The sequence below is a fragment of the Bos taurus genome, chromosome 1 (genome assembly GCF_002263795.3).
Source record: "Bos taurus isolate L1 Dominette 01449 registration number 42190680 breed Hereford chromosome 1, ARS-UCD2.0, whole genome shotgun sequence".
Lineage (NCBI taxonomy): Eukaryota > Metazoa > Chordata > Mammalia > Artiodactyla > Bovidae > Bos > Bos taurus.
In genome coordinates, this window is record NC_037328.1 from 143,075,203 (window position 1) to 143,146,134 (window position 70,932).

At 48.6% G+C, this 70,932-nt stretch overlaps 2 protein-coding genes across 9 annotated transcripts; one reads left to right on the forward strand and one right to left on the reverse strand.

Moving 5' to 3' along the window:
* Positions 1 to 11,729: 11,729 nt before the first annotated feature.
* Positions 11,730 to 45,068, reverse strand: WDR4 (WD repeat domain 4). 6 transcript variants are annotated; one of them, XM_059875134.1, is made up of 11 exons: positions 44,866 to 45,068; positions 30,117 to 30,182; positions 28,688 to 28,831; positions 22,900 to 23,056; positions 22,262 to 22,374; positions 20,139 to 20,199; positions 15,812 to 15,910; positions 15,044 to 15,108; positions 14,106 to 14,289; positions 13,283 to 13,352; positions 11,730 to 12,677 (listed from the first exon to the last, which is right to left on the reverse strand). In XM_059875134.1, the coding sequence occupies exons 4-11, from the start codon at positions 22,912 to 22,914 to the stop codon at positions 12,481 to 12,483; spliced, it is 804 nt and encodes a 267-aa protein (XP_059731117.1). In that variant the 5' UTR covers positions 22,915 to 23,056; positions 28,688 to 28,831; positions 30,117 to 30,182; positions 44,866 to 45,068; the 3' UTR covers positions 11,730 to 12,480.
* A 74-nt stretch (positions 45,069 to 45,142) lies between these two features.
* Positions 45,143 to 56,567, forward strand: NDUFV3 (NADH:ubiquinone oxidoreductase subunit V3). 3 transcript variants are annotated; one of them, NM_001428239.1, is made up of 4 exons: positions 45,143 to 45,298; positions 47,128 to 47,248; positions 52,741 to 53,838; positions 55,972 to 56,567. In NM_001428239.1, the coding sequence occupies exons 1-4, from the start codon at positions 45,251 to 45,253 to the stop codon at positions 56,130 to 56,132; spliced, it is 1,428 nt and encodes a 475-aa protein (NP_001415168.1). In that variant the 5' UTR covers positions 45,143 to 45,250; the 3' UTR covers positions 56,133 to 56,567. The 3 variants fall into 3 exon arrangements, with proteins under 3 accessions (NP_001415168.1, NP_787024.1, NP_001415169.1); NM_175830.2 differs by lacking the exon at positions 52,741 to 53,838; NM_001428240.1 differs by lacking the exon at positions 47,128 to 47,248.
* The last annotated feature ends 14,365 nt before the right edge of the window (positions 56,568 to 70,932 follow it).

Genomic DNA, 70,932 nt, shown 5'->3' on the forward strand with positions numbered 1-70,932 from the left:
TCAGCATCAATCCCTCTGGTGAATATTCAGGGTTGATATCCTTTAGGATTGGCTGGTTTGATCTCTTTGCAGTATGGAAATAATTTTATTTTCTTCCAAATGACAATCCAATTGTCCCAGCAGGTTTTCTAAAAGACTCACCTTTACACCATAATTGGAGTCATTCCCTTGTCACACACACAGCTCCTCATAGACTTGGGGCTGATTCTGCATTTTCTTCCCTAATTTTGCGATGTGCCACCCCAGTCTTTTCTATAGAAGCTTGATGGGGGGCATTAATACTGGTTGGGTCAGTCTCCCTCATAGTTTTTCCATGCTTTTCTAGCTATTTTTGTTTTTCCACATTAATTTCAGGATCAACTTGCCTGACTCCATGAAGCAGCTAATATTTTTACTGGAATTGCTTTGAATTTGTAAAGCTGTGAAACATCTTTGTAAAGCTGAGTCTTTCCATCCAAAGAGATGTCTTTCAGTCAGTTCAGTTCAGTTCAGTCGCTCAGTCGTGTCCGACTCTCTGCGACCCCATGAATCGCAGCACGCCAGGCCTCCCTGTCCATCACCAACTCCCGGAGTTCACCCAGACTCACGTCCATCGAGTCAGTGATGCCATCCAGCCATCTCATCCTCTGGCGTCCCCTGCTCCTCCTGCCCCCAATCCCTCCCAGCATCAGAGTCTTTTCCAATGAGTAAACTCTTCACGTGAGGTGGCCAAAGTACTAGAGTTTCAGCTTTAGCATCATTCCTTCCAAAGAAATCCCAGGGCTGATCTCCTTCAGAATGGACTGGGTGGATCTCCTTGCAGTCCAAGGGACTCTCAAGAGTCTTCTCCAACACCACAGTTCAAAAGCATCAATTCTTCGGCACTCAGCCTTCTTCACAGTCCAACTCTCACATCCATACATGACCACAGGAAAAACCATAGCCTTGACTAGACGAACCTTTGTTGGCAAAGTAATGTCTCTGCTTTTGAATATGCTATCTAGGTTGGTCATAACTTTCCTTCCAAGGAGTAAGCGTCTTTTAATTTCATGGCTGCAGTCACCATCTGCAGTGATTCTGGAGCCCAGAAAAATAAAGTCTGACAGTGTTTCCACTGTTTCCCCATCTATTTCCCATGAAGTGATAGGACCGGATGCCATGATCTTCGTTTTCTGAATGTTGACCTTTAAGCCAACTTTTTCACTCTCCACTTTCACCTTCATCAAGAGGCTTTTTAGTTCCTCTTCACTTTCTGCCATAAGGATGGTGTCATCTGCATATCTGAGGTTATACATCTGTTCAACTCTACTTCTGCATCTTTCAAGATTGCTTTAAAATGGTCATTGTGGAGGTTTGTACATTGCTGGCTAAATTTATTCCTGAGTAGTTTGCTCCAACTGGAAATGAAATTTTTCTCGACTGTCTCACGTTTATTGTTTATATCTAGGAAGGCTACTGACTTTTTAATGTTAACTTGGGGTAAAGCTACCTCACTGCCTTCTGTTTAAATCATGGATCCCCTAGGATTTTCCAGATATATTGTCATGTCATCTGCAATAGAGATGGCTTTACTTTTTTTTTACCAATTGTTATTATACCTCTTGTCTGAGACATGCAGATGGTAGGGGAGGTTGCCGGGGACCTGCCCCGGCTGATCCAGGGTATTCGAAGGAGAGACGGCCTAGGCGACTATTTATATGCTAATTAGAGATATAAAGAATAACAGAATGAGGATAGCTCAGTAGGAAAATTCAGTGGAGAAAAGAGGCTGAGTAGCTTGGTTTACGCGGGAGACCAATAAAACTTCAAGACAAGAAGTTTGCACCACTTACGTAGGCCGAAGGCGCCCTCTCGAATAGTGGAAGGTGACTCACCCTAGACACCTTCTCGAGTGGGTCTTAGAAGCCCAGGCATAATTAGTAAGCATGGTGGGTTCCGCGCTCCAGATGGAGACTTCAGCCAGAATGTGAAAAGAATGACATGGGGAGACCAAGCACTGGTGAGCAAGGCCCGTAGCTTTATTTTCAACAGGGGTTTTTATACCCTAAGTTACACATAGAGGATAATAGGGGATGCAAAGTCAGCAGTCTTTGATTCTTATCAAAAACCAGGGTTTCTTTCCTGCAAATTTATCGTATACAAATGGTTTAGGTGATTTACATCATCTTCTGGCCAGAAGGCCTACTAACATTTTATGACTCTTGACAAGGACTTATCAACAAAGATTTATTTTCTCTAAGAGTAATTATTTTAAGGTTTGGCGCCATCTTTCGAAGATAAAATTGCATTCCTATAGGGTGTATGTGTAATGGGTTTACAACAAAGGAAAGAATTTATTACCTTAAGGGTCTAAAGTTACTGACACCAAGGCCACTACTTATTTTTTCTATATACCAACTATATTAATTAATACATATTCAAGGATGCAATTTAGGGGATGTGAAAACTTGGCAGCAAGCATTGGCTCATCAATGAAATCCTTTACTAGTCTTATTCTGACAGTTTCTAACTCTCTGAGAGGCTCTAAGCTATTTGAATATCTTAAGCTTCCCGTGCCTCTCAAGGCTGGGAGACTGTAAACAATCGTATGCATAGCTGTAGGAGTCCGGGTAAACTTGTCAGGCGAGTTAGAGAGCCATCTGAGGGGTTTGGATTTAAACACTCCTAATTGCCCAGGAACTTTATTAATTGGAGCTGTAAGTTAACTCTTTGACAGAGAGAGTGAGATGGTGGTAGGGGACAGCCCCCAGTAAAGTCAGAGGTGAGAGCACAAAGCAATAAAGTAGGCAGACTCTGGTTTTTTGAGGGGTAGATGCTCGAGAATATCCGGGCGGACTCCTGAGGCTCGATCCCGCCTTTGCGTATGCCGAGCCTCCTTTCTCATGACCTTTGTCACGAGTGGAATGCCTCACCGGCTCCCGGCAGGAGGTGGTGGGCATTTGTGTCTTGTTCGTGATCTTGGAGGAAATGCCTCTAGCCTCTCCATAAAGTAACCGACCTGCTTCAGGACTGAGGTGCATCATGTCAGATGCCTGTAAACAGCGTGAACGTGCTCACTGCCACTGAACTGTGCACCTAAAAATGGCTACAATGGCTTATTGCATGTATATTTTACCATTTTTTTAAAAATATATTTTCTCAATTAATAGTCTATTGTGATATTGAATTTTATATAAGACCTGCTGCTGCTAAGTCACTTCAGTCATGTCCAACTCTGTGCGACCCCATAGACGGCAGCCCTCCAGGCTCCCCCGTCCCTGAGATTCTCCAGGCAAGAACACTGGAGTGGGTTGCCATTTCCTTCTCCAATGCATGAAAGTGAAAAGTAAAAGTGAAATCGCTCAGTTGTGCCCAACTCTGTGCGACCCCATGGACTGCAGCCCACCAGGCTCCTCCGTCCATGGGAGTTTCCAGGCAAGAGTACTGGAGTGGGGTGCCATTGCCTTCTCCTATACAAGACCTATCCATGGAGAAAACTATGAATTTTTTACTTAGAGTTGTTAATGTAATATATGATAGTAATGGATTCCCTAATAATGAACAAACTTTACCTTCTTAAAATAAACCCGTTATGATGTATTATTTTTGTGCTAGATGCCAGCTACTGCTGACACTTAGTACTTCTGCACTGTCGTGATACTGGTATGCAAGTTTTCCCCTTTATATTGTCTTTATCTGTTTTAAGTCCCTGATATTATCATATTGATAGTGTCATAAAAGGAATTAGGAAGCTTCCTTTTCTACTCTCTGAACACTTTATGGTGTTCTGGGACTATCTGGTCTTTGAAGCTTGGTAGAATTTCCCTGTGAATGTCTGGGCCTAAGACTTTTCTGGGGTAGTTTGTTGGTAACTTTCTGATGAACATTGTTGTTATTCAGTTGCTAAGTAGTACTCGACTCTGTGACCCCATGGACTGCAGCACACCAGGCCTCCCCGTCCCTCAATTATCTCCCAGAGTTTGCTCAAATTCATGTCCATTGAGTAAATGATGCCATCCAATTATCTCATCCTCTGTTGTCCCCTTCTCCTTCTGCCCTCAATCTTTCCCAGCATCAAGGTCTTTTCCAATGAGTCAGCTGTTTGCATCAGGTGGCCAAAGTATTGGAGCTTCAGGTTCAGCATCAGTCCTTCCAATAAATATTCAGGGTTGATCTCCTTTAGATTGACTGGTTTTATCTCCTTGCTGTCCAAGTGACTCTCAAGAGTCTTACGAACATCCTATTCTCATTTAACCACATATGAAGAGCTGTCCAACGAGCACCCACTAGACAAACCTGCTCCCACCTGTGCCACTGGCTTCAGGGTCTTTTGAATACTGAGTTCTTTTAAGGCTCAGAGCAAGCTTCACCCCAAGGCTCAGCTGCAGAGGGGCCCTGACCACACGCACAGCACAGCCAGACTCGACCTGGCAGATTCATGGCTGCAGGGCCGCTAAGTCTGCTCTTGGGGTTAGATGGATAAAACTGGACAGTTGAGGTAAATCGTCACGTAAAACTAGGTCAAGGGCACTGTCTGCCATGTCTGCTGTGCGAACAAGCCACTCATGGCAAAAAAGCATGAGGAAGCACATTTGCAGCGGTCCCAGAACCACCTCACTGGAAAACTCACTGTCATTGGAAGATTTTATAAGCGAAGCAGACATTGCAGGCCAGGATGCTGTAACATGTCTTGTAGCCTTTTGACTTCTCTGGCTGACAGTCTGAGCTCGTAACCGCAAAGAACAGCGACCTAAGAGATGCTGAGTCAGGAACCACGGCTTCCAGGCGCCCTGACCTCCTCTGTCGCACCCTTATCCACCCTGGCCACTCACAAGCTCTTCTCCCTCCAGACACCTCCCGCCACGTCAGGCCAGGAAAAATCAGAAAACGAAACACCCCGAGGAGCCATGAACACAGCTTTATTATTTTAGTTCTTTCATTTCTTTATCATGGAATTGGAACCAGCAAAACAGAACATCAAATGTCAGGCTGGTGATTTTCTACTTCAAAAACTGGCAAATCCCACTGTGAGTCTTACCACCACTTTGCTTCCATTTTACAACTAAAAAAGCCAGGCTTTGGGTGGGGGGAAACTAAAAGGCTTTTCATGGAGGGTCACAGTCTTCCCGCACCTCCCTCCCCACATCAGGTGAACTGGGCGTGTCCTTGGTCCCATGCTTCTGCCTCCTCTTTCTAAACCAGCCATGTCAAGGTACATAGGGTGGAGAAGGGCTTCCCTGGTGGCTCAGTGGTAAAGAATCTGCCCACAACGCAGGAGATACAGTCCCTGGGTCAGAAAGAACCCCAGGAGAAGGAAATGGCAACCCACTCCAGTATTCTTGCCTGGAGAATCCCACGGAGAGAGGAGCCTGGTGGGCTACAGTCCATGGGGTCGCCAAAGAGTCGGACAGGACTCAGCAACTAAACAACAAACCGAATACAGTATGATACCCGAAAATCGTAAAAATATTGATAAATCTGACTACCAGAAAAAGGCCATATTAAAAAGAAAGCATCTAGAAAGCTGGAAGTCAAACTGGAAAACACGCGCAATTCACATAACAGAGAAAAGGCTAGAAAGATGTCTTTCAAGTCATCTCCCTCCCAGGAAACACTGCCTCTCAATTGGGCACAGGACCTTCATGGGCAGATCAGAGATGAGAGGCCTCACACATCACAAGACAAATGTGACCCGACTGCAGACCCTGAGGAGCACGAGGGTCCAGATACCCTCCCCTAGGACTGACTGGGGGCCTGAAGGCCCTGGGGGCCTGAAGACTTTGCGCCCAAAGTAATTCTCCAGCCACAGCAGCAAAGGGAGGGAGATTCAGGTGGAGGGGAATTCGGAGGTGGGGCAGCTGAGTTGAGGGCAGGGTGCTACAGAAGAAGAGATGCCCAGGGGAGGGAAAGTTGCCCGGGGGGGTGGGGGGGAGGGCAGGAGGGGTGTCCCTCTGGTGTCTGTGCTCCAACACCAACCTGCTCAAATGCGGGTGATGTCCTCAAGGCTCACATAAGCACTTCTGAGGACAGAACAATTCGCAGACCCAGAGTCACTTGAGGCCCCTCCAGCCAGCCCAGCGTGGAGAAACTTCATGAACACAGCATTAAACAGGGATGTCCCGGAGGGTAGACCTCAGGAGAGGGGGGGACACTCTCCCTCTAAAGGCTGCTCCAGACCCGCCCCAATGGGCTCAGAAACAGATCCCAAAAGGGTCAGCTTCACCCACAGGAGCTTAATTGATGGCCAGGAGAGAAACATCCTTTAAAGTAAGACGATAAAGCTCAGCATCCAACCACGAAAACATGACAGTATCAGGCGCCCAATGAAAAACTTCCTGCACATGCGCAGTAGCAGGGAAACAGAGGTAGTGAACAGGAAGTAAGTCAGCAGGAAGACCGGAAATGACAGACAAGATGGAATCAAAAGACAGTGGTTCTAACTGTGCACCGCATGTGTGAGGGTATTTTTTTAGAGTATGACAAGAGAAATGGAAGATTTTAAAAATTCAGTCAAGATTACAGAGATGAAGAATACAAAATCTGATACGGAAAATACTCAGCCTCAGTGGACAGCAGCTTAGATGCCACAGAAGAGATCAGGGAACTGAAGATGAGAAATAGAAACCGTCCACAATGAAGCACACACGGAAAAAGGCTGAAGGGAGATCACATGGCCTCGCTGACCTGGCGCCCACGTCAAAAGGTCTGAAATACCATTACTGGAGTTGCAGGAGGCAAGGAGAGCAGAGGAAGGGAAAAAAGATATTTGAAGAAACAATACTTGGAAACTTCCTAATTTGATTTTAAAAAATGATAAATCCACAGATCAAAGAAACTCAACATACACCTCCCCTGCCAAGCACATCATGTTCAAGTTACAGAAAACCAGCGATGAAGAGAACTTCAGAAGCTAGGAAAGGAAGGTGCATTGCATCTAGTGGGGGAAAGAAGGTGTATCAGTCAAGAAATAGAAGCCACACAATAACAGGAGGAAAATTCCAATATAAGGAATTACACACAGTTACAGAAGACTGCCACTAAAGTGTACAGGACTTTAGTATATGTGCTGCCTAAGCAAGCAGTGAAGTATACTGAACTTTAAAAAACAGGGGAATGGGAGGCTTGAGGCAGAGGGTCCGAAAAGGAACGAGCTGGGAGAAGCGTGGCATCATGAACCTTGGGGGATGGCAGCATCCTGCAGGGAGGCAGCGGGGCGGAGGAATTCAGACCTCGTTTGCAGGGGCTCAGGTGTGATGCACCTGCTGATGGAGCTGCCAAGGTTCTGCAGGCCAGGGCTGGTAAGCAGAGAGCCCCTGCCAGGGTTTCAGCACCTCACTTGGGCAGGGGGAGAAAGGCTCCCTGGGAGCTGGGCATGGTACCAGGCACATGCCAGGACACTTCCGGCTAGGGTGCTGTGGACGCTCACTGGCAGCCACAGTGGGGTGTCAGAGCAACCTGTGCTTCTGGCAGGCACATCAGAGCCCAGGAAGGCAGGACTCTGGGCTCCAGCAGCCCCATCCTCCTGCAGTGCCCCTACCCGCCAGCACCCTCCAGTGACCACACCTGCTGCCAGGGCATGAAGCCAAGCACAGACTTTGTACACGGACACCAAGGCCAGCAGCACAGAGGAAAACAGGTACCACGGAGATGAGGCAGGGCCATCTCCAAAGAAACAAAAATTAGAGGACTAAGATGTCCACCCAGAACTACGTCCCATGAAAACACCCTTCCACAATAAAGGTCACACAGCAGTTCACCGGAGGAGTTCACGGCTTTTCCAACAAGGGGTGCTGGGGCAGGCGCATGTTCACAGTCAGAGACCATGACCTCACACCTTACATACAAACTCACTCACAATGGACCAGGGGCTGAAGTGTAAAACATCAAACTATGAAACGTCTATAACACAATAGGAGAAAATCCTTAGGGGCTGGGGCCAGGGAAAAGGGTTCTGGCCACCAAAAGTCCATCAGAGGAAAACCCTGATAAACTGGATCCCATCAATAGTAACTGTGTTCGCTGTGCGACACACCCCACGTTTGAAGGATGAAAAGAGCAATCACACGCTGGGAGAATATGTCTGCAGACCGTATCTGCAAGGAATAAAGAACTCTTTAAAGAACTCAATAAAGAACTCTCAAGACTCACTCAAGATAAAACTGTGACAACACCAAATGCTGACGAGGATGCAGAAACCAGGTCAACCGTGCACTCACAGGATGTAAAGTGACACAGCCACTCCGGAACATGGTACGGAGCTTTCTTACGTAACTGCATGCAGGCTTCATATAACCTGATTTACTCAGATCAACTCCCAGACCCCCACCAGGGCCAATGCTGTGGCTGGACCAGCCCTTCTGGTTTCTGCGGTCCCTGGATGCACTGCAGCAAAAGCCATCAGAGAGGGAATTCCCCTGTGGGCCAGTGGCTAGGAGTCCAAGTTTTCACTGCCAAGGGCCCAGGTTTAATACCTGGTCTACGAACTAAGATCCCACAAGCCACACAGCATGGCCAAAGAAAATAAAAAACAACGGGGAATTCTGAGGAAGGAGGTTTATTATTCACAGTCCTGGAGCACACGTGGGCCACCCAACGAGGCCAACAGGAGAGCAGCATGCAAACACATGGGCCTGGGGTGCTGCCTTTATTGGGGTTGAAGCTGCCTAGGGTTTCGAGGGTTCACTCTTGACTCTCTGACCTGAGGCTTAAGAGAGGGAACTGGGGTGTGGGAAGGGCAGAGCAAGTCATTCACACAGTTTAACTGGGTTACCTAAGGCTTTCTGAAACAGAAGCCCTATGCAACATACACATTAGATTTTTAACAATTAGGATTAAAAGTAGAATGTATAATTGCTCATAAATAGGTTTTATAAAGAGTATACGTGGAAACACTATTTCTGCTGAATTTGATTAAATGGACTCTATGTACAAAAAAAATCTTCACGACCCAGATAATCATGATGGTGTGATCACTGACCTAGAGCCAGACATCCTCGAATGTGAAGTCAAGTGGGCCTTAGAAAGCATCACTACAAACAAAGCTAGTGGAGGTGATGGAATTCCAGTTGAGCTATTCCAAATCCTGAAAGATGATGCTGTGAAAGTGCTGCACTCAATATGCCAGCAAATTGGGAAAACTCAGCAGTGGCCACAGGACTGGAAAAGGTCAGTTTTCATTCCAATCCCGAAGAAAGGCAATGCCAAAGAATGCTCAAACTACCGCCCAATTGCACTCATCTCACATGCTAGTAAAGTAATGCTCAAAATTCTCCAAGCCAGGCTTCAGCAATATGTGAACCGTGAACTTCCTGATGTTCAAGCTGGTTTTAGAAAAGGCAGAGGAACCAGAGATCAAATTGCCAACATCCGCTGGATCATAGAAAAAGCAAGAGAGTTCCAGAAAAACATCTATTTCTGCTTTATTGACTATGCCAAAGCCTTTGACCGTGTGGATCACAAGAAACTGTGGAAAATTCTGAAAGAGATGGGAATACCAGACCACCTGATCTGCCTCTTGAGAAATCTGTATGCAGGTCAGGAAGCAACAGTTAGAACTGGACATGGAACAACAAACTGGTTCCAAATAGGAAAAGGAGTTCGTCAAGGCTGTATATTGTCACCCTGTTTATTTAACTTATATGCAGAGTACATCATGAGAAACGCTGGGCTGGAAGAAACACAAACTGGAATCAAGATTGCCGGGAGAGATATCAATAACCTCAGATACGCAGATGACACCACCCTTATGGCAGAAAGTGAAGAGGAACTAAAAATAAAAAGCCTCTTGATGAAAGTGAAAGTGGACAGTAAAAAAGTTGGCTTAAAGGTCAACATTCAGAAAACGAAGATCATGGAATCCGGTCCCACCACTTCATGGGAATTAGATGGGAAACAGTGGAAACAGTGTCAGACTTTATTTTTCTGGGCTCCAAAATCACTGCAGATGGTGACTGCAGCCATGAAATTAAAAGACGCTTACTCCTTGGAAGGAAAGTTATGACCAACCTAGATAGCATATTCAAAAGCAGAGACATTACTTTGCCAACAAAGGTTCGTCTAGTCAAGGCTATGGTTTTTCCTGTGGTCATGTATGGATGTGAGAGTTGGACTGTGAAGAAGGCTGAGCGCTGAAGAATTGATGCTTTTGAACTGTGGTGTTGGAGAAGACTCTTGAGAGTCCCTTGGACTGCAAGGAGATCCACCCAGTCCATTCTGAAGGAGATCAGCCCTGGGATTTCTTTGGAAGGAATGATGCTAAAGCTGAAACTCTAGTACTTTGGCCACCTCATGCGAAGAGTTGACTCATTGGAAAAGACTCTGATGCTGGGAGGGATTGGGGGCAGGAGGAGAAGGGGACGACAGAGGATGAGATGGCTGGATGGCATCACTGATTCGATGGACGTGAGTCTGAGTGAACTCCAGGAGTTGGTGATGGACAGGGAGGCCTGGCGTGCTGCGATTCATGGGGTCGCAAAGAGTCGGACACGACTGAGCGACTGATCTGATTCTCAAGATTAATTTTATCTGTGTTTAAACAGATAAACTTCTAAATCACAAATGTGGCTCAGTTGGACTTGCACTGAAATTCAGTATTTGGAGGATAAAAAAGCATTGTCTACCAAAAAAAAAACCACTTTAAATACAAACGTATGTGTGTATGGCTCTGATAAGAACATAAGTAACTTTACAGCAGTCCTGGGAAACTCAGGTTTCCGCAGCCCCTCCCACCCGTGCCCTGCTCTCCCAACAGGCTGCTGGTGCACCTGCTGGCGTACATCCGAGCTGGGGCACCGGGGTTTCAGAGAGGCCCACACCACCAACTATCGGTCCTCAGGGACCACAAGGAACATGGTGAACTCATCCAGCTCACTGATAACACTGCACAAATTTAACAGGGACCTTAAAGGGGGACAGACCACCTCTCTGTGAAGGGCCGGAGCCTAAGTATTTCAGACTGTGCAGGCAACCCCGCAACTCAGCTGCTGCAGCCCTGAAGCTGGCGCTGAGCACCCCTAATCGAGCAGGTGTGGTTGTGGCCCAGTGAGATTTTACTGATGGACACCCATAGATTGAAGCATTTTTCTTTTGACTTTTTCCATCCATTTAAAAACCTAACAACTGTGCTTACCTCCCAGACCACAGAAAACTGGGCAACGGGCAGGTTGTGGCCTGCAGGCCAGTCTGCTGGCCCCGTCTTAGCCCAAGACACCAAGAAGAGGGACTTGCCAGCAGCCCAGCGGTTAGGACCCTGAGTTTCAGTGCTGAGGTCTCAGGTTCAATCCCTGGTCAGGGAACGAAGATCCCAAAAGCAGCATGGTCAAAAATAAAGACACCAACAAGAACAAACAAATTTCTCCTAAAACCAAGAATTCAGAGCATATTAGGAATGAACACTCCATATCAGGACCACAGCCATGGCACCCCACCACCCCTGCAGGTACACCCTCTCTCCGCCAACCGAGTCGGATGGGGGACCGGGGGTACAGGTTGAGTGTGTGTCTGTGCGTGTGCGCACGCATGCACTGTGGGGCGGGGCAGGGGGTGGTCCCTGATGTCCCGTGGGAAGCAACTCTGAGAGGTTTACAAACAGTACTGTTTCCAGATCAGCGTTTAAATTAAAACTAGGCACTAAGGAACAATCTGACGCCTCTCAGGTTTTGATACACGAGACGACCTGTGTCCAACGCCCATGAAACACCCTCACACCACAGATACGTCTTTCTTCAAACCAAAAGGTAAACGTTTCAATCACAAAGAGCACACTCATCGTACACGGTTCTGCTCAATATATTTTGAAATCAGTTCCATATGTTGCTGGTCAATTTTCCAGAAGCTGCAGAAAAACTCATCTTTATTGATCAGGAATTAGCACACAGCTGGCTTTCCTGCTCTGCTGCACGTGCACAAAGTCCAGATCAAAATCAAACATACACATCACCAGTCACCTCCCTGCGGAGTGAGTGAGTGTCTGCTGGGGCACCCAGTTCTCACACGTCCGTGAACGGGTCTGTCTCCACCAACGTTGGCAACGAGCTCTCCTTGGTCCACATGGCCTGAGCACCGGCAGCCAGTATTTACTCCTCTTGGGCTAACAGCCCATGGGGCACACGTCTGCCTGCTGGACAGCATGGCAGACCATCCAGAAGGGCAAGCGGAGAACAGCGTGGGTATCCACTGCACTGCTGGAAAGACGTCAGCCTCCAGACTCCCGACAGGAAGCCCGCTGCGCTGCAGGACGAGCAGGAAGGACGAGCGCCAGGCCCACAGGCGATCACCCTCCAAGGGGAAGGGAAGTGCTGGGTGTACTTACTACTCTCGCACAGCATCTCCAGTGACGCTGACCCCGTGGCACAGCTTTGGGGACAGAAAGTTCTAGGGTCCATGGTCCCGTCCAGCTGTCCGGCACAGCCCCAGGGGTCCGCTGAGCCGGGATGGACCTCGCCGCCGCCCAGCCCAAGTCAGGGAGCTGCGAGTGGGAGGGGAGAGGGCAGCACTGTGCCTCCCCGATGGGCACCCTGAGTGCTAGGACGAGCAGCCCTGCGCCAACTCCCCTGCCCTCATCTTCTTGGTCGGCCCGTTGGGCCCGGGCGGCGGGGCCTGGCGCCGCTTCTTCTCCAGCTGCTGCTGCAGCCGCTCCTCCTTCTTCTTCAGGTAAGTGGTCATGTTGTCACAGGTGGCCTTGTAGAGGCTGCTGAAGCCACTGTCCACGCCGGCACAGCCTGTGCAGGAGGGATGAAACCGGGTGCCAGGGGTGACGCCAGGCGTGAGTGTGGATGGGGACTCAGGGCTCTGCCTCGAAGGGGGGTCTGGCGGACCCTCCTGCAGCAGGGAATGAACTCGGCCACCACCCAGGTCTTGTGGACCTCGGGGCCTCCTCGGGCACGGCCCCCAGAATGCCCACGTCCTGACGGCCACGCCTGGCTGCACCGAGGACTCGCTTCTCACAGGACACGGGGTCCCTGGGAGACCAGGTGCAGGGGCTGTGGCTGCATCTTGTTGGCACCCAACCCGGAGTGTCCTCTGGCCAAAGCAAAGGGGAGACACGCGGCCGCAGTTCAGCAACCTGCAGGGACCTGAACCCTGCCAACCAAGTGGCCCGGATGTAGGCCCCACTGAGGTTAACCTGAGACCAGGGCAGCACTTCTCTAAAGGGACCGACCAGCCCTGCCTCACAGCACTCGCCTGCCCTGCAAGGGACACACACTCCACAGGCCCCACGTCCTCACCCCAAGAAGCAGACCCTTGCTGGGTACTGCGCTCTAGGACCCGCTGTGGCCGCAGCGGAACGTGACCCTGGAAAAGCAGGCCAAAGACGAGTGCTCACCTTCCAACATGGCCCAGTTCACGCGAACGTGAGCACAGACCCTCCTCAACTCGGCACTTTCAGGAGCAGACTGAGGAGATGAACAGAAAGCTTTCATCAGAGAGAGGACAGAAACCCCCAGGCTGCGGCACAGGCACGGGAAAGCCCTGCCCTCCACACCCCCAGGAGGCAGCGAGGCCGTCCACCCAGCCCGTTCAGCACAGCAGTGACCACAGCTTGTCACACAGAGCCGGGGACACACACTGCCGCCTCACCAAGGGTGACTCTAAAGGTGCCTGGAGCCTGCAGGCACAGGCCAGGGGCACTGACTCACCCCTACCCTTCAGATAAAAACACCCGAATGAGCCGCTGGGCGGCCCTGAGCGCTCGACAAGGACACGCAAGTGTGCAGAGAGCTCTGTGAGCGTCCCCTGCCCCTCACCATGGTGCCCAGTGAGCCACAGGCCAGCCAGGGGGTGACACACAGGCCCACCCCAGCCACCTGCGAGGACAGGGCCCCTCGGCGTCCAGTGGACCCAAGGTGCAAGACTGTGCTAAGGCTGCAAGTGTAAAAGGTACCCACCCAGGACCCCCCAGCTGTGGGCTCTTCTCCTAAAGAGACGTGTGACCAGGACAGTCACAGGGAAAGGGTAGCAACGACAGCAACAGCCCCCAAAACACCAGTGTAGACACAGGACACTGGAGAACCTGGCAGGCACCCCAGCTTCCTGTTCCCCCCGAACCCCGGGACACAGCCTCTAGCATGGATGTAATCAGGCTGAAAGGGGTTGCAGCCGTCTCCCCTCTTCCCAGCTTGGGGCATAGCAGGGTCCAGCCCCCTTACCTGCCACTGGCCGCCCACGGGCCTGTAGAGCACAAGAGGGTCCTCCCGGCAGTCTTGCAGGACCCACAGCCCGTGGCCCTCCTCAAAGGCGGCGTCCCACACCCGGTGCTGGAAAGTCAGCAGCTGCCTTGGAACCAGCTGTCGCTGGGCAGCATCCAGCTGGAAGATGTAGACCACGGGCAGCCTGCCAGGAGAGAGGGGATGGTGAGGACAGTGTCCGTGGCCCAAGGGGTGCTCGGCCCACCAATGTCTCAGCTGCCACCTGATGACTCCCCGCGCACCCAGCCACTCTTGTGTCCCTGCTCCCAGGAGCTGTGACCTCACCAAGGTTTCCGTCCTTAAGTCCTGGAACAGCTAATTACACAGCCAGGACGAAACCACACAGAGACAGCTGCTCCACCCACTGAGCAATGCATGGACCGAGTGGTGAGCTCAGCCCCCCACCCCCAGCCCAGGCAGCATTTTACCCTCTAATCCTGCATCTTCCTTTCTAACATGAGCTCAGATGCTGACCCCAGGGTGCTCGTCAGGACAGGTGAGAATGTGGGAGGCCCCCCAACCCTCTTCCCAGCACGTGGACAATGCTCAGGAGGGCACAACTGGGCGATCGTGCTCCCCACGCCTGTCTCATCTGCACTGCAGCCCCCGGGGTCTCCTGTGCTGAGCTGGGCCCTACCACAGCTGACCGTTAGCTGGGGTTCCACCTGCACAACAGGCCAGCCAGAGGCCAGGGCTGCCTTCACGTTGGCAGGTACCAGCAGCGAGTGAGATGCTGGCATACAGGAAGGAACCCGCCCCTGCTGCAGCAGAGGGGCTGGGAGAGTCGAGGTCACTGCAGGGCGAGGCCAAGCCAGAGACCCCTTTGTCATCCCCCAGCTTCCTCCCACCCTCACAGGCCTGCAGGAACCAAGAGCGACGCCCTATCCACGTGGGCTCACCCGTCACACGAGAGCGCCACGCAGTCCTCCTGGCTCCAGTAAGTGATCCTGGACACGGCAAACCTCTGGAAGGAAAAGCAGCAGCCTCAGTGACATCAGCTGGCCAGGACTGGACTCCAGCTGCCCTGCTCTAACTTCGGGCATCACTGCAGGACGGACAGTCCCCGTGTGTGGTCCACCACAGCAAGAGAAGACCGTGCAGGACTCTCCAGACCCCAGGGAGGGCACAGTTCACAGGCAGCTCTGACACATGGGCCTCACGGAGCCTGTGCAGCGTCTCTAAGGCCAACGGAATTGGTCAAAAAGGAGGGCAGAGAGCACACAGGAAGAAAAGAGGGGATTATAACTATGGACAGTATGTACGTGAGCATCCACAGGTCCTGGCAGAGGAAGCACCTGGGGTCAGAGCCAGGAGGAGCGGAAGGGACATGGCGGGCCACACACAGCTCTCAGAGCAGGGTGGGGGGCGGCCCCGGGCTCATACAGGTGCAGCCAGGCCCGGCATCAGGAACTGCTCGCTCCAGTCCCCTCTGTGCCCTGCCTCTCCTCACCATCTGGGGGTGTCAGGAGGTTGAGGAGGGCACGGATGTGAAGAAGGCAGCAGAACACACAGGCCTCTGTTTGCCACGGCTCCAGTGGGGGCACCATGGCAGCAGAAACCCAAGGGGGAGTCTGCACTGACAGCAAGAAACTTCTTCAACGTAAAAGGAATTTTTTCCACAGGATCCCAGCAGCTAGAGAGGCCCTGAGACAAACATGTGGGGTTACCTTGTCACTCCAGGGCTCCGTGGGCTCCTGCAGGCTGGTCAGGGGACAACAGTGTAACTCGCGGCCACTTCGGTACTCCCAGAGCCTCAGGGTGCAGTCCTGCAGACACCAGGGACATTAGCGCCCCGTGGGGCATCCAGGCTTCACCAGGTCATGGGGACGATAACACAGAGGCAGCGGCCAGCGCACCTCTCCCCCTTAAAGGCTTTTTGCTTAGTGACAACTGTGCAAAGCACCACACAGACCAGTAAGAACACACGAGGGACCCCACACAGCTAAATGGGCAAGGACACAAGGCACCCTGTCGTGCTAGGGGTCACAGACGAGGCCTGCTGCGCTCGGGCTGGGACTGCGGTGCACACACGCGTGCACACACACAGTTCCATCAACGAGCGTGCATCCGCACAGGGAGAAACATGTGAGGCTCATGAGCACTGAGAACTGTCCACGTTACTGCTCAGGAATGGGTGCAAAGAGGGCGTCCGTTTGTTACCCATGAGAGTGTCAACTGGTACAGCCTGATGTGAGCTCCAAAAATAACATAAATGCAAAAAAAAGCGTTTACCAGGAACAAGCCCAGCGTGCCCATTCCTAGTCGCCACAGTACTGGAAGCCCTGGCCAGAGCAATCAGACAAGAAAAAACAAGGAATCCAACTGGAGAGGAAGAAGTAAAACTGCTACTGCTTGCAGACGTCGTGGTTTTATTTACAGAAAACCCTAAAGACTCCAGCAGAAAACTACCAGAAATAATAAATGAATAAAGTTTCAGGGTACAAAATCAATGCTCAAAACTCTGCTGAGTTTTGAAACAACAGAGTAAAAGAGAAAAATTAAGAAAACAACCCCACACACAATTGTATCAAGAATAAAATACCCAGGAATAAATTTAACCAGGGAAGTATAAGGCCTGTACTCAGAAAAGTATAAGACAAAGAAACCAAAGACATGAACCAATGGAAAGATATTTGTGCTCATAGACTGGAAGAGTTAACACTGTGAAAATGTCCATCATTAACTAAAACAGCTGAAGATTTAATCCAACCCCTATCAAAATCCCAATGACATTTTCCACAGACATTAAACAACAACAACCACAAAAAATCCTAAAATGTATATGAAAATCACAAAAGACCTGAAGAGCCAAAGTAATCTTGAGGAAGAATAATAAAGGGGAAGGGTGTCACACTCCCTGATTTTGAGCAACACTGTAAAACTACAATGATCAAAACAGTATGGTAATGGCAGAAAGGCAGGCACACGTATCAATGGGACAGAACTGAAAGCCCAGAAACAAACGCAGGCACAGATGAACAATCTACAGCAAAGAAGCGAAGAACAGACAACAGAGAAAGGACAGTCTCTTCAATAAAGTGTGGAGAAAACAGGCATGCACAGAAGGAAAAAATCGCACCACAATCTCACACCATGCAGAAAAACGAACTTAAAATGGATTACAGACAAATGTAAGACCCAAAGCCATAAGAAAACACAGGCAGTATGCTCTCTGACACTGGTCTCGGCAAGATCTTTCCAAATAAAATTCCTCAGGTAAAGGAAACAGAAGCAAAAATAAATGAAACGACGTCAAAAAAGCTTCTGCACAGCAAAAGAAACGACCAACAGAAGCACCACCAAACAAACGGGAGAAGATATTTGCAAATCATACATCTGATAAGTGGTTAATGGCCAAAGTCGACAAGGAACTCATACAACTCAACAACAGCCACCTTTCAACCTTTACAGACGGGAAGAGGATACGAACAGACATCCTGCTAAATACAGACATACGAACAGCCAGCATGCACAGGAAAAGACACCCCACATCCCCAGTCATAAGGGAAATGAGATCAAAACCACAGTGAGACAGCACCCACGTCTGCCAGAAGGGCTGCCGTGGGAAAGACAACAAATGTCAAATGTCGGTGAAGATGTAGAGAGAAGGGGCCCCGTACACTGATGGCAGGAATGTAAATTGGTGCAGCCGCTGTGGAAAACCCTATGGAGGTCTCGCAAGAAATCAGAGCTACCAAATGATCCAGCGATTTCACTCCTGAGGAGAAAACAAAAACACTACTTTGAAAAGATGTACGCACCCTTATGTTCACTGCTGCATTATTTACAATAGCCAAGGCATAGAAGCTAACAGCCCATCAACAGACGAAAGTGGCGCGCACACGCGAACATCACCCAACCATAAAAAAGGAATGAAATCTTGCCATTTGCAACAAAACCATGGATAGACCTAGAGGGTATCATGTCAAGTAAATTAAGTCTGGTGGAGAAAAACAAATGCCATATGATTTCAATCATTAAGTAGGATATAAAAATAAACCAAACAAAAACACACACACAGATATACAACGAACAGAGTAGTGGTGACCAGAGGGGAAGGCACGATGAGTGAAGGGGTTCAACCGGATTGTACTGCAGTGCACAGAAACTAAACTGCTGGTGTGAGCACACTGTAGAGTGTGCAGAAGTCAAAATACAACGCTGTGCACGTGAAACGTAGGTGTTATAAACTATTACCTCAATAAAGTAAAAAAGAGAGGGTAATGTTAAGAAATATCTGCTACAACACTTATCATACGATGGCAGGATACAAAATCAAACATCTACGGAGAAGGGCCAGATGGTGAGTGAGATGAAGCCGGGTGCACGCTGGCATCCGACGAGGCCTGGTGCCCAACTCTGACACCCGGGCACCAGACATCGAGGAAAACTCGAAAGATGAGCAACACGCCGGTGGGGGTTGGGGGACACACACAGGAAAATCCCTTAAAAACCCCACACGTCACACCACCTCAGGGAGTGCAAAGGTCTGCAGGCAGGATGCAAGAACAGGGCTGTGAAGAACGTTCCAAGGACGAGAGCAGAAACTAACACTCCTGCAGGAAGACAGAGTAGAACGGGGAGCAGGAACACACGAAAAGAAATGCAAAAGGAAAGACAGGATGAGACGACGGGCCAGTGCCCGCCTGATACAGCTTCCAGGACAAGTGGGGTGAGGTGGCTCCAGAGGCAGGAACCCAACACCCCCAGGTGTGCAGACCTGAGACTCAGAAGGAAAAGGGCCACGGACTGTGCAGCCATTTTCAGGGGCCCCTGAGAGCCCCCCTCACCCTGCTCCTTCGTTCTTCACACTATGGGGTGAGAAGGCCCCCAAACGCATCCAGAGAGAAGGGTGATCAGACCCCACACAGGGGACCCAGACTCAACAGCCTCGGACTTCAGAAAACAAGCAGCTGGGCAAAAACCAAGCAAACTGAACACCAGAGGGAGAAAACCCTGGAGCTCGACCACCTGACCTCCAGGGAAACACTGGACAGAGACCCATCCACCCGCCCGACCACTGAGAGCTGGGGGCGGGCAGGCCCCCAGGATGGCCAGTGCCAGAACTACTGCGTCTCTTTGAAAAGAAGCACAATGCTGGACGTGGTAAAGCTGAGCAAGCAGACTAAAGGCGCCGGTCAGTACATGTCTCTATGCATGTGAGCACTTTCCTTTATTATCAGAGGCTCACAACAAAACCCCCAGAAGCTGGCTACCACTGGGAACTCTGGCACGTTTATTTTCCTCTTTACTCTCACAGGACCATGCGTAGCTTTCAAGAACAGGACAAGAGAACAGAAAAGTAAAAACCTGAGAGAAACCATGTGTGGAGAAAGAAACAGGACTTGGTCGCCACCCGAAGGCCTGCCCGTCGGGGGTCCACGAGGCGCCCCGAGTCCTCCCCAGGCCCCCAAGGTACAGAAAACGCTAAAGGGGTGGAGAGGCAAAGATGAAAGGCTGTGCGCAGAGCTTCTGAAGAGAAAGCAAGGCTCAGACCTGCACCTCAGCCAAGTGCTGCTTAGTGATCCCGAGAGGAAGGTGCCCCCTCTCACCCAGCTGTTAAGCCTTCAGGCCCCGGCTCCCGGGACTGGGCAGCCGGCCAAGTGCACGGCCTCTCCACGCGCTCACACGCCACAGAAGGGTCAGGGAGAAGGGCCAAGCGCATCGGCACCGGGACAGAACCAGGTCCTTCTAGGATTCAGAAAGGACCGTCTACCAAACTCATTAACTGAGATCACGATGCTGGAAGGACCCCTCGGACCAGAATCCACGCACTGCTGTTCCAGCACAGCGCACGCACACACACACAGCCTGAAGCAGGGAGCAAGCCAGTCGGCTCTACAGGGAGCCACAAGCACCACCTAGTGGACGGCCACTCAAGAAAAGCACACGTCGACCTCACACCACAGCTGGGAGCCCAAGACAGGCTCCTCACAGCGGGCCCACCCCACCTGGGGCACCCACGCCCCGCCTCCGGGGGAGCGGAGCACTTACCCCGGAGGACGACAAGAGCAGCTCGGGGTGGTTGGGCACCACGAAGATGCGGCTCACGAACCTACAGGGGAGAAGCAGAGGGTGAGCTGGGCTGCTGTGACTCCATCCAGCCCACATCCTTGGACCTGGACCTCAAGAGAAACCACGAGGAGCAACATGACCATGTGCGGAGCGTGCGTATCACTCCGGTGGGCTTGCTAGGAAGGCCCCAGAGGGCCCGCCTGCTCGGAAGCTGCCCCAGGGCACACACTTCAGTGGAGTCCGAGACAGCAGGGTGACGTGCCAGCAGGGCTGAGGGGGAGCGGCACCACTGACCACCAGCCAGTCGCACCCACTGCGCCGCACCCGAGCAGCCCACTCCCCGAGACCAGCCCCCAGCCCGGGAGGGGCGAAGCTGCCTGCTGTGTTCCCATCTCTAACATGATCTACCACTCGGGTGCCCGGGGACCCCTGGACAAGGAGGGACCCCCATGGCTCCCTACAGTCCCCCTCCCAGCCACGTGGAGCCTCACCCTGGCCTGGGCCAGTCCTCCTCCCCAGGACCGCCTTCCCCAAAGGCCCTCCAAAAGGAACAAAAGTACATGCTGAACTTGGCCTGTGTTTATCGCAACAGCGTGACCATGACATCGGGTATGGGCTGCCTCAACATCTCAACAGGAAATGGGCGGAAACTGCAGTTTCCAGGGCCTTAACCAAGAGCGACAACTGGTCATTTACTCACTGAAACACCCACTGAGCACGTACTGCGTGCCAGGCACCCTGCCAAGGGCTGCAGACAGCAAGGCGCAGACCTGACGAAGACCCCGCCCCCAGGAGGCAGGGGGCTGGGTGGGGTGGGGAGAGACAGGCCCAGCCCATAAGGAGCCCCTGGGGGTCAGCACCGGCTCGGAACGACCCATCCAGCCCCAACGTGAGCCACCTTTGCCAGTAACCCCACTTTTAATAAACAGACTCAGGTAAGATTAATTCTAACACTAGGTTTTTGCCTTAACTCAGCATTCCCAAAGTGTTACATCTCCACCGCATCAATGTAACAAATTAACGACAAGCTGTTTTTACACTGTTCTTTCATTTGGAATCCCCTGTTCACACTAATGGCACACCTCACTTCACACTTGGGTGGCTCGTGGCTCTGAACTTGACAGCAAAGGCTGAGAAGAAAGAACAGCAGGGGGTTTGGGGGGCAGGCGCTCACATGGGGGGTCCTGAGAGCAGAGGAATGAAGGAGGGGCCAAGCCACAGGAAGAACATGCCCAGAGGCGAGAAGACCAAGGATAAAGGCCCTGAGGCAGAGTGTGCCCACTGGGGCAGGCGGGTTCAGCAGAGACCGGGGGCGGGGGGGGGCAGGTCATAGGAGTGACTCCGCTCTGAGGATGACTACAAGACAGAATACACTCACAAACCCAGCAAGCAGCGACCTTCTTCAAGGCCATTCAAAACCAAGGAGACAGGAGCAAGCTGAGAACCGAAGCACCCACCAGTCCCTCCTCCGCCTCATTACAACGCTTGGGCCAACTCTACTGCTGTCCCTGCCTGCAGACTGCCATCAGCCACGTGCCTGAGAAGGACGACAGTCTGCAGAAACGCCTCCTGCAGGTCAGCATCAAAGCCCACTGCCTGAACGGGCATGCGGGGGCCGGAAGACACCTGCCTGGACGAGGGAAACGACTGACGCGTGTTCCTCGCCCCTGACACCCACCCCCACTGACCGTGGGCCACTGCCTGGGGCTGTCGGGCCGTCGACCCTGAGTAAGGACGTGCCTTCCAGAAACAATCCTTGAGCCGTGTGGAAACCACAGGTGACCCTAACTGACCAGAGTGGCTGTCAGGGGAAGGGCCTCCTGCAGGCAGCAAGGTCAGCCTGCCTGCAGTGACGGCGAGCTGGGGACCGAGACCTGGATGCTACCCAGAAAACCTCCAGCAAACAGGTTCTGAATGGGCAGGGAGGTTCTGAAAGTTCTGAAGGCCGTGGTATCAGAGGGTGAGCTGGACTAGGGTCTCGTGAGGCAGCAGGCCAGGCGCTAAGGCCAGTCGCCTCCTCCCGGCGTGGGTGCCTCCTGCTTCAGCACCGGCCTCCCCAGCCAAGAGCCAGAGCTTCCCTCTGCGGGGCATGGGGGACTCACTCGGTGTGCCCCAGGCAGAAGGACTCGATGCTGTGCGGAGCTGCGGCCCAGCTCACCCGGATCTTCTCATCCCGGTCAGCAGTGAGGACAAAGCGGTCGTCGGGACTCACGGCCTGTGCACGAGGTGAGAAGGGGCAGACCCAGTGGTCAGCACGCTGGCTCCCACCCTACTTCCCCAGGTCTGAGCTCAGGTGTCCAAGGGCCTCGGCTGTATCTGGATGCCCGGCCTCGTCCACTCCCATCTTCCCACCCAGTCACTTTTCTCTCCTTCGTGTGTCCACATGTCCAGCCATTCACCAGGTCCGTACCCCACTTCCCTGAAGGGCCCCACAGCAGCCCAGCCACCACCCCGCTGCAGCCCAGCCCTCACGGGCCTCTCAGTGCCTGTGGGGTGGGGGGCAGCTCCTGGCTGGGAGACTGGAGGACATCTGCTCTCCCCACACCCCTCCTCCTCGACTAGACCACCCAGCCGCCCCCTAACTTGACTGCCCTCCTTCACCCTGCTTCACCTTCTGAAACCTCGCCCCCGCAGCCCCTATGCCCAGGTCCGCAGGGCTGCCCCTGCCACAGCAGAGCCCACACCCGCCCGCTCCTCACCCTGATCCCGACCGTAGCCAGTGAACCCACTGCGCACGCACCACATCCAGCAGCATTGACAGGTGTCCGAGTTCAAGCCTGCCGCCCCCGTGCGGCTCCAGCACCGAGAAGGAATACACATCGCCAGACTTGTCCGCCACCAGGATCTTCTCCTCAGAGGCCGTGAAGGTCAGGGCCGTGCACCTCCTCACCACGGTCCTAAAAGGCCAGAGACGCCCGAGGTCGGCCTACAGGGGTCGGCACCAGGGCCACTGCTGACCTGCAAGCCACCTGACTAGCGGCTCCTGTCACGTGGCAGTTACCAAAAACATACAGCAACTGTGAGGATGGAAACAGAGCCAGGGCCTCAGACAAATCTACTTTTACGATGCTGTTTCTTCTCAAAATGTACCAATGGTAAGATCTGGGTGGTGAGTATCTAAGTGTCCAACCCTCTCAATTGGCCTTGTGTTTAAAGACTGTCCTGGTAGAATGCTCCCTGGCCTCTTTGTACATGTGGAGGTGACAAGGCCAGTTTCCTAAACACTAAACGTGCTCTGGGCCGCAATCCAAACCACGGAGGACGCCCCTGCCCTCTGGCTTCCCACGCACCCTCTGCTGGCGTTGCCGCCTGGACCAGGACCCTACAAGCGCTGCTTGTGCACAGCATCCGAGGACAGGAGGGTCTGCTTGTGCACAGCATCCGAGGACAGGAGGGTCCAACACCGGATCGACCCTCCCTGGGGGCGCATCCCAGATCCAAACCGCGCCCCACCGGCTCCCGGCAAAAACCCTGATCCGCGAGAGCCGTGAGGTGTGTCACGCCCACGAGCTGGTTCAGGAAGAAAACCAGAGCTGTGCCAACACAGGCCGACCGCCCACTGCCCGTCCTGGGCCGGGGGTCATGGTATTCCTTCCTGCTGTCATTTTCCACTGTTTCTACTGAGAGGTATCTTACATGAGACAGGAGCCATGCCGCCGCTTCACACACAAACAACTGCCATCTATCTATACGTGAGGCTTCATCACAGAAGAGCCAGCCCCGGCTCTGTCATCACCGAGGGCTGCCAGGGACCCACTGCCCCCATAAAGAGCTGATATCTGGGCTTCCCTGGTGGTCTGCTGGTTAAGAATCTGCCTTGCAACCCAAGAGACATGGGTTCTATCCCTGGTCCAGGAAGATCCCACATGTCTCAGAGCAACTGAGCCTGAGAACCACCAATTGCTGAAGCCCAAATGCCTCTGGAGCTCATGCTCTGCAACAAGAAAAGCCCAAGCGGCGGGCCATGAGCGCCGGCTCCGGGGCTGTCAGCTCCGGGCCGGGACGGCTCGAGGAGGCACGCGAGAGGAAGGAGCCGCGGGCGCTGGGCAGCTGCCTCAGCCGCCGCCCGGGGGACTAGGTGAATTCCCCTTCCGTGCCCTGGTGCTGGTTCCTTGGTCGCGTCTGAGGAGGCGAGGTCCCTCTCCCTGCACCGCGCTCCCGGGCAGGTGATATGGAGGGAAAGTCTCGGCTTTGGCCGCGGCGCTGGGTTCGGGCGCATCCCAGGAGCTAACTCTGTGCATTTGAGCCAAAACAAAAAAGGAGTTGGGGAGAGATACTTCATTCTACTTTAGAGGACCCAGTCTGAACCTTGGACATGTCGTTCCCATGACGGAGGGAAAAGATGGCAGAGTTGAACTGCTTCTGTTTGTAGATGTTGTTGCTTCCTGAGTCGTCTGCCCAGACTTGATGTCAGTAGAGATGAGGCAGTGTAATCTTCACATACTCCCTGCAGATGCAGTCCCTGTGTGGAGCTTCTAAACATCTTCTATTAGTGGAAGTGCTGTTTTCTGCACAATGAAGTCAACATCTTAATTTACACCAGCATTTGTGTGGTTCTGATTCATCTGCTCTGGTTCACGAGGCTTGAGATCTAAGGCAAACAGGGTCTTTTGCAATGACAATATGACTAATAGTAAAGGAAGATTTATTATAAATAAATCAAGTGGTGGTCGAAGCAGTGGAGGAGGTTTTGTGGACTGGACTTTAAGTTTAAATACAATTCAGTCTGATAAGTTTTTAAACTTACTGCTGAGTATGGTTCCAGTAATATACCAGAAAAACCAGGAAGACAGGCACAAAAAGGGAAATAGCATTTGGCAAGATGGGTTATCACCTGCAGCACAGACTTTCAGTAATAGATCCGAACAGCACATGGAATATCACAATTTCTCGGAGCAGTCTTTTCATGGCAACAGTGGGCACGTGCCATCAAGCTGTAGCCAAAAGTATGATGACCATGCCAACTACAATTACTGTGATGGAAGGGAGGCTTCAGAAACTACAGCCATGTTACAAGATGACGATGTGTCTAGTGATGCTGATGAAGATGTCATTGTGGAGACAGGCCAGAAGTTACCAAAGGAATCCAGTGGTGTCATGGCACTGCAAATACTTGTGCCGTTTTTGTTAGCTGGCTTTGGAACAGTCTCAGCTGGCATGGTTTTGGATATCGTCCAGGTAGGTTCTCATCTTTGTTTAACTTCACTGACTTTGTTGTTTAAAGTGCTTTGTGTCAGGTACTAATCTCAGACATTATATTTAGTTTTAGTTTATCCCTTAGTTAAAATGAACTGATGCAGACTCTGGTGGAGAATCTGCTCTTTCTAGGTATCTTTTGTTTGTTTTCCGAAATTCTAAGAGAACTGTCTGATCTGACCATAAAATAATTCATCATAAAATATTAAATATAAAGTAATCCCAAATAGGGTAAATCAGCGAAATGAATAACTCAATATATTTAAATATGTCCCTGTTTTTTTTGTTGTTGTTTTTTTTTTCAAACTTTACAAAATTGTATTAGTTTTGCCAAATATCAAAATGAATCCGCCACAGGTATACATGTGTTCCCCATCCTGAACCCTCCTCCCTCCTCCCTCCCCATACTGTCCCTGTTTTAAAAATAAAAAATAATATATGTCCATTAAAATGAACTTGAACAATGCAGAGTATTAAGTAAATGATAAGAAGTCCTGTTCTTCATCTCCAAATCAAAACTCTCTTCCCCTCTGGAGGTTACCATTGTTAAGAGTTTGCTGTATATACTTGGAGGTGATTTTTCTGTGCTATATACAAGCATATGTGCAGAGGTTTTTTTTTTTTTAAATAAAAATTAAATTCTGTGTGTATTTTTCTCAAAAAAAAAAAAAGAAAGAAAAGCCCCTGCAGTGAGAAGCTCACGCACTGCGAGTAGAGTAGCCCCCGCTCACCAAAACTAGAGAAAGCCTGCATGCAGCAATGAAGACCCAGCTCAGCCAAATAAATTTTTTTTTTAAGTAAAAGAAAAACAGCTGGCATCTATCCTGGCTCACAGCAGCTAGGACACCAAGTGTCAGCTTGAGACATAAACTGAAGCTTAAAGGAACTACATTCCCCCCAAAGGGACCATCAGACCCCTGCCTGCCTCTTGGGAGAACGATGAGGGGGCCGAGAATTGAGCAGGAGGCCCCACCTGGCCCAGAGGTGCTGCCAGGGGCTTGGCAGTCGCTGGACCATCTCCGCTGCCTCGGTGCCAGTGCAGCCCCTCGAGGAGGCATAATGGAATCAACTCGGGGAAAACAATGACAGAAAAAGGTAATTAGACTCCAGGCAGGATGAATCAGAATCCGCAGAGCTGATAAGCAGCTTCAAGGAGCCCAGGCACAGCCCCAGAGGGGGTTGGGGAGAGACACATGACACAGCACCCTAGCGGGCACCGGCCCAGGACAGCCTCCAGCAGTAACAGGCTTGAGTCCCAAGAAGCTCATCCGCCCAGGGAGGAAGTGACCCTTCCAAAGCTGGTCCACTCCCCATGGCAGCCCCCCATCCGCATAGCTGCGGGACGCCATACCTCCTCCGGTCCTTCGCCAGCCAGGGGCTTCCAGCTTTTCAGGCTAAACGCATCCTGACACCAATTCCAGGATGCAGCTGAGCTGCACGGACGGGGTTTGGAAGTTAAGGTTCAAGGGCATCAGCTCGCAGGTGGGGGACAGGTCATCAGATAGGACTGTCCTGGCGGGCTGGCCATGCCACCCCAACAGGAGGAATCTTGGGGGCACCATTTTCAGTCTCTGTGGGGACTGCAGTCTCAGCACTTTTCCTGCCTCCACAGAGTCACTGGGTTCATAGCCCAGGACCCTCTTCTCAGGCCCCCCCCAGGCAACCTGGGCCCCTTTTCCTTGCCAGGGCCAGAGAAAGGGCCCACTGGAGCCAGCTCTGAGCTTCAAAGGCCCTGGCTGGTCGAATGTGGATGAACTGGATGTCAGATGTACCAAGGGTGGGTGGTGTTCTGAGGAGTCCATCAGATCCCAATGGGGCTTGTGCCCCAAAGGTAAAGCGCCCCCTCCAGGATGATGTCTGCCGGGACTGTCCTCTCTACGGTGATAAAACTAATCCTGCTCCCTTTCTCCAAACGCTTCTTCACCAGTAACAGAGGGAAGGCGCTGAGCTCCAGGGAAATGCATGGAAAGAGCTGAAGTTCACCCTGGCCCCGCCCCAGACCCCACCCCTTACCCAGCAATCAATAGGACAGAGCCCCTGGAGTTTGGAATCTGGTTCCTCAACATCATAAAGTTACATCACCTGTCTTCTCAACCACCTACTGCAAGCACCTCCTACCCAAGGTTTCTCTGCTGATATCAACTTCAAAGCCAGAAGCAAACATACAAGAAAAGCACCAGGTACCGAGACCACTAAGGTCTACAGCCCATGTTATTCAGGTCTCCTATGGAGAGAACCCGCGACATGGGACCTTCCCCTCAGCCCACACCCTCGGGGAGAGACCCGGGCGTGCTCACAGCGACTAAGACCCCCCGCCCTGCCCTGCACTCAAGGGGTCTCACCTAAACTCCCTCATTAACAAGCCCAGTGCCACACGTACCCCTCCTCCCTCCCTCCTCAGACTCTTGTAGAACAGCCAGGGCACCCATGAGCCAGGACGCTCACTCTCTCGAGGGGTAGGAGCTCCACAGGACCCAGGACTGTGGCAGGTTGCGTGGACACTCCTGTGAGTGAGTCACCACCCGCAGACGCACACAGAAGGGAGAGTCCCCTCACGCCCTCGCCTTCTAGCAAGTCCAGAACTGCTGCCTACGGAGCGAGCGAAAGCTCGCCTCCAACTCGCACGCTGCTCGAGAAGCAGGCCTGCATGTGGCCCCACACCTCCCCAAGTGGTCAGTCTTCCAACGAGGGACCCAAGGGTCAAGAGCCCAAAGAGTGGGCACAGCCCCTGTGGTGAAGACTCACCCGCGTCCATAGAGAGGCAGGGCCTGTAGCCTCACGACCTCAGGAGGTGATCTTAGGGGGACTCCACGTTCCAGGGGCAGAAACAGATGGTGACGAAACTGTTGCCAGGGAAAGGCAGGTGACATGCTCTCCCATTTACACTGAGCCCCAGCCTTTCAGAGACTCGAGCAAGTGCACCGTCTTAAAAAACTCACCAAGTTAAAACTGTGGCCCAGGTGCCTTACCTTACACAAAGCCCCCAACACTCTCCAGGGCTGGAGAAACAACACTGTTTGGAAGCAGAATGGCCCTGTGGCCAGGAGCACAAACTCTGTAGTTAGACCAGAACAGGGCCCAGCTGAGCTGAGTGACTGTTGGCCAGGGAGCGTGGGTGAGAACAATGCCCCTGCCCCACTCACCGGCCTGCCATGAGACTTAAACCAGCTAATACCAGCCCAGCACTCAGAACAGCGCCTGCCACAGCGCCTGCCACAGCTGGTGCAGCGTGCTAACTACCGACACTACGGCTGCTATCACGCCTGTTACCGGCATGCAAGTGTAAGCTGTGCGTTCAACATCGTTAAGAGTTCAACGTTAGCATTTCATACCTGACACTCAGACATTGCCATGGGTTTGTACGGAAAAGAATCAGACGCTTACTGTCATCAGTTAAAACAAAATAGCTGCCAGACTTGGAGAAGGTGGACGCCAGAACGGTGTCACTCCCCTGATCCACGGGCTGTCCGTCCTCCCTGAGGAAGAGAGGAAGACAGGTCAGGCCTTACCTGAGCTACTGAAGCTGTGCCATTCAGGCTGGTCCTGTGTGATTATAATACGATCAGATGTAAGAAGTGCAAAGAGGTTCGTGTAGTCTGGATACAAGACATATAGAGGGACATGGAGAAGACCAAGACCACTCTAATTTTAAGGAGTAGAGCTAATACACAAAAGTCTCTCAGCATACACACCAGGATTCCATCGGCTAAGCTGGAAAGACCCTCAGAGATCCTATGGACCAGTCCCCTCAAGGACATGAACTAATCCACAACTAGAGGCAGGGGTCAAATCATAAAAAAAGTGGATCCCAAGTCCAATTCTTCTAAAGAAAACCACCATACAGAATGACCAAACAAACCTATGGTTACCAGAGGGGAAAAGGGGTGAGAAAGGGATATAATGGGAGATTGGGACTGACATATATACACTACTATAGGAGATCCGTCCTGGGTGTTCATTGGAAGGACTGATGCTGAAGCTGAAACTCCAGTACTTTGGCCACCTCACGCGAAGAGTTGACTCACTGGAAAAGACCCTGATGCTGGGAGGGATTGGGGGCAGGAGGAGAAGGGGACGACAGAGGATGAGATGGCTGGATGGCATCACTGACTATATGGACATGAGTTTGGGTAAACTCCAGGAGTTGGTGATGGACAGGGAGGCCTGGTGTGCTGCGATTCATGGGGTAGCAAAGAGTCGGACACGACTGAGAGACTGAACTGAACTGATATATAAAACAGTTAACTAATAAGGACCTATTATATAGCGTAGGGAACTCTACTCAATACTCTGTGATGACCTGTATGGGAAAAGAATCTAAAAACGAGTGGAGATTTTATACACACACACACACACACACACACACGTAACTGATTCACTTTGTTGTGCACCCAAAACACAACATTATAAATCAACTATACTCCAATTAAAAACATTTTTTAAAGACTATTTTCTTTTTTCAATTAGCTATTTGATACACCTGCTTTCAATGCATTTAAAATTCCTTGTTATTTCAAAGTACCAATAAAACAGTTAATTACTGACAGAAACTAAAGTATTTTTTAAAGTTCTCATATTCTTAATGCCTAGTCTGAAAGTCAATAGCACATTTCTCTCTGGAGGTGGTCTCTGGTTTATCCACACAGCTGGGTAACAGAAATGAAGAATTCAGCAAATAAAACAACAATTTACTTCTTAGACTAAACAGTCCCATTATTCAAACTGCCAGTCAGCCCCGATGAGGCTTCCCCACCATCTCACCCTTTATTTTCTTGGGACTTCTTTTCTGCAGCGCTGCAATCATATATGAAGAGGCTGTCGCCATCACTAAAGAAAAATAACAGCAATATTTTAAATGAAGTACTTTGTTCATTACAATGCTCACTTTAAAAAAAAAAAACCTGAATCAAAAAAATATTTGCATCCTCAGTAAGGATTTTCTCCACAAGAACTTGTCTCCATAACGTATTTCAGGGAACAGCTAAGGAGCTTTAATTTGCCGAACTTAATTGTATCTACTACACATAACTGTCATGGTCTGTCCATAAAAATCAGTTAAGTGAAATAAATGAGGACAAAAACTCAACAGGAACATACCATTCTTTAACAACTAGAAAATCAGCGCATGATGGCTATGTTACTCAGTTTTCAGTGAGCCTGATGCACCCAAGTTTAAAACTTGGGGTACTTGTTTAGAAAAATGTCTTATCTGCCCCCAGAAAAGCTCCAGTGCCTGCCAAGCGCTTACCAGTATAGAAGCCACCCACTTTCCCTACAAGGCCCTAAGCCTCCCTACTCCAATGCCTGGCACAAAGACATCCCAAACAAATTTACAGCCTTTAAAGTGACTGCAGCCAGACTCTTTTCTCATATGGAGCACTGCAGTGTAGGATGAGCAGCAGTCGTCCAAGTCAGAAACCTTGCCAGCCAGCCACTAGGTTTCCTCAAAAGGTGTGAACTGAATCAACCAGATGGAGTCTAATTTTCTCATCTCTCACTGTGTCAAGTGCTAGATTTCATAAGGCTCTAAAATAAAATAACCTGGGACAACAGGTTTGTGAATTTGTGTAATCTACACTTAACATCTTTTTGAATCTCTGAAACCAAACTCTGAACAAAGAACACAGCGCACATTTACATTTAACAGACACACTGTCTCAAGTTTGGGAGAATCAAAACTACGCTGGGAAAGGAAATACAGGGCCGAAACTGGCCACTGCTAATATTCAAGAGGTTCCTGGATCAAGACTAGTCGACCAACAAACATAAAAATTCCGGGACGATAAGGGGCTTGAAATTAGAGAAAGCAAAAGGACGACCTTATAAAGGGCCACTAGGGAGAAAACGGCTGTGGTTCTGGGGATACCCTCCAGCAAGGAGGTGTCAGGTAAGACCCTCGCCCCGAAAGGCAAGCAAAGCGGGGTCAGGGGATGTGGACGGGGATGAGGAAGCAGGCAGCGACGCAGAGGGAAGCGAGTGCAGGAGCACGATAAACATGGTCCCCTGGAGTAAACCCTTCTCCCCAAGAGAGGCCAAGAGCTGTCTTCCTCCCACGCCCCAGAGAAGTGCGTCCCCCGGACCCCGCAGAGCCCGGAAGTGTCTGGAGCGGAACCGGCAAAGAATGCCTCAGGCCCGCCGCTGAGGGCACGGGGCCCTGGGCAGGTGTTGGGAGAAGGGCAGGGAGAGCGGACATTCCGCAGCGCAGGCACGCAGCCGGGCTCAAGTGGCACCGGAGAGCTCACGGGGAGCAGCGGGAATCCCTAGGGTCACCCCACGGCAGGTGCAGCCCTGGCGGGACGGGAGAACAGGAATTTCAAGGCCCTGGCGCACGACCGCAACCTAGCCTTCTGCTCCAGAACGACCCCTCACCTGCTCGAAGTGGAGGTAGCCAGCAACCGGCTACCGCCCCGAACCACCAGCGCATGCCCACACAGAGCCAGCCCCGCAGAACTCGCCATGTGCCCGCCCAACGCGCCTCCACCCACGTGCGCCGTCCAGCGCCTCTTCCGGCCCGCGCTAGAGAGTGACGTCAGGCGTAGACGCCGCGAGGTGACGTCATCTGGAATCGCCCCCCGCGCGCGAGCCGGCGGCGGGCATGCGCAGAAGGTGTTCTCTCCCTGCATTCGGCATTTCGGCGTTCGCGCCTTTTGGAGTCGGTTGCTGATCAGTTTTGTCCGAAGGGAATCCGCTTGCTTGTTTAGTGTTCGTTTCTTCCTCCAGACTGCAGAGAGCCAGTTCTGGATCTTTCTCGCGCTGTGGCTAGGCGACTTGGCCGGTCTGGTACCTACTTGGTCCTTCAAGAACTGAGAGGGTCTGAGTTCGCATCTAGGTCCCGAACGTGGTGTCTGAGGAGGGCGCAGAACTGAAGCCGCCGGATGGAAGCTGAGCCAGACACACCCGAAGAGCAAAACTGCTATTTTTCAACACAAGATAGGGCTCTTTTCCAATGTTCTTAATTCTCACGAGTGGCACCACCAGCACCAGTTTGCCGGATGCTTTCTTGGGACTCTCCACCCCCATCATCCACATTGGTCATCTGATCGCGGAAATCCCCCTAGACGCTCCTCCTCCCCGTGTCCATGGCCTCCGCCGCGACACAGACCAGAGCAACCCTTCTGCTCTCTGTTCTCACGTCCGCGCTTGCCCCCACCCGCATCCCCGCAGATCCACACTGCATACTAAAGACAGAGAGACATTTCAGAGCACAGTTTCAATCACCTCATCCTCCTGCTTAAAATCAACAAGTGGCTTCTCATTGTTCTCGGTACAGAAAACAAATCCTGATCTTGCATTATGAGACTGCATGTTGTCTGGCTCCATTTCCTACCAGGTCTGCTTCATTCTCAGTGCTCTAAACATGACTGTCGTTCAGGTTCGTTGGCACAGTGATAATAGCAACCACAAGACCTTAGCACACGCTAGTCTTTTCACCTGAAACATTCTCTCCACACCCCATCTCTATGCTCCTAGTTAATTCCAGACACCCAGTTTCACTCCAGTGGAGTTAACACTTAATCAAGGAAGCCTTTCATTGTTTATATGCACTACACCCATGATAATCTGCTTAATATCTTGTCTCTAGACTACAAATGCCATGAAGGCAGGGACTGATGCTGACTCAGTTGGCAGGTTGCCAGTGCACCAGCTTGCACCACAAAATCTTGAATGAAGTCAGTGCTTGATCAATATTTGCTAAGTAAATAAATGGAACAACTAATTGTCTTATGTGTGCTAAGTTGTGTCTGACTCTTTCTGATGCCATGGACTGTAGCCAGAGAGGTTCCTCTGTCCATGGGATTTCCCAGGCAAGAATACTGGAGTGGGTTGCCATTTCCTTCTCCAGAGATCTTCTGGACCCAGGGATTGAACCCACATCTCCTTCGTTGCAGGCAGATTCTTTACCACTGAGCCACCAGGGAAGCCCAGTTGTCTTAAAGGATCAGCTATTTCTGAATTAAGTGAAGGAATCATGATAGGCATGAGGCATAGAAAACTATGACCGATTCAAATCCCACCTCTGGACTGATTCAAGTTTGAATTTACACACAGACTTAAAGGTGGCTGTTGTTGACAAAGCAAAACGCTTGAGGAAAGCCAGTCTTCCTGAAAGGCAGTACGGTAAAAGGAGCTTGTACCCTTTCGGACTGTGTTTTTCTCTGGTTATATGTACAAGAGTAGAATTGCAGGATGATATGGTAGCTCTGTTTTTAGTTTTTTAAGGAACCTCTGTACTGTTCTCACACCCCAGTGTTCACTGCAGCAATGTTTACAATAGCCTAGACATGGAAGCAGCTTAAATGTCCATCAACAGAAGAATGGATAGACAAGATGTGGTACATATACACAATGGAATATTATTAAGCCATTAAAAAGAACAACATAATGCCATTTGAAGCAACATGGATGGATCTAGAGATGAGTGAAGTAAGTCAGAGAAAGATAATATATTATGATATCACTTATATGTGGAATCCTTAAAAAATAATACAAATGAACTTATACAAAACAAAACCATACTTCTAGACTTAGAGAATGAACTTATGGTTACCAGGTGGGGAGGGTGGGGAGAGGGAAAGTTAGGGAGTTTGGCGTTGACGTGTACACACTGCTACATTAAAAATGGATAACCAACAAGAATCTACTGTATAGCACCAGGAACTCTGCTCAATATTATATAACAACCTAAATGGGAAAGGAATTTGAAAAAGAATACATACAGGTTATAACAGAATCACTTTGCTGTACACCTGAAAGTAAAACAACACTGTTAAGCAACTATACTTCAATATAAAATTAAAAGTTTTACAAAATAAAATATTTTATAAAAGGGGAGGGGGCTTTCATGGAGGCAGAAGATGGAAGAGAGTCTGTGTATCACAGAACAGAGAACACAAGGGCTGGAGGAAGGGAAGAGAAGGAGAGGCAGGAAGAAACCAGAGAGCAATAAAGAGACCATTGCAAGGGAGTTTCAGTGAGGGGTTGACACCAGGCAGTAACCACAGGAAGCAAGAGACTTCACAGTGTTGCTGAAAATGAATCTGCTATAAACATCCTTTCTATTCAGCTAACCTAGGCTTCACAGTGAAAGTCCGTGGCCTGGGGTATTTTTCAGGCATGCAAGTGAATTTACAGTTTCTCTTCTGGGTGGGATAACAATACCAAGACCAGAGACGGCCAGCCAGTCATCACCAGGCTCACAAGCAAATTAAACTTTTCTTACAACTATGGTTTACATCTTCCTAAATGTTCTATAACACATACTCTTAAAAATACAATTAAATGTCATTTGCATACTTAAACTGATAGTGAAGCTTCATTATCTTCATGTTATAGGCTACAACCTATAGAAATTAGAAATTATTACAGTTTTATGGAGCTACAGTATAACTGGAGACCAAACTTTAAGAGGAATTCTGCATTATATCAGAGGACTCAGAGCATGTATAAATGAAAACTTAAAGATCTGTGCTTGACCATCAGATGTGAACAAAACTTAATCATTATGATCTTTTTGAGATGATAAATCACTTGCATCACACTTTGAATTTGAATAGTATCAATACTTGTGCCAATAAGACTTATTTTTCTCAAGATTTTCTAAGTCAAATTTCATAAACTATACCTACTTCTTCATTTTCAGTTCAGTTCCGTTGCTCAGTCATGTCCAATACTTTGTGACCCCAGGGACTGCAGCACGCCAGGCTTCCCTGTCCATCACCACTCCCGGGGCTTGCTTAAACTCATGTCCATCGAGTCGGTGATGCCATCCAACCATCTCATCCTCTGTCGTCCCCTTCTCCTCCTGCCTTCAGTCTTTCCCAGCATCAGGGTCTTTTCTAATGAGTCAGTTATTTGCATCAGCTGGCCAAAGGATTGAAGCTTCAGCTTCAGCATCAGTCCTTCCAATGAATATAAAGGACTGATTTCCTTTAGGATTGATTGGTTTGGTCCCCTTGATGTTCAAGGGACAAGCAAGAGTCTTCTTCAACATCACAGTTCAAAAGCATCAATTCTTCAGCGCTCAGCTTTCTTTATGGTCCAATTCCCACATCCACACATGACTACTGGAAAAACCATAGCTTTGACTATATGGACCTTTGTCAGCAAAGTAATGTCTGCTTTTTAATATGCTGTCTAGGTTGGTCATAGCTTTTCTTCCAAGGAGCAAGTGTCTATTAATTTCATGGCTGCAGTGATTTTGGAGCCCAAGAAAATAAAGTCTCACTGTTTCCCCATCTATTTGCCATGAAGTGATGGGACCAGATGACATGATCTTAGTTTCTTGAATGTAGTTTTCAGCCAGTTTTTTCACTCTCCTCTTTCACTTTCATCAATAGGCTCTTCAGTTCCTCGTTCCTCTTCGCTTTCTGCCATAAGGGTGGTGTCATCTGCATATCTGAGGTTATTGATATTTCTCCTGGCAATCTTGATTCCAGCTTGTGCTTCATCCACTCTGACATTTTGTATGATGTACTCTATATATGTTAAATAAGGTGACAATATATGGCCTTGACGTACTCCTTTCCCAATTTGGAAACAGTCTGTTGTTCCATGTCCACTTCTAACTGTTGCTTCTTGACCAACATACAGGTTTCTCAGGAGGCAGGTAAGGTGGTCAGGTATTCCCATCTCTTGAAGCATTTTCCACAGTTTGTTGTGATTTACACAGTCAAAAGCTTTGGCATAGTCAATGAAGCAGAGGTAGATATTTTTCTGGAATTCTCTGGCTTTTTCTATGATCCAGCGAATGTTGACAATTTGATCTCTGGTTCCTCTGCCTTTTCTAAATCTAGGACATCTGAAAGTTGAAGCCTCACTTTGGAGAATTTTGAGCATGACTTTATTAGTATGTGAGATGAATGCAATTGTGCAGTAGTTTGAATATTCTTCAGCACTGCCTTTCTTTGGGATTGGAATGAAAACTTACCTTCCCCAGTCCTGTGGCCACTGCTGAGTTTTCCAAATTTGCTGGCATATTGAGTGCAGCACTTTCACAGCATCATCTTTTAGGATTTGAAATAACTCCACTGGAATTCCGTCACCTCCAATAGCTTTGTTCATAATGATGCTTCCTAAGGCCCACTTGACTTCGCACTCCAGGATGTCTGGCTCTAGGTGATGGATCACATCATCTCAGTTATGTGGGTTATTAAGATCTTTTTTGTATAGTTCTTCTGTGCATTCTTGCCACCTCTTCTTAATATCTTCTGCTTGTTAGGTCCATACTTTTTAATTTTAATCAAATCTAAATTGAGATGTTTTTCAGCTTATTTTTATTTTCACACTTTTTTCATCTCTTATGGTGCTACTTATATTTATTTTGTTGTATGCTATCTGATGTTAATGTGTGTCTATAAGGGTACTGTTTTAAGTGGCTTTTGTCATTATTGCTCTTATATATAAGTAAACTATAATTTTCATCATTAATATGATGCCTGGATATTTTACTATCTAACTTTTCTAGCATATTACCCAAAACTCACTACTCAAATTTCACTTCTGGATAATTTGGCTTTTTTTTTTTAATTAATTTCTTAATGTGGCTAAATTATAACCAAGTTTTACTTCTCTGAAATTTATAAAACAATGTGGGCATATTGATCATTTACTGTATGGATAAAAATGGAGTGTCATTTAGTTTTCTACCATCTCGTGTTGTAATTCTCTCAAAGCAGTTAGCAGTGTTATTAGCAACTGTATTCAAACTGTGATGCTGGAGATGACTCTTGAGTGTCCCTTGCACTCAAGGAGATTCTAAAGGAAATCAGTCCTGAATATTCATTGGAAGGACTGATGCTGAAGCTGAAGCACCAATCCTTTGGCCACCTGATGCAAAGAGCTGACTCACTGAAAAAGACCCTGATGCTGAGAAAGGTTGAGGGCAGGAGAAGAGGGCAGCAGAGGATGAGATGGATAGATAGCATCACTGACTCAATAGACAAGAATTTCAGCAAACTCTGGGAGACAGTGATGGACAGGAAAGCCTGGCATGCTGTAGTTCATGGGGTTGCAAAGAGTTAGACACAACTGAACAACAACAACAAATCCATTATCCATTACCATAATACATAACAAACACAAAATTGGACGGCCTACAACAATAAGCATTTAGTTAGGTCATGATTCTGTAGGTTCGCCATTTGGGCTGCCCTTTGTTGGGAGATTATTCTGGTGTTTACACCTTGGTTCATGTGTCTGTGGCCTGCCTCCTGGTCGGAAGACAGAACTAGGTTGTCTAGGATGGCCTGGGTGGCTCATCTCTACTCTACCTGGCCTCTATTCCACCAGAAGAACACTGGGGCTTTCTATGCGGCAGGTCCAATGGAGAAAAGGCCCATAAAGCCTCACAAGGCCCAGAGCTGAAGCTGCCACACTGTTACTTCTGATATTCTGTTGGACAAAGCAAGTCACAAGGGCAGCAAGATCCAAGGGGTGGGAGGGATGAATCCCCGTCCTGAGGAGAGGGGCTGCAAAGCCACATCACAAGAGCCTGGACAGAGGGAAGAGTGGAGGACCAAGGCCAGTTGTCAGTCAAATCTGCCACAGTCCACTCTATGGCCTCAGTTGTCCACATGCCTGCAACTGAAGAAGTCTCATCTCCGCCCAAGATCCCCCAAGGTCTCATCTGGGTCCCAGCACTAGGTTTAAAGTCCAGGGTATCGTGATCTATACTAGGTCAGATGCTGGTCCTTAGGTGTGGCTCCTCTTGGTCCAGAGACCTGCAGACTACAGACAGGAGTGGTCTGTCCCACATGCCCAAAATATAGCAGCAAAAGGAGGAAGGCTAACCAGGATAAATGCTTCCATTTGACAAGGGGAGGAAAGGGATGCACAGAGCAATCGCTGGTCCGCAGCAGTTCTGAAATCACCAGGGAAATGACCACAGGGCACACAGGGACAGGAAGTGTTCCCTGAGTCAGCAAGTTCCACTTACTGGGAGTGTTCCCCAAGCTGTAACCCAACAAGACTTTCGTATCTGCCCTCCTGGATATCCCTCCTTTTCCAGCATCTTTTTGGTCACTTTGGAAAATGTGCCCTTTGAGCAGCTGTCTTAAACTATGCCTGCCTTTAGCAATTTGGGAGTCCAGAGGCCTTTTTCCCCTTTAAACTGTCCACTTCCCTTAGGCCAGCAGGTGGTGCTTTGTTCCAATGAAAGTGTAAGTTGCTCAGTCGTGTTCCACTCTGCGATCCCATGTACTGTACAGTCCATGGAATTCTCCAGGCCTGAATACTGGAGTGGGTAGCCTTGCCCTTCTCCAGAGGATCTTCCCAACCCAGGGATCAAATCCAGGTCTTCCCGCATCACAGGCAGATTCTTTACCAGCTGAGCCACAAGGGAAGCCCAAGAATACTGGAGTGGGTAGCCTATCCCTTCTCCAATGGATCTTCCCATCCCAGGAATTGAACCAGGGTCTCCTGCATTGCAGACAGATTCTTTACCAAGCTATTCCATCTTCTTCAGTTGCTCAGTCATGTCCAATTCTTTGCGACCTCATGGAGTGTAGCCCACCAGGCTCCGTCCATGGGATTCTCCAGGCAAGAATACTGGAGTGGGTTGCCATTTCCACTCCCTAAAAAGTGGGTTGCCATTTCCACTCCCCATTGCTGGGGATGTCAGCAACGGGGCTGAATAAAGTATCTTTCATCGTGTCCCCCAGCTCAACAACAAAAATTTAGGACCCATTCAGAGACAAATCCATTCAGGACTTCCCTGGTGGCTCAGACGGTAAAGCGTCTGTCTACAATGTGGGAGACCTGGGTTCGATCCCTGGGTCGGGAAGATTCCCTGGAGAAGTAAATGGCAACCCACTCCAGTACTCTTGCCTGGAAAATCCCATGGGCGGAGGAGCTTGGTGCAGGCTACTGTCCATGGGGTCGCAAAGAGTCAGGCATGACTGAGCAACTTCACTTTTAGAGACAAAAGTGCTGTTGTAAAAACTGGGATCCAGTACTATATGCCATGGAACCAGGCAAGTCTTGTCCACCCAGGTCTCAGGTAATAGACATTCAGACCTCAGTCTCAGCTATGGTATCTGCAGTAGCCTGTGGCCTCTTGACCATGGTCTGGGAGCCATGGAAAACAGTCTTAAATAATCACCCATGAAAAACAGCTTTGTAGGACTCCAGGTTTCCAGTGCATGAGTTCCGGCACATAATTAGAGTGAATAAATGTATGTTTCGAAGACATGGACAAGATAACAGAAGCAGTTTGACATGACCTGCATCACTCCTTCCCTAAGGCAGCATGCTGAGAGAACATCTCAGCCCACAAGGTCACAAAGGAAAATGACAAGATACAAAGAAGATCATTACATGATTATAAAGGGGTCAGTTCATCAAGAAGATACAACACAAACACATGTTATAGATATAGGTAGAAATAAAGATATAATTTGGATCCATCCAGTATTGGAGCATCTAAGTATATTAAGCAAATATTAACAGATCTGAAGGGAGAAGTGGACAGCAATACAATAACAATAGAGAACTTCAATACCCCGTTTCAACAATGGATAAGGTGATCCAGACAGAAAACAAATAAATAAACATAGGTCTTGAAATATACTTTAGACCAGATGAACCTAATACATACACACAGAACATTCCATCCAAGGAAGAAGCTCCTTGTCATTGGTCTGGGAAGGGATTAACTGGCTCATACCAAAAGCACAGGCAATTAAAAAAAAAAAAAGGCAAGTCAAACCACATCAAACTAAGACACGTCTGCACAGCAAAGAAACAATCAACAAAAGGAAAAGGTAACTGACTGAATGGGACAAAATATTTGCAAATCATACATCTGATAAGGGGTTAATATCCAAAATATATAAAGAATTCATACAACTCAATAGCAGGGAAAAAATCCAGTTAAAAGATGCTCAAAACACTCAAAAAGACATTTTTCCAAGGAAGATATTCAAAAGGCGAACAGGTATACCAAAAGGTGCTCAGCGTCACTAATCACCAGGGAAATGCAAATCAAAACCACAGTGAGACAGCACCTCACACCTGTTAAAATGGCTAATATCAAGAAGAAAAGAAAGAACAAATGCTGTTGACGATGTGGACAAAAGGGAACCCCTGTACACTGTTGGTGGGAACATAATAAACTGGCACAGTTTCTCAAAGAATAAAAAGCAGAACTGTCACAGGACCCAGCCATCCCACTTCTGCAAATAAACCCAAAGGAAATGAAATCACTGTGTTGAAGAAATGACTGCATCCTCCTACTCAATGCAGCATTATTTACAATAATCTTCCCCTGTGACTCAGATGGAAATGAGTCTGCCCGCAATGTGGGAGACCCGGGTTCGATCCCTGGGTCGGGAAGATCCCCTGGAAGAGGAAATGGCAACCCACTCCAGTATTCTTGCCTGGAGAATTCCATGGGCAGAGGAGCCTGGTATTGCAAGGCCTAGGGTTGCAAAGAGTCGGACTCTGAGCTTGCATGCACTTTAACTTCAACTTTTCTTATTTTCTTTCCTCTTTATATAAAAGCTTTTCAATTTACTTTTCCTGTTTGCTGAGCAGCCTGCTTTTTAAAAATTCTTTTACTAAAAAGAAAATTATCAGACTTCCCTGGTGTTAACAGTGGATAAGAATATGCCTGCCAATGCAGAGGACACAGGATCGATCCCTGGTACAGGGGGATTCCACATGCTGCAGAGCAACCAAGGCCACGTGCCGTTACTACTGAGCCTGCGCTCCAGAGCCCACGAGCCACAACTACCGAGCCCACAAGCCGCAGCTCCTGAAGCCTGTGTGCCTCGAGCCTGTGCTCTGCAACAAAGGAAACCACTGCAAAGAGAGGCCCCCACACACAACCAGAGAGTAACCCCCACTTTCTACAACAAGAGAAAGCCCACGCGCAGCAACGAAGACCCAGCAGAACCAAAAAATAAATAAAATAAGAAAATTATCTTACTTAGTAAGGCGTATTATGTGTGATCATTGTAAACAATAGTTTCAAATGACAGTTATTATAAACACACTACTATATATAAAACAGATAAGCAACAAGGACCTACTGTGTAACACAGGGAACTATATTCAATATTTTGTATTAACCTGTACGGGAAAAGCATCTGAAAAAGAATATACCTATACTATCATAATGTACATACATATTAAGCTGAATCACTTTGCTGCATACCTGAAACTAACACAACACTGTAAATCAAGTCTACTCCAATCAAAGTAAATAAATAAGAAAAACTACACAGCTACTGAAAGCTTTTTCAAAATAATCTTCATCTGAGACACATAATTCAATTGTATTTATTTACATAGGATAATGCATATTTCCTTTACCATAATGGAAAAGAATATTTTTAAAAGAATATATATATATCTGAATCACTTTGCTGTATAATGGGAACTAACACCATTGTAAATCAACTACACTTCAATTTAAAAAATTATATTTCCTTTGGGGCTTACCAAGCATCTATGTCTAAACTCAGAATGCAGAGTGAGGTCATGCATGCAGAAGGTGTGATAGCTGAGTGTTTTTATTTTCCTCTTTGGCCCAAACACCTTTTTGAGTTCAGGATCCATCACTAGTCCAAGTGATGTTCCAGTTATTTAGTTTATCTTAAGAAGTTTTAAAACAAAACAAAACTGCAGTTGATGAGTTGGGGTCATCAGCCGAAGTGGAGGTACGTTGAGGGTAACCATGGGAGGAAGTGACCCAGTGATTAGGGGGTGGGGTGGGCATGTTGATGGTTTTTAAGATGGGTGGGTGGGATTTCTAGTAGTTTAGAAATGAATGTATGTGATTAATTAAGGAATATTGACAAACACAATTTTTGAGGTTTTGCCTAAAAATGCTGGGTCAGCACTTGCTAGAGCTTCAGGCAGAGGTGACTGGTGCCTGCAGAAAGACTCTGGGTAGAGAATAAACAATTGAGCAAGAGCCCCCACTGTCAGCAAAATCTAGTCTACAGTTTTCCAGCTGACCTTTAAATAGGATATAATCCCATCTTCACAAATCCCTGTGAAACCACTGGTGCTTTCTCTGGCTTCCGCTTGATTTTTCTATTTGCCTCTTGCACTCGATCCTGCGGTTTCTGTTCCTTTTGGCCAAATGTAGCAGCCTCCTCACTTGATTGCAGCAGCTTCCAATGAGGCCCTGCTGTCCCCAGGCTTAGGCACTGGTGCCCACTACAAATCGTCACTTGACATCGACCTCTACACAGATAAAGTCACGGGCCACAATACCCCCTGAAAGTAGTTCAGGGTGCAGATCAGGAATAAGGCACTCTGTGCTCCAGGAAAAACTGGCAGAACAGGCCTTCGGGTAGGTAGATATTTTCAGGAGAAGAATTTATGAGCCCAATTCTTCCATCTCCTTGTATCTAGAAAAGTGCTAGAATCATTAACAGTGACATCTGCCCCTAGCAGCGAGCCTCTGCTGAAATGTGTGCTTGAACTCCCTTCACTAAAATCATATGTAACACTGACCTCCCCCCACCTCTTCGGAGCACTTCCTCAGTTATCTGAGAGGCTGTCTCCCAGGCTACACTCATTTTCCCCAAATAAAGTTTAACTCCCAACTCTCATGTTGTACATTTTCATTTTCCAGTCAGCACTGATCTTACACACAGTTGCTATAGTCACCTTCACACACATAATCATATCACTTTTTTGAAAAACCATCAAGATGCACCCCCCAACTCACTGGGTCACTTCCTCGCACGGTTATCCTCAAAGTACCACCTCCTCAAGCCACTCTGGCTGATGACCCCACCTCGTTAACTGCAGGAGGTCTTTTTGCTTTCTTTGTTATTGAGTCTTAGGACTCCAGCAAGATGCCTGCTGTTGTCCTGTCCAACTCTTTTGCAACCCCACGGACTGTAGCCAGCCAGGCCCTCTGTCATGGGATTCTCCAGGCAAGAATACTGGACTAGGTTGCCATTTCCCAACCCAGGGACTGAACCCAGGTCTTCTGAGTCTCCTGCATTGGCAGGTGGATTCTTTACCACTAAGCCACTTGGAAACCAAGCCAGATGTCTACCCCAATGCTGGTGAGAGAGAACCGAGGTCTCCGGATCCCAAGAATGAAGGTGATGAGGACTTTCCAATTTCAGACCCTGTGGTTTATCACCTTCAGTATTTGGGTGGCCATTCACTTCTCCAGGGGATTTTCTGGACCCAGGAATCGAACCCAGTCTCCTGCACTGCAGGCAGATTTTTTTTTACCATCTGAGCCACTAGATTGAGGGCAAAAGGAGAAGCAGGTGGCAGAGGATGAGACAGTTAGATAGTATCACTGACAGTGGACATGCATTTGAGCAAACTTTCAGAGATAGTGAAGGACAGTGAAGCCTGGAGTGCTGCAGTCCATGGGGTCACAAAGAGTCGGACACAACTTAGTGACCAAAAAACAACAAAAAGGAGTCAAAGTAATTAAGGTGAGCTTGATCAATGAAGGCAGGTTAAAAGCAGAACGTTCAGCAAACTGTTCCTTGAGCTACCTTTTGGGGGGGGGGGGGGCACACCCACAACATGTGGGATCTAAGTTCTCTGACCAAGGATGGAACTTGCTTGCACCCCCTGCATTGGAAGGGCACAGTCCTAACCACTGGACAGCCAAGGAAGTCCCTCCTTTAGCTGCTACTCTGAAAAGCTCAAGAATCTTGTTAGTCACCAGTTTCTGTTAATCCTATGTGGTTGCTTTTTTTTTTAACCAAATGGGGCAGGATTTCCTGGTGGACCTGTTTTACCCATTTATCTTGCCACCCGAATGAGTCTCCAGCCTTAGCCAAGTGGAGGGCCTCTTCTGGTGGAGCTGAGGTAGGGGTCCGCTCCTCTTGAACGGGATACTTCCAGTGACCAGGCATGCCGCAGAGACACGTGAAGGCACGATCGACAGGGTGAGAAGGAGGTCAATAACTAACTACCCCTACCCAACTTTAGAGGTTCCCTGGTGGCTCAGAGGTTAAAGTGTCTGCCTGCAATGGGGGAGACCTGTGTTCGATCCCTGGGTCGGGAAGATCCCCTGGAGAAGGAAATGGCAACCCATGGACGGAGGAGCCTCGTGACCTACAGTCCACGGGGGTCGCAAAGAGTCGGACACGACTGAGCGGCTTCACTTTCACCTTTCACCCAGGTTTATGCCTAAGAGGGGAGGGTTGGAAGGGGAGAGTGTTTGCCCCGCAGGCTGCTGCTGCTGCTAAGTCGCTTCAGTCGTGTCCAACTCTGCGCGACCCCACAGACGGCAGCCCACCAGGCTCTGCTGCCGCTGGGATTCTCCAGGCAAGAACACTGGAGTGGGTTGCCATTTCCCTCACCAATGCATGAAAGTGAAAAGTGAAAGTGAAGTCGCTCAGTCGTGTCCGACTCTTAGCGACCCCATGGACTGCAGCCTACCAGGCTCCTCCGTCCATGGGATTTTCCAGGCAAGAGTACTGGAGTGGGGTGCCATTGCCTTCTCCGCCCCGCAGGCTATAAACAGGTAAACTAATGCTTGCATTTCTCGTCCCCTCGGCTCTGGAACTACAGTGCTCACAGGTCAAAGAGTGTCCACGATCCAACCTGATGCTGCCCTGCAGGGTGACCACACCTGTCTGAGGACAGGAAGTGACACCCACAATGACCACTTTGGCGTCCCAGCACCCATCTCGAAGCGCGGTCGCGGTCAGCGGAAATCCTCCGCCAGTGATTGGCGGCTCCTCGGCAGAGCGTGCCCTCGAGCTGCTCCGCGGGGAACCTGGAGGCGGCGTTGGTGCGCGCGCAGCAGCCATTGTCGCACCCCCGCCCCTTCCCTGCCTGTGATTGGCGCCTTCATACGAAGGGGCGGGCCCTCAGGCGGCGTTGCTGGTACCGCGTCGCGTCAGTCTGGTGCGACCTCTGCCCGCCGGGAGGGTCGTCCTGTCTGCGCCCGAGTCACAGCCATGGCGGCCTCGCTTCTGCTGCGGCAAGGACGAGCCGGGGCGCTGAAGGTAAAGAGGGGCCAGACCGGCGGCCGGAAGCTCGCGGAGCGCCGGGAGACCGTGGAGGGCGGGGCGAGGGCTGCGGCCCTGGCGGTCACCTCCAGCCGTCCGGGGATGCCGCTGACTCCGCTTCCGGAGTCGGGGGTTGGGACTGGGGTGGGGGTTCGGGAACCTGGCCAGGGGGCATCAGGAGCCAGGCCTGGGAGCGACGAGGGTCCCGGCGACCCCGGCCACCGTCCCCTCTGGACCCCGATCCCCAGGAGCCTCCGGTGTGCGGCCAGGCCACGGACAGGTGTAGAGGCCGCAGGTGTCCCGCGCGGAGCCCTTCCAGAAGCCTTGAGGACAGTGTCACTAACTGTTATTTAACCCTAGAGGAAATGAGGAAACTTTCAAGAACCTGGTTGACCTGGTAACTAGGCAGTCACTAAGAAGCCAGCTTAGGTTACCTCATCTGTGAAATGAAAAGGAGAAAGAACTTTCTCCATCTGGACAAAGCTAAGTCCACTTCACTGTATTTAAAATTAAAAATGACTCTTATGACAAAAGCAATAACTATTGTAATCGTCGCAAAATACAGATGATGGAGGGGGCATCTGTTGTGAGAGAGGCCGCTATTTCCCTTTTCATATCTTGGCCCAGTTCATTTTTCAAGCTTTCGTGTATACATATACACAGTGTCAGACTATTTTCGGGGACTCCAAAATCACTGCAGATGGTGACTGCAGCCATGAAATTAAAACGCTTACTCCTTGGAAGGAAAGTTGTGACCAACCTAGACAGCATATTAAAAAACAGAGACATTACTTTGTCAACAAAGGTCCGTCTAGTCAAGGCTATGGTTTTTCCAGTAGTCATGTATGGATGTGAGAGTTGGACTATAAAGAAAGCTGAGCGCCGAAGAATTGATGCTTTTGAACTGTGGTGTTGGAGAAGGCTCTTGAGAGTCCCTTGTACTGCAAGGAGATCCAACCAGTCCATTCTAAAGGACATCAGTCCTGGGTGTTCATTGGAAGGACTGATGCTGAAGCTGAAGCTCCAATCCTTTGGCCACCTGATGCGAAGAGCTGACTCATTGAAAAAGACCCTGATGCTGGGAAAGATTGAAGGCAGGAGGAGAAGGGGACGACAGAGGATGAGATGGTTGCATGGCATCACTGACTCAATGGACATGGGTTTAGGTAGACTCCGGGAGTTGGTGATGGACAGGGAGCCCTGGCGTGCTGTCGTTCATGGGGTCTCAAAGAGTCAGACATGATTGACCGACTGAAGTGAACTGAACTGATGTCATAACCAGAAAAAGCAAAGGCTCACCTTCATGTGGGTACTGTAGGTGCCTGTGTTCTGTGTCCAGCACATAGTAGGCTTAGTATATACTGAGTGAATGAACACTCTGTGACGTGTTCACTTACAGTATATGGTAGACAGTTTTGAAGCAACTATTTTTCATCTTCAGTAGCATTTTTAATGGCTAGATTGTGCTTCTGCTTTATATTCTAAACACAGGAAGACATTTTATGAAAAGAATAAAGTATTTTGTATATTGAAGGGTATTTGGAGACTACAAAAAATTCTGCTTAGGAGAAAGTCAATTTGGAAGAAATACTCGAATGTTAGTAGTGACTGTCCTTGAACTCAGGTGTTTTTTGCTCGCAGTTTTTTTGTATTTTCCAAACTTTCCATAATATATGTAGATGCTGAAAATTATAATAACCGTTAGAAATATGCCATATGAATTCACAGCATTTATATGTCATAATAATACATAGTATTCATGCCGTAATAGAGGTTATAAATGCTGTTACTCTAAAATTTCTGTTGTTGTGCCATTCTTTTGTCAGACTGTGCTTCTGGAAGCAGGCGTGTTTCGAGGAGTTGCTCCTGCAGTTTCTCTCTCTGCAGAATCAGGAAAGAATGAAAAGGGATTACCACCGAACCCCAAGAAGCAGAGCCCACCAAAGAGTAAGGTTTTCATGGTCGTCATAAGTGAGAGAGAAGGCAGAGTGAATAAGTCAGCTTCCTAGGCATTAGAAAGAATTTTCTAGCTACATAATTTGATGCTTCATTTTTAAAGAGTGTCTAGATTACAATCAGACAGAAGATGTGTGACTAGTTTTAGACCAAACACGGCAGTAACATCATAGTCTTTGACTGAGTGTGTAGCCCTGAACTGGTTCTCTGTATTTTCTAAACGTCAGACTCCACGGGTAGCAGTGGGATGCAGAGTATGCAGGCTTTGTGGTATTTGATGGCCGTGCTCACGTGCTCCTGTGGGGTGGCTGTGACCCCCAGCCTGTTTTTCCTCCCTGACTGACTTTTTTCTGTGTCTCTGAAAGTCGTCAGTGGTCTCCCAGGCTTTGCTTGGTCATAGCAGGGACTGCAGGCGTCTTTTTATGACTATGGAAAGGGAGTTAGGAGTAGGCTCCAATTCCATCAAGACGCCCTTAACGAAGTGTGCTTATCTGCTTGTAGCCCTTTCCGTAGCCATTTTGACTTTACTGCCAGTTTTGACTGTTTCCCTGAATCCAGTGTAGTGCGTGCTCATGGGGGGCAATAGGAAGTGAAGCGTTGTTGTTGTTCGGTTACTCAGTCGAGTCCGACTCTCTGCGACCCCATGGACTGCAGCATACCAGGCTTCCCTGTCCTCCTCTGTCTCCTGGAGTTTGCTCAAACACCTCCACTGAGTCAGTGATGCCATCCAACCATCTCATCGTCTGCCACCCCCTTCTCCTCCTGCCCTCAGTCTTTCCCAGCATCAGGGTCTTTTCCAGTGAGTCAGCTCTTCACATCAGGTGGCCAAAATACTGGCGCTTCAACTTCAGCATCAGTCCTTCCAATGAATAGTCAGGGTTGATTTCCCTCAGGATTGACTGGTTTGATCCTTGCTATCCAGGGGACTATTTAAGAGGCCCATTGCGTTTAGTCTTAACTGATGAAACCTCAGTTAACTCTTAGTATACATATACAATGTACAGTCTCTTTGTAAATCTTTGACTATGTGGGGTTTAGAATGATAGTTTGAGTTTTATTTTCATCAAAATATTATTTCCTTAGTTTGAGTGTTTGAAAGTGTGTAGATGCTATTGTCCCCTCTTCATCTGCACACAAAAACACAGGTAGGTTATAAAATATTGGCGTGTTGTTGAGAGAGCCTTCAGCTGCCTTTCACATGCCATCCATCTTGGCTAAGGACACATACCCTCCCTCTGTGTCTGCGTGCTCATCTACTGGAGGCCCAAATTCAACAGGAAGATTGTTGTTTGCTGTCTTGCACCTGCCACGTTTTTAAAGCCCATGTTCTTTTTCAATTTTCATCTACACATTTTAAAATATCCATCTTAAACGTAGGGCTTCCCTGGTGGCTCAGTGGTAAAGAATCGGCCTGCAATGCAGGAGATGCGGGTTTGACTGTGGAGTCAATCCCTGGGTCAGGAAGGCCCCCTGGAGACAGAAATGGCAGCCCACTCCAGTATTCTTGCCTGGGAATCCCATGGACAGAGGAGCCTGGCGGGCCACAGTCCATGGGGCCAAGAGTTGGACGTAACTTAGCGACTACACAGCAACAGTCTTCAACATGAAGCCTCTTTTCCCCACAGATCCCCTTTTGTAGAAATGTGCTTTTGTATGTGAATAGAAATGGAATGCTTCATCTTGTGATGGTTTTGGGTGCAGTTGTGAGAAAGGCATACCGAGCTGGGGGTTGGCCTTGGGCTCACGTAGCTCCTGCCTCTGGCCACGGCAAGCGCTGCAGGCCTCTGAGTCCCTCCGTGCTGAGCAGGGTCAGCGGGCCAGTCTTGCTAGGTCAGTGTGAGACTGATGACCTGTGTGATGTGTGTGTGCGGTCAGGTGGGAAGACAGCTTTTGGAGCTGTGCTGTCTTTAATGCTCTTTACACTTGTATTTCAGAACTTAAAAAGTAATTCCAATCCCTGCATGAAGGAAAAGAAATGCTGCTTCTAAGTCAGCGTGTGCAGTCCTCAGTCTTTCTCCTGAGGTGTCAGGGATCGGTGACTCGAGATACGGAAGGGCCTTGGCCCACCAGAGGCGCATGGCTAGGTCGAAGCCTGTACACTGGGCCAGCTTTGGAAACTCGTGCGGGGCTTGCTGCGGTGCTGACGGCGTCCTGAGCGCTCAGCCTTGGGGTCACGTCTAGTCCAGGGTCTGTGTCCAGGGTAAACACACCCTGCTCTCTCTCACCTGGGACACCAGCCCTTCGGAGCACAGGCTTCCTTCCTGGGAGAGCAGCCAGCATGGTGGACACAGACATCAGAACCTGGGGTCTGCCCGTGGATGCTCCCCTGCATAACCACCGGGCTCGCCAGCTTCAATGTTCTGGTAAATTCCATCTCTAGGCTGAATTTGGCAACAACAGTAATAGACCATCAACTGAATAACTCCTGTGTCACCTTTTAAAGAATCTGTTGAGAAGCCAAAGTTAATTCCCTGCTTCAAGTCCCTATTTCAGTCTGAAAAGGGAGGAATCTGGAAGTGGGGATTTGGTATGCTTAATTCTGACCAGCATTGCTGGTGCTGTTTAAGTGCTCCATGTGTTCCTCCTGGTCTTCAGCCCTGTGAATAGGCACTACCAACATCCCCGTGTTATAGATGAGAAAGTGGCGGGGAGAGACTCCTGAGCCACCGAGGGTCACACCGTGTCAGTAGTGGAGCCTGATTTGAGCCCCAGCAGTAAGATCCCCGGTCTGTATTTATAAGCAGTATGTTGTCTTGCCTGTGGAAAAAAATCAATTCTTGTGTATTCATTAAAGCCAAAAAAAAAAAAGCCCTTTACTATTTTCTTTAATAGTAAAAATCATGTGAAAAGAAGTTTTCGTTACCATATAACAAAAAACTGTTTCGCATCCTGTTGAAATGTACCTTTGTTTCTGAAATTAGTTTTGTGACCCACTCACAAGATGTGGAGCGGCTCATCTCGTCTGTGTGGAACACCTGAGTCACCTTCGTTTTCAGTTAGGGTGCTACGAAAAAGCTGAAAGTCGAGCCCTCCCCTGTTGTTCAATGAGAAAAGATACTGAGGAGATTCAAGTGGAGAGGAGACGCAGAAGCCGTAGGAGAGTGCTGTCTCTGCGCTGTGACTTGTGTCTGTAGACCTTTATTTATTGGGGCTGTGACAGTCTCTGAGGATTAGAACCCGTCCCCAAAAGTCCACCTCTCGTGCTGGGAGGGTGGCTCTGGGACTGGTCTTATTTTAGGTGCTTTGTGTCTTGCATATTTGTCTTTCAAGGAAAGTCACACTCAAACTAGAACACAGTCAGAGTATGCAGGTATCCGCCTCTAGAAACGCAAGAGGTTCATGAAAACGAGCAGGTAAAGTTATGCTTATGTTCAGAGCAAGCCTACTGTTGTGCACACACGGCTCTGTCTCCAGGCGCCAGGATCCCAACACTGCTGAGAGCAGACGTGGTGTCCCCGCCGGCACTGGACAGGGGTCACTGGTGGCAGCTGTAGTCATCGAAGCAGGCTTCCCTCCTAGTCACAGAGGATGCTGGGCCTGCGCTGCAGAGGGTCGGATGAAAGGCAGCTGTGTTACTGTGGTTTAGGCTATTGGCCTGTCTATGGGGTTCTGCCAGTAACTAAGCCTGAATAGAAGATATTTTAAAGCATTCTTATTTAATATGGTAGACTAAAGTTTCCTTTTTCAAACAAAATAAACTATTTCATCTGAGATTTTCTTTTTTGCTTTCAATAGGTGATAAGTCTAATGTTTTAATAACTTACTTGCATTAAAAAAATCTTCATAATAAATTTTGAAAGAGTGAGGTATTATAATTAGTAGCCTATCTAAAATAAGCCTCATTAGAAGTTAATTTTTCACACTTGGAAAATGCATGCTCAGCATAAAAGTGGATCAGTGATAGAGGTGAGCAGGCTAGCAGGGTTTGGAGGCCAGTGTATGTTACACATGCCTTGTCAGAGCCTTTGTGTTGTTTCAGGTATGGTTTAGAAAGACAGAATGAGAGAGTTCGAGTGCATGTGCATGCATTTACCTTGATTTTATGTTTAATGTGATCCTGGGGCTCTGTGCTTGTTCTGTTCCTGCAGTCAGAATGCAGATTCTGGGATGGTGCATGGCTGCAGATTCAGACAGGGCATGGAGGGGTTTAAACTCACCCGTGGCTCTGGCTGTTCAGTTGTATCCTCTTACACTCCCCATTGACTTCTCTCTGGCCCATTTCTGATTATTTCTCAGTTTTCTTTGATCGATTTTCTGTCATTCTGATGTATATATATGCATATACGTATGTATGTATATATGTGTGTGTATGTGTATATATGTGTGTCTGTGTGTATGTATATATACGTATATATATAGTCTGTGTATGTGTGTGTGTGTGTATATATAGTCCCTGATCTCAGAAAACAATTAAGAGATTTTTTTTGGATACCAGTAAAATGGTAAAGTTAGAAATACATTTTTTTCCACTTTAAAGAAGTGGTATACTTTTTAGTATAAAATAGTCTAGACTTGAAAAATAAATGCATTTAGAGTTTGCTCATCTGTGACATATTTTTTTTAATTTTGCTTTAGACTTGAAAAGTAATTTTAATTTGTAAAAACTTGTTCTGTATTTTTCTTCTTATCTGTATGGTTAAAAAAGATTTATCACCAGAGACAATTGAGTGAAAATAGAACTAATGAATGTTCTGTGGGGTTTCGTTTTCTCTCCTAGCTGACTCTACAACATCTAAGACTTACAGTACCACTTACTGTAACAGTTTAAGACTCACTGTTTCTAATGACACATCTGACACTAAGTTATTTTAGACTTTTTTGGTCTTGAAACAGTTTTGCTTGGCAGAAGAAACCCCTGAAGCACGTGATTTTGTAGGATTCTTGTTCCTCTCAGGGCACCTTCGTTTGACTTTGGGGATCCCCTGCCTCCCATCCCCCACTCTTAAACTCATGCATGTGCTTCCCCAGACCCAAACCAGACTCTCTTCTTTACTTTTGCTTTGTTCTTTTGTTTAAAAGGTCAAGTTCATGCAATATGGGTCATTTTTAAAATATTTGAGAGGCATCAATGTCTTTAGGGATTTGAGAAATCAGGCATTTCTAAAACTTCATCATCTGAAAATATCTTTATAATTTATCTTAAATTGAGATGAAATAGTAGTTTAAAAAATAATTATCATCAGGAAGCTCTCACTGTGAAAAATGGAGATAAGATTGTTACTACTTCTATTGTTAAAAAAAATCCCATCTTAAAAAAGTCTTCAGCTATCAAGAAAGACATCTGCGATTTTTTTTTTAATTGTTCTTCTGTGTGGCTTGGCTTTCCCTTAAAAGTAGGTTTCCATGGAGCAGTTCATAAGATGATGATGTTGAAGATACTGTCAGTAACAAGGTGATATGTAATGAAATGTCTGTGACCTTGATGAATTCACACTGTTTTACTCAATATTAAAAATAATATTCCTCTTTATGCCATTTCCTAGATGTAGTGGAACCAAAGGAGAGGGGCCAGCAGCTCGCCCCCCCAACAGCAGATGCAGTGTCCAAAACCTTATCTGCACCCACTTCCTCCCCATCAGTTGTGAGCCAAAGCAGGACGCTAGCGAGCCCTAACCCCGATGCCAGTGTGCTGCACACAGACCAAGGGCTTCCGAAGCTTTTGTCAAGAAAGACTTTGGTAGAGTTTCCTCAGAAAGTCGTGTCTCCATTCAGAAAACAGGGTTCAGATTCAGAAGCAGCCCAGTGGGGCAGGAGAGGGACGGATGATTCTTCTTCATCTTCATCTTCATCCAGCTCCTCCGATTCAGAGTCTGACGAGGAGGGCGACCGCTCAGGAGCAGGTCCTCAGGTGAAGAGCAAACGCAGGGGAGGGTCTCCCGTAGCAGAGGCCTCACGTTCCTCTGCAGATAGAACCTCCAAAACTGAGATATCAGCCAAAGAAAAGACAGTGTCGCAGCAGCCACACCTGGACCTCACCCCTGCAGGGAGGCCCCGCAAGGCAGAGAAAAAAGGGGCCTCCAGTCAGCACCTGGAGGACAGAAAGGGCACCAAACCCAAAACCGCAGTGCCCAAGTCACAAGCCACGGAGGAGTCTATGAAGCAAAATGTAAAGGAGAAACAATCGCAGAAGATACCTAGATCAAACAAAATAGACAAAGAAAGCCAAAAGCCACTTGAAGTTAAAAAAGTCTTGTCTGACCGTACACCGTGGGGATTGTCCACACATCCTGCTGGCGGTCCGGCGCCCACCCCATCAACAGGAACCAGAGCCGGGGGGCAGCCTCTAGCCCCTCCTCCTGAGGCCAGAGGGAGCCTTTTGGAGAAACAAGTACCAGAAGCAGATGGGGAGCTGGCTCTTCCCCTGTTCAAAACAGAAAAATTGGAAAAGCAGGCAGCAGAAGGAATCTTAAAGGCTGAGGAAGAGATTTTGGAAGATCAGCTACCCATGCAAAATTTGAAGCCAGCCCCTGTTCAGAATAAAGATGTTCTGGACGAAAAGCCCGCAGTCCTGAAGCTTGAGGAAAAGGGCGGGATCGTGGAGGACCCGGCCGCTCAAGTGGAAGGCCAGGACCACGCACAGGGTACACCTTGCCTTGGGGTTCAGCGCTCTTTCTGTCCTTTGGGTGGGGAGGTCAGGCTCTGAAGAACGGTGCGATGAAAAGAAGTGTCGAGCTCCATCAGGTTCCCCAGTAGGCCTGTGGCCTGTAGCACCGTCTCAGATAAGCTGGGGGGTGTATGTTAATTATGGGTAGAAATTCCTGAAACATTTCAGATTTATTTCGCAATGAAAAAGTTTGCCCTTGGCGCTTCTGAGTGTTTCTTAACCGGTAGAACAGGCAGTTGAACATCTTCATTCTTAACTTTGGAGGGTGTTGAACCTGCAGGACACCTCATTGAGTGAGGCGTGGTGGGAGGGTTCTGTTAAACTCCCCAGGTGAGCTGAACAGGCCTTTGTGTTTAGCATCTTTATGCCTAAGGGAAAAAAAAGCTCACTTTAGGGATTGAAGCTGGACCTTAAGGCAGCCCTGAACTACCAGAGTAGTTTACCCTGGACGTGTCCTCTGATACACCTGGGAGCACAGCAGGCTGCTTTGTTTTTCTGTACTGAGTTTTTATGAAGGGCTTTTTTGCTCCCCTCAATTTTTAAGGGAAACTGTTTATTCCTCTTATTTTACCACTTTCTTATGCATCGAACTTCATAAAATACAGTGTGCTTTAGGGGGACCACAGCAAAATGGGAAAGCAGGTGTCCAGTCTCAGGATCTGGCTCTTGAAATGGACCCATCGCTAACAGAGCCCGCTTCTTCCTGTCTGTCAGGCTAGTGTACGTTACCTGTAACTGTTGTGTCGCCTCACTCTGTTACACTATTGTGTGTTTCTTCCTCCCCTTCCTCCCTCTTGCATGAACACACGAAGCTGCAACCAGCGCCTGCCAGCCTCCTCCTGACCCCAAAAACTGCTTTCCTGCTGCTGCTATAGTCACTCTGCTCTAGACTTGCCAAACCTTCAGGGTAACACAGAATTGGGAGTTTTCAGATTGCAGATCTTTTTGAAAAAAACAATTTGACTAATTTTTGATGATTGTGTTATTTTTCCAACATCCTCTTTGCCCTTTGGAGGCTGAAGACGCTGCCCGGAGTGCAGCTGACTTTCAGGGCAGTGTCTGCAGGGGGTGAGCTGTAGCTCACCCAGCCCAGCCACCGGGCTCCTGTCCTGCCGAGGGGTTCGATTCCCTCTGTCAGCACCCCCCCCACACACACACGGACTGTGAGGACTCATCTGCCTGAGCTGTCCCCACGAGAAGAGACGGGAAAGAGATCAGTTCTCTAAATAAGACATCGTTTGTTTTAACACGACTAAGAAAATGAAAAACATTTTGGTATGAAAATGAGAACTTTGGTGTGAATTCAAATAGGGGGAAACTGCAGTTACTCTTGCAGCATCAGTAGCAGTGAACGGCGTCTGGAGAACAGTAGTTTCAGGCCCGTGAGACCCCGTCCAGCGTCAGCCATCACCCATACCCGCTCCCTAGTGCCATCCTCATGTCTCAGGGCACATCACAGGGAAGTAGGGTGTCTTTTGCTTCATCCACACACATGGTATTAAGATCAGCAATTGTGTAGGTGTGTGGGTTCTAATTCTTTCTTCCACATAGAGAGAGAAGGCTAAGTACTTTTTAGTCTGAATCTAAAGTTTACCAACAACTTCTTTTTGAAGAAGTTAAACAACAAAAGTTCCACATCTCATTTCCAGTTCCCCTTAACTGTGTTATCATTAAAAACAATGGACTTTATCTGATTTTCTTGTATTTGGAGACTTAGAAGTCTCACTTAGTTGCCACTTAAAAATTTTTCTTCTGTGAATGTTTTATTGCTGTTAGATTTTAATGGATCTGCTTTTTTCCTGCATCTTTAAATGACCTGCACATCCTTCCATAACTTCATGGCATTTTCAAAATTCTGAGAAGTCCAGGGTCTACACAAAGATGGAAAAGCATTATAAAAGCTATTCCACCTCCTACATGCTTAGTGTAAATTTTCATCGAGTTTCTTTATTTTGCTTTTGAAGATACTGTTGCTTTCTGGGCTTTTCTAAGTAGACAGTGTATTTATTACATGTGGGATTTATGAAGAATGCTTGGTGTGTGTGAGAGAGAGAGAGAGCTGACCCATTCAGAAGCTCCCCACTTACACCGTGTTGTGTTTTCCCCGCAGAGCCTGTGTCGGCCGCTCCCACAGAGCCGTTTGACAACACCACCTACAAGAACCTTCAGCATCATGACTACAGCACATACACCTTCTTAGACCTAAACCTGGACCTCTCCAAGTTCAGGATGCCCCAGCCCTCTTCAGGACGGGAGTCCCCCCGCCACTGAGAGCCCAGTTTAAAGATTACCCTTGCTGTGTCTGTCTGCATTCTTGCCTGCAGTCCTCTCGGCGGTCACAAGACCCAGCGTGTAGAATCCTAGCGAGTAGTGAATTAGCAGCACCCCTCTGATGGTTCAGTCTCCATGTGTTTAGAGACATCTGCTGCGGGGATTTCTCTCTAACGATAGAGTATGGCTCAGTGGACAGATCCATGCAATTAGAGAATCGGAGGTGCCTTCCGTCTGTGTGGTTCCACTGTGCTGAGCCCCGGTCAGCTTGGTGTTCTCTGGTTCACCAGTGTGGAGTCGATAAGTGTAGTGGGCCTTCTGATAAGACCTAGTTCTTGATGAATCAGATATAGGAGTTGTCTACATTGTAACTAACTACTGCACTGCAGAGAAATTATAATAAATTATGGCATTTTATGATCAGACGGATCTGAATTCTTTTGTTCCGTTGGATTAGGTATGTGATGTAGACTTGGGGAGTTGCAGAGCGGTGGGATTACAGACAGGCGAAAGTGGTACACGAGGTCCAGCAGCTTTGTTCCGGGTGGCCTGGCAAAATAAGCTTATTTATCCACGGGGGGTTTCTGGGATGGCCCAGTGATTTCCCATCCCTCAGGGTAACGTTACCCAGGCCAGGGGGCGTGCAAGTGGGAGCAGGCTCTGTGTGTCCCTTGGTGTCTGTCCCTCTGTGTGTCCCCAGGCCCCGTGGGGACTCTGAGAAGTAACAGATCCAGCTGAGATCGTTGCTGAGAAAAGAGGCTGTGTCCGCCTGCCTGGGCCATGCGTCCCCCTGCAGCAGAACGCCTGTCCCCACACCAGGACGTTTCCTGGTTTGCCTGTTCTCATCCTTCCTTGCTTGCTTCTGTGCCCAAGCTTGTGGCCTTAGTTCATTTCAGTTCTGGTTCTTGGCCTCTAGTCAGTTTACAACAAATAGTACAGTGTGTTATAACTTCTGACTCACATTTCTATAATCCTGCTTTTCTTAAAATGAGTCCAAGTAAGGATACCGAGACTGAAAACATGGGGTTGAAAAGCTAGTATTGTGATGATCTGTCTCAGATTTCATTACCGCCCCGGAGGCTTAGCGACTCAACAAAGTTCTCTAATCACATTTTTCATTATAAGAGTACTAAGACCCATTACCAAAAGAAAGCAAATGGAACGTAGATTACCTGAAATCTCTGCTCACCTGACCATGGTTAACACAGAACAGGTTTCCCAGTGCTGTGACCACATGATGTACATACAGCTTTCTATCCTGGGTGGTTTTGGTTTTTTTTCATTTAACAGCTTCTTACACTGTGGCCCGTGGAGCTCCTGTGATGTGTGGAGGCGTGTGAAGGGCCGTGGTCTCTGATGCCAGAGTGCACTTCCCTGGGCTGTTAGTACCACAGAGAGTTGTGAAAGGTTGCTGCTGAGCCATGAAAGACACTGGGATTCTTGGCCTCCAGAGGAGAGAAATTCAATCCGGGACCAGTGACGAGGCTTGATGGCTCAGCGTTTTTGTGTAATAAAGTTTTATTAAAATATAAAAGAGATATAGAGAAAGCTTCTGACATAGACATCAGAAGGGGCAGAAAGAGTGCCCTCCTGCTGGTTTTCAGCAAGAAGCTATATACCTATCAGCAGGCTGCTGATTGGAGAAAGGAAATGACTCAAAACTCGGAGTGGCACCAGGCCCCTCACCCACAACCTGCATTTCGAGATAACACTGGTACAAGGTGAGTCATCCCAGGCCATAAAACAATTGACGTGAATCTTGAAGAAAGGCAAATTTCCAAGCAAGTACATAGTCTCATTAATACAGCCTAAGAATATTTCCATGAGTAAAACATACTGGTTTGTTGAGCCATTGTCGGTTCTGAGTCTTAGGTTCTGAAGAAAGACAGTCTAAGGTAAATACAGAGTTCATTAACATAACTTAAGAAAAACATTTCCATAAGAAAAATGCACTGGTTAGCTCAAAGTTTGAGAAAAGTTCTGGCGGAACCGGTTGTCATCATGGCAATAGAATTTTAAAAGAAACCTTTTAACTTTGTATACAGAAGGAAAAAAAGTCTGACACTTGCAGTCTATTTCCTGCCCTTGGGGATGCATAGCCTTCCCGCCTGTTACCCTCTCAGTTGTAGTTCTGTTTGCATCAAAACAAGTCTGGATATATTTCAATCTGCATAATGTTTCCCCCTGGCTCTAACCCTCTGGAAAGTCTCAGGAGCCACGATAAATAGCACCAGGCACAGCTCTGCATTCGGACCCCAGAACCTCCATCCTGGCGCTATGGCCACAGCTACCCACCGAGCGCAGCTCTCTGAGTTTGTGTAATTTCCCATGTTCTCTTTTTAAAAAGAGTGCTGCCAGAACGTCTGTGTGCATGTAACTCACTTTGTATTTTCTGTTTTCTGAAGAGGAATTTCCAGAAACTGAGCTAATGAATCACAAGTGATTCACGAACATGTGTATTGCTTTCATTTCTGTGAGATTTTTAAGTTGGCTTAATACGTTTGAGTTCAACAAGGTTTACCTCTTTTTTGTGGTTTTCGTGTCATGTCGCCTGAACACTGGCATCTTCCTGGACGCTGGTTCTCTTAAACCTATTAGGACACACACCCCGGGACTGCGGGAGCCTGTACAGGGTCCTTCTCACTGTGGGTTCAGGCTCTGATGCTCACTGGCAGCTGGTTAATAACAGAAACCCAGCAGATTGTCGTGTGGCTTTCCTGATCCTGCTTCCAAGCGTGGGCTCTGTTTCGATGGTTTCTGTTCTCCTCCAACCCAAGGTTGTTGGGAGTGGCTAGCCCCCAGCACTGTCTGACCATGGTCCTGTACCTTGGGTGTATAATGCAGTCAAAGGCTTGTAAAATGACTGCTAACACGGCAGTGCACTACAGCCTGCAGGAAGGCTTTGTGAGGTAGAAAGCACGCAAACCAAATCGCTCTTAAACCTTATGAGGAGCACGCGAAGAGTTTTTCCATAAATGGGCCAGATAGTAAATATTTTCGACTTTGCCACGTACCATCAGTGTGGCTGTCATTTTTCTTCAACTCTTTGAAGATGTTAAAACACAAACCATTCTTGGTGTGGGCCTTACAAAAAGAGGCAGAGAGCGGATTTGTCTGAGAGCCACAGTTTTAAGTTTTAACACCCCAGTGTTATGGGGCAGCCACAGGCCATTTAATTCAGTGAAGGGTGGGCTAAACTAGTTTGCTTCGGGTGCTTGGCACCCGGTTCTTCTGCCTTCTCCCCTTGCCTCCTTCCCTCTGCCCTCCTGTGGGCTTTCTTCTAGAAGGGATCTGAAACAAAGACCAAGAGGTAAAACATTTAACAGCCAAAGTGACGCTCCTTTGGGAGTAACTTCCACGCTGGGAGTCTGACGTCCAAGAACAAGGTGCCAGCTGATCCAGTGCCTGGGGAGAACCACCCTTCTGGCTTGCACACAAGCTCCCTTGTCCTGTGTCCTCTCGTGGCAGAGAGTTGGAGAGCAAGCTTCCTGGTATCTCTTTACAGAAGGACTCTAATCCCCTCTTGGGAGCACCACCCTCATGGCCCCTCTAACCCTAATTCCTTCCCAGAAGGCCCCACCTCCAGATACCTCCACATGGGGTCAGGGCTTCAACATATGAACTTGGGGATACAGACATCCAGTCCATATAACAGGTTCTGTCCTGCAGGAGAAGAAATGAGATACCTGGTTTTACTCTAAAAAAAAATAGAAAAACTGGTAATGTGTTTGAAATATTCTGACAAAAATTAGGGGAAGAGCTGAGCTGCAGAGATAAGAAAGAACAGGAAAATGTTGATTGCTGAGGCTGGATGATGGGTACCAACAAGTTCACTGTTCTGTTCTCCACAATTTAAGTCCCTGGGAACTTTCACTTTTACAAATCCTACTAGTTACGTGGATAGTAAAATTGAAAAGGGAGACATTGAGGCAGAGAAGAGACAGGTCACGGCAGAGCCTCCAGGCAGAGGGGTGGTGTCCTGCTCTCCAGCCCAGCGCCTCTCAGTGGGATGGCCAGGTGACTCTGGGAGACCTTGATGACCACAACCAGCTGGCACCCTGAAGGACCCAGTCCAGTGGTTTGTGAACGTAGCTATCTGTAGTCTGCAGTGTACACTCATAAATAACCCAGTCCCCTAAGTGTGGGTGAGTGCATGTTTTCTTCAGGCTTAGAAGCGTTAAGAAGCATGTTGTGGACTTCCCTGGTGGTCCGGTGATTAGGACTCTGCACTCCTAGTGCAGAGGGCATGGGTTCCTTCGGTGCTCAGCGACCTGAGATCTCGTACGCCACAGGGTGTGGCCCCCTCCCCCAGAAAAAAAACCCAAATTAATAAACTTCATGATTTTTTTTTAAAAAGAAGCAAGTTGCTGTGATAGTAATCACACGTCTCTCTTTCTTGTTTTATCTGCGTTTTCCATTACTTGACACAATTCTTCACTTTGAGGAAATTTTCCTGCAATATATCTCTAAATGGGGCTTCCCAGGTGGCTCAGTGGTAAAGAATCCACCTGTCAATGCAGAAGACATGGGTTCGATCCCTGGGTCAGGAAGATCCCCTGGAGTAGGTCATGGCAACCCACTCCAGTATTCTTGCCTGGAGAATCCCAAGGACAGAGGAACCCTGAGGGCTACAGTCCATGAGGTCACAAAAAGTCGGACATGACTGAGTGACCACACACATCTCTCTAACACGTTTCCTTTTCTATTTCTTTTCTATGCATTTGGACCTCTAACCTTCAGTGATACCGTGTCATTTCTGCCTGACCCCCACCTACACCATCTTCCAGCTCCTTTCTTCTGAGCGTGCATCACCATGTTGCTTGGTGGGAGAAGAACAAGGCAGAGGCAGTGAAATCCGGCCACTTGGAGACCCAGTGAGCTCACTATGACCCAGGACTGGGGAGTGTGGTGGGGGCCGGGCTGACCACACAGTCCCTCTGCCTGTAACTAGCACAGAACAACGAAACTGTCACAAACCCTGACTAAGGATGAGTCCAGCAAGCCCAGGGGAGGCAGCAGGCAGTGGGAGGCAGCCTGGAGGCTGAATGACTCGACTTTCAGAGCAAGTTGCTGCTGCTGCTAAGTCGCTTCAGTCGTGTCCAACTCTGTGCGACCCCATAGACGGCAGCCCACCAGGCTCCCCCGTCCCTGGGATTGTCCAGGCAAGAACACTGGAGTGGGTTGCCATTGCCTTCTCCATCAGAGCAAGTTAGTCGGGGCCTAAAATAGAAACTCCAAGAATGCCACTAGGCTCTGCATGGCTCACATGGGCTGTTTCTCAATTTAGTGGGGTTTTTAGGAACCAGTGTCTCTTGAAAAAAGCGTGTTTCTGAGGTTTAGCAATTCCTTCTTTTTAACTTCAGTTTCTCTCCATCAGTTAACAGTTAATAATTAAATGCTTTTTATTTTTTAAAGTGTCAGGTGAGTTCTTTTACATCTGGTGGATTCTTATACAGAAGAGACATTTAAAAATTAATATTTAAAAATTTTGCAATTATTTTAAATTTAAATTTTTTTATTTTTTGAAAAAAAAGCTTTTTAAAAACAGTATTCAATCTTAAAAAAAAACACTAATTTTTCTTAAAGCATTTTTTTACAAATCTTACTAACCTACTTATGAAGTCTAATTTTAACAAACACATCTAAATTTAAAAAGTAAATTTTTACTGGATATGTCTTTCTTAGTGACTTGTATTGCAACTACTTTTTCCAGTTAGTTCCTATATCTGTGAATGACTAGTACTTAAGGCTAGAAGAGGTTCAGTGAGAATTAACAGCAAAAAAAAAAAAAGAGAAAGGAAAGTATAGACCCTACCAAGGATGGTTTCAGGTTTCCCGGGGCCTGAGTCTTACAGAATTTGGAGAACTCTCTCTCTTTTTTTTCTTTTAATGTTGACTGCCAGCAGGTCTTAGTTTCAGCATTCAAATGCCAAGGGGAACGTGGGGTCTAGTTTCCTGGTCAGGGATCGAACTCAGGCCTCCTGTATTGGGAGTGTCAAGTCTTAACCACTGGACCCCCTGGAAAGTCCCTGGAGAGCTCTTTTAAACAAAGACAATGAAGAATCATGAATTCAAAATCAAGTATGAAAGTGAAAATTATTTAAATCAGAAAACATAGCTTATAAATTTTTTAAGTTGGTAGATGCCATAAGCCTCACAAAATCCAGAAAAATAACATGGTATTTTGATCAATGACTTGATATACCCACTTGACTGTGTGAAGCCTTGGCTGGTCCCCCAATCCCCCCAGGAAGGGCCTGAGGCCCCTCCTCGGTTACAAAAGTGGGTTGGGAGTGGGAGCCACCTCTGGGGCTGGGATCCAGCTTGCACATGTGCTGTGATGATGGCCAAGTACATCTCCACACAAGCCTTAGCACTTCCCGTTAAGCTCATCTAAGTATAACATGTACGTGTGGGCAAGAATGAGTGACATCAGGCAAGATTGCCCCTCTCCCCTCTTAATAAAAATAAAAAAGCATGCATTTATAGTATCCAATTATCTTTTGGCAAAAATCAATGACTGTTTTCCCCACAAGTCTGGAGAACACATGAAACGTTCAGTTTTCTCCAGTATTTGTTTCTCTTACTTGAGGTTGTTGCCTTGATCTGTCAGAGGTAAGTGAGGGCTTCTCAAGTCTCCCTGAAGTCAGGAAAACTGCAGCTGAGCCACGCGCTCACCACACACTTCCTCTAGGGAAAATACAGAAGATGCCCGGGATCGGAGGCCCACATGCGTCCCGCAGGCACCGACTACTGTAGCTCTGTGATGGGCGGACAGCTGAGTGGGGGTCTCAGACCTGCCAAAGGTTATTTCCTGGATGAAGCCGGGAGCCTTCCCCTCAGCCAGGGGAGGGGGTCTGACTCTGAGTCTGCTCTGCTAACAGAGGACACCAGTGCTTCTTCCTCACTCAGACGTGGAAGGGTCGAGCTCCCTGTGACCACTGTTTTCACATCCCCTCTCCCAAATGCTCAACATCCTGGCAGCCAAAACTCCTATGTCTAACACTACACCATGTTCCTCACAGAAACACACATACAACACCGGGGAGATGGGAGTCCAACCGTGGGGTCCCAGGGCCTTGACCGGTGGGGGTGTCCTCTGACACTGTGAGTCGTTTCCTTATGGGAGATTTTTTTTTTTTACATCCCTGGGATGGTGTATAGGAGGAGGCTTCCAGAAGGGTGAGAAGCCAGGCTTTCTTCTGCCAGGGGGACAGGATGTTGGTGAAAGGGGAGTGGACCAGGGCAGGGACCCACCTCAAGCCTCTCTAGACACTGGGGTGCAGCAAGAGCCAGGGGAAGGCGAGGGGTGCCCACTTCCTCCCTCCAAACCACCTGAGCCTCTTGCCAGCACTCCTGCAGCACTGCGCATATGAAAATACCTCCCCCTTACACTGATGGGCTTGACACTTACAAATCAAGGATTAGCCAAGTAATGCTGGTGATGGAACAGTAAACCTGAGTCGCCTCTTCTGCCGGGCAGAGAGTGAAGACAGAAATGGGTGCCCCAGAAAGTGGGCTGCTCGGGATCCGGTTAAGCAAATTCTGCCCACACTCAAGGAGGGTATTCCACAAAGGTGTGGATAGTAGGGCTGCAAGAATGATTAAAGATGTGTTAGAGTTATGCCATGACAGATGGGGACATGAGCACAAATTCCCTGTGCGTCTTCTTTTATCCATTTGGATCTTTGAAGTATGTGAATTCGTTACTCAAAAATAGAATTTTAAATCTTTGAAAACAATTTTAAAGAAAGAAAAAAGCAAATGACTCTTTTTTTGCAAATGAGGTTGAAGATGTCTCTTCTGTTGACCCCACCTGCTGAATGTGGGATGTAGCAGGTAGGACAAGTCAGGGCAGACTATGCCCAGGGACAGCACAGTCTCGCATTTAAAACAGGCAACCAGGCAAGCACATTAAAGGGAAAGCTTGGGGAGGCCAGGAAGAAGCTTCTTTGTGCTTTCTTAGGTGGTGGAGGCCTGACCGACCACCTGCACCCTCTTGGCAAGAGCCGCCTCCAGGCTCCAGGACCACAGAGCAACTTCCTCTGCCCTGGGATACCCAGCCCTGCTCCAGAGCAGGACCAGCCCTCAGTGGATGGAGTCCCACCTGCCCCCTTGGCTTCCCGAGTCATTTGTTCTTTCATTCAAGCACTGGTGTTAAAATCCCACAAAATCCAAACGAATCAGAGCCCAGGTTACAAGTCGATCTTGATGTTTTTAGTTCATCAGACGCTTTGCCAGGGTTTTTAAAGAGTGAGCCTTAAAATATATCATCCTCTGCTCCAAGCCAGCTGGGAGAAGCCCAAGGAGAACACCGTCTCCCTGGGAGCATATGGCAAGTCGCTGCTGCTGGAATCAGGAGAAATCAGAAAAGAAACGATGCTCCGGCGCCAAATAAAAATGTGGGTTTATGGCACTGAAATAGAGCTTCACGCCACCAAAAGCTATTCTCAGAATTTTGAAAGGACAGAGCTGATGAAAACAAAGGAAAGGGGGAAAGGCTTGCTGAAGCCTGACAGAGGTGCTGGGGACCCGAGACACTGACCAGGAAGGCAGGGAGACAGACTTAGGACGGCGGTGGCGGTACCTGCAGTGCAGCCAGGCTCGTGTGTGGGATGAGCTCCAGCCTGGGCCTTGCGTTCCTCCAGGCAGCTCTTTTTCTTTATTATTTTTAAAATTGATTTTTATTGAAGTATAGTTGATTCGGGCTTCCCAGGGAGCTAGTGGTAAAGAACTGACCTGCCAGTGCAGGAGATATAAGGGATGCAGGTTTGATCCCTGGGTCGAGAAGATCCCGAGGAGGAGGGCATGGTAACCCACTCCAGTATTCTTGCCTGGAGAATCTCCATGGGGTCACACAGGGTCAGGTATGACTGAAGTGACTTAATACACACACACACATATGATGTTGTATTAATTTCTGCTGTACAGCAAAGTGATTCTGTTATGTTTATACATTCTTTCTCATAACTGTTTATCCTGGGATATTGAATATATATATTTGAAATACATATATATTTGATATATATATATCACTTTATTTGTGATATATAGTATGACCTGGTTTATCCATTCTCTATAGAGTATATGTGTGTGTATATACATATATATATTTTTTTTTTTTTTTTTTTGCCCACTCAGTGTTTGAGATCTTAGTTCCTGGCCAGGGATGGAACCCACACCCCCTGCAGTGGAGACGCAGAGTCCTAACCACTGGACCACCAGGGAAGTCCCCTTATATAACGGTTAGCAGATCCTTTTCTTGCTCATGGCTTTCAGTTCCCACCTTTCCCCCTTCTCACTGTGCCGTCGGGTCCATTACAGCATTGTGAGGGCAGCACCAGGTGTCCCATTGCAAACCAAGCTCACCGGAATGTGGGGGACAGCTTAGAGAGCTCGTGGGGATTTGAACCACATTTAGGGCTTCTTTTTCAGCATCTTTTGATGGTCCCTGTATTTTTGCTGAATCTTTTGGCTATTCAATCTAAAACGCATCTTCCTCTTTTCCACACTGTTAGCATTCCAGGGGCTTCCTCTTCTCTTTCCTCCTTTCACGGAATGTTAGATTTGTTCTTAAGGATCTGACAACACAGTGAGAAGGAAATTTTCCGTAGTGTCGCTAGATGGTCAACCTTTTGTTTGGGGAGTGGGAGGGTTCTTAGGAAAATACGTGGACAACAAAAGACTGCTGATGGTGCAATTGCAGAGGTATTAGGTTAATATATAATGCATAAGTCTGTGTAATGGAACGTTTCTATTCATCATAAAATTTTCAAATGACTCGCAGCTGTGTGGCCCTCGCAGCTGTTCCTCCCTCGCTAATGGCCTCAGGCTGTGACTCAGAGAGGAATTCCGTGCCAAGAAACCTGGCAGCGCCACAGTCCTTGATATATTCCCAGGGAGGGGAATCACTCATTGTCAGCGGGGGTGATGATGACAAAAGAGCAAAAGGCTGCGTGGGGAGGACTAGCAAGGAGAGAAACCCGGGTCCCAGGCATGTGTGAGAAGGCTGCTTCGACCTCAAAACTCCTACCATTGATTTACTTCAATCTGTTTCTATTCATGAGGTCTGTTTTTTTCTTCCCACTGGGGCAAATCAGAGCAGCCTGTGAACACAAGCCCCAAGAGACAGAACTGCACTGGGAAAGCGGATTCCCCCAGCAGGCCGCCCACATGCCCCCACCTGCTCGGCACAGTGTCTGTCTGAGGTCGGAGTGTGCAGCCCTGGAGAAGTCCCCAGGCCCCTGCCTCCCAGGCCAAGCTGCTTAAACTTGACCTCATAGAAATCACCCAAGGGTGGCGGAGAGAACACTGATTTCTGGGCCCAGGATGGGAGCTGTGAGGACAGGACAAACAAGAGAGGAGACTGGTATTATTCAGGCTGCTGCAGTCAAGGGAGGCTGTGATCCAAAAAAGTGAAAGTGTGAGTCACTCGGTCAAGTCTGACTCTTTGTGACCCCATGGACTGTAGCTACCAGGCTCCTCTGTCCATGGGATTCTCCAGGCAAGAATAGTGGAGTGGATTGCCGTGCCCTCCTCCAGGGGATCTTCCCCACCCAGAGATCAGAGCATCCCAGCAGCGTGGTTCTGGGCTGGATCGGCAGGGTCAGAGAGGGAGGGCTCGGTTCACTGGATGGAAATGTTTGTCTTTGTGTCTATGTGGTTTCACAGGGACAAAACTCTGCTCACTGTGCCCGAGACAAAGAACAGGACACTAGAGGGTCCGTGTGTAAAGAACATCTTCTGTGAGCCCTGTGGGAGGCTTGAGAACTCACAGACAGGCTGTCTTACCCAAGTTGTGGGGCAGGGGTTTCCTGGGGCTCAGCACCAACAACCTGCACTTTAGACAAATGCTCAGTGACTGAGAGGCAAGTGGGACTGGGCCAGACATGGAGAAACTCCACTCTGGGGCATCAGAGTGATGCCAGAGGGTCCATGTTGCCCTGGCAACACCCCTGGTTTCTCCTGGTCATGAGATGACCTGAGACGCCAGTCTGCAGGTCGGCTGGTATCTCTGGAGTTTGCTGCTGTCGGCCCTTGAGGTGGGTCTCTCACTGCTGACATTCGGGGGACCCCAGGCCCACAGTGGAAGAGGGGTCTCACTGTCTCTGCCGCATGGAGAGTCTAGGCGTGGACGGCCTGGCCTGCCAGCTGAGGACTCGTGCCCTCTGCCCTCTGTCCTTAGTGACCTCTGCTAGTCTTCCCCTCTCACCCCATCTTGGTTTGGCAAGAACCACTTGGGCTCCCCTGCAATAAGCCTCAGTGCTAGGCAGGTGGCAGCTGCTCCCAAAGGGCACAGGCTGCTTCCTGCTGCCCCTCTGTCTCCCCCAGTGCCATCCCCATGCTGACTGGGCCCTGCACACACAGACCCAGTCATCTCAGGACTCTTCTGTCCTGGCTGCCAGCTGTGGTCGAGGATGTTCCCCACATGTGGTTATCAAGAGCTGAGAGCCCTCAAGAGAGGGCAAGGAGGGGGCGTTTTTGGAGCCCCAAAGAAGGCTGTGGCAGGGGGTGGGGGACCCGGTGCCCATGGTGATCAGGGCATGACCTCTTGCTTTCCAGCTGTTCTCTGACTTTAGATGGTACCTGCATTGATCAGGCCACCTGGGCACCAGAGGAGGAGCTCGGGGGCAGCTGGTGCGGTGGCCCCTTAGGGCGCAGAGCAGGAGGGGGTGGAGGTAGACTCCTGGCTGGACTGGGGGGGTGGGTAGCATCCCCGGCTTCACTATGAGAACCAATCTGGCTTCCTCCTCGCCCATAAATGTGGGCGCTCCCTGAGAAGAGCACCTCTTCCAGAGGACAGGGAGGGCTCCTGGAGACATGAGAGGTTTTCATTTATCAGCAACTACATTTTTATGTTTGCTTCTATATTTGAGCTCCTAATGACGTGTGCTATTTGATAAAATCTAATACAGGGATTTTTCTGGCGGCCCAGTGGTTAAGACTCTGTGCTTCCACTGCAGGAAGTTCGGGTTCGATCCTTGGTCAGGAACTAATATCCCACATGTGACCACAAACAAATAAAAAATAAATCTAATATGACTGTTCTGTTTCCAAAAATGTGAAGCAGTGATAGGAGAGATACTAGGGCGGCTGGCCCAGCCCTCACCTGCCCCTGGCTAGAGGTTGGGCTGGAGGTCATGCCCCCCCTCAAGGGGTAGCCCCCAGGCCCCTGAAGTGCTGTGCAGAGACTTGGGGGGCGGTCACAGCACTGCCCTGGATGGGTCCCTGGGTCCTGGGTGAGTGGGCCGTGGGACTCTGACACCAACCCTGGGGGCAGTGCAGCACCCCCCCAGAAGACCACCCTCACTCTGGACACCAGCTGCACTTTGGGGGTTCCAGGCCTCTCGTGCTTCTGACCAACTGGCTACATATTCTGGGGTTCCCACCACCCCCTCCAAAAGTGCTGTGCTGATGACCACAGAGTGAGGTCTGGGAGGGCAAATGTTGGACCCCCTGCACCCAGCCATGTGAGTCGCCAACTTGGAAGCTCATCTGAGTTTCCAGTGTCTGGAGTTCTTTTTAGGGATTTGTTATAAACACACGCTTGAACAACTGGTCACGTGATTGAATCCAATCTCAGCCCCCCTCCCTCTCTGGAGGTCACGCAGCTCAAAGTCCTCACTCTCTAAACCCATGGGAGGTCTTTCTGGCAAGCTGTGCCTCCAGGACACAGTCACCTCATTAGCATAAACTTGGGTGTGGTCTCAGGGGTGAAGGCCCCCTCCCAGGAAGGAAGATGGCCAAACATCCTGTTATACAACATCTGCCAGGGGGCACCTCAAGGGACAAAAGGAAATTCCCAAGTCAGCCCACAAGCCTCTGGGAGCTGCCAAGGAAGACACAGCCCTCTGTGGGGAGGTTGGCTCGGGGCACAGATGTCTGGCAATGTTCCCTTGAGGCCCCAGCACCCAAACTCAACAGAAAACCCCAGAAACTCCGGATGTCTTGGCAGGAGGTGGTGTTTGCCGTCACTCTCCTCACAGGAACGTTGGTGCTGCCAACGAAACAACAAAAACAAGTATTTTCAGGGTTGCAGTTGAACAAAAGTTCACATATTTACTCTTTATGCCTCCATATGTTTGGATTTTCCATAACATTCTTCTGAGTAAGTGTAATTTGGGCATTTAGCTTCCTAGTTATTCTTTAGAGCAGCTTTGATTTTTTACTTTCAGGGAGTGCGCTCTTAATTTAAATACTTGTGGGCTGACATAACTCTCTGTGATGAATCTGTTTGAATACCTCCGGCGTTGTGTCGTGGGTGAGGCGCTGTGTGCAGAAGGGAGCTTTGGCTGGCAGCAGTATTGTTAGGATGGAGGGCAAGTGGCTTCTGGTACCAATCTTTCCCAAAGTCTCGGTGTTTCATTTTGGGTGAGAGTCTTCACTTGTCAGTGCCTCCATTTTCCCATAAAGTGGAATTTTTAACACGTGCATTCTACTGTAGAGAAACAGTACAATGTCTGGGATTTGTTTTAAATTATGTGACGAGATGGTATAGAGCCTGCCTGCAATGCCAGAGATCCAGGTCTAATCCCTGGGTGGGGAAGATCCCCTGGAGGAGGGCATGGCAACATACTCCAGTATTCTTGCCTGGAGAATCCCATGGACAGAGGAGCCTGGTAGGCTTCTGTCCACGAGGTCACAAATAGTTGGACACGACTGAGTAACTTTCACTCACTGTATGAGGAGAGAAAAGGATGGGAAATAGATGAAACAAGATTGGCAAAACATTGATAGAGGACTGGATAAAGAAGGTGTGGTACATATATATAATGGAATATTACTCAACTACCAAAAAAAGTGAAATATTGTCATTTGCAGCAATATGGATGGACCCAGAGATTATCATACTAAGTGAAGTATGTCAGAGAAAGACACATATATCATATGATATCATTTCTATGTGGGATCCAAAAAAGATACGAATGAATTTATTGTAAAACAGAAAGAGATTCACAGACACAGAAGACAAACTTATGGTTACCAAAGGAGAAAGGGTGGGGAAGGGATATATTAGGAGTTTGGGGTTAATATATTCACCTGGAGGAGGGAAAGACAGCCCACTCCAGTATTCTTGCCTGGAGAATCCCATGGACAGAGGAGCCTGCTGGGCTACAGTCCATGAGATCACAAAGAGTCAGACTGAATGACTAATACACATATTCACACTACTGTATATAAAATAAACAAGGACCTGCCATATGGCACAGCAAACTGTATTTAGTGTCTGTAATGGAAAAGAATCCAAAAAAAGAAGTCAGATAATGTATATTATCATCCTGTTGTATGTCAGAACCTAACACAACATTGTAAATCAACTATTACTCTAATAATAAAAAGCTGAGGAAAAAAAGTCATAAAAAATTGGCAAAATGTTGATAATCTTATAGCCGAATGATGGGTCACACAGGTTCATGATACTCTCCCCTATACTTTTTAAAAAATATATATATTTTTAAATTTATTTGGCTGCTCCAGGTCTTAGTTGCGGTGTGTGGCATCTAGTCCTCTGACAAGGGGTAGAACCCGGGCCCCCTGCACATTGGGAGCTTGGAGTCTTAGCCACTGGACCACAGGGAAGCCCCTCCCTTCTACTTTTCTGCAAACAAAAATTTCCAAAATAAAAAGGTTGAAAAGATAACAGTAACACCTACCCCTGTGTACCACATGTAACCTGTCCTTAGAGCACATTTCGTCCCGTGGAGAAGGATGGCTCGTAAACAACACAAGACCGAGTTGGACTCCATAGCCCTCAAATGATTGCATCACACCTTGAGGGATTGTTGACAAGGAGACAGAA

Bases quoted from the DNA above. Each gene is read 5' to 3' on its own strand.
- WDR4 (XM_010801649.4), bottom strand. From the start codon at position 31,813: ATGGCGAGTTCTGCGGGGCTGGCTCTGTGTGGGCATGCGCTGGTGGTT. The intron at 20,200-22,261 runs GTGAGTCCCCCA...TCTCCCCTGTAG, and splicing joins TTCTGCCTGGGGCACACCGA to GTTCGTGAGCCGCATCTTCG. The intron at 12,678-13,282 runs GTGAGCACTCGT...CCTCCTGCACAG, and splicing joins GAACTGGGCCATGTTGGAAG to GCTGTGCCGGCGTGGACAGT.
- NDUFV3 (NM_001428239.1), top strand. From the start codon at position 45,251: ATGGCGGCCTCGCTTCTGCTGCGGCAAGGACGAGCCGGGGCGCTGAAG. The intron at 47,249-52,740 runs GTAAGGTTTTCA...GCCATTTCCTAG, and splicing joins GAAGCAGAGCCCACCAAAGA to ATGTAGTGGAACCAAAGGAG. The intron at 53,839-55,971 runs GTACACCTTGCC...TTTTCCCCGCAG, and splicing joins AGGCCAGGACCACGCACAGG to AGCCTGTGTCGGCCGCTCCC.